The 72,089-nt window shown below is 41.6% G+C and overlaps 1 long non-coding RNA gene across 1 annotated transcript; it reads right to left on the bottom strand.

Annotated features, from left to right (window-relative positions):
• Positions 1 to 42,895: 42,895 nt before the first annotated feature.
• LOC144583466 (uncharacterized) lies at positions 42,896 to 56,820 on the bottom strand. Its single transcript, XR_013537238.1, has 2 exons — positions 49,553 to 56,820; positions 42,896 to 48,337 (listed from the first exon to the last, which is right to left on the bottom strand). It is a non-coding gene; the product is annotated as an uncharacterized LOC144583466 (long non-coding RNA).
• Positions 56,821 to 72,089: the final 15,269 nt, after the last annotated feature.

Below are 72,089 nucleotides of genomic sequence, written 5' to 3'. Positions count from 1 at the left end.
TGGACAGTGTCGTTGAAGCAACCAACATGAATTTGACCCAACTCCGGGAGGCAGTGGAAGACAGGAGGGCCTGGCGTGCTCTGGTCCATGGGGTCACGAAGAGTAGGACACAACTAAATGACTAAACAACAAATACTATAATAACTGCATGCCATAAAGTTAATTCTGTCTTATGGCAATCTTTCTCAGACTTTTCTGAGTAGAGTGTACTAAGTGTACCTATAGATGACACCAAACTGAGAGGAGGAGCTTCATAAAACAGAGCCAGGCTTTAAGGTGCCTTAATGGCCTAAAGAGTCAAAATGAATTCCGACAGGAAAAATGTGAAGAAAACAGATGGAAAATGGGTTATGGTGGCCTGGCAGTAGTACATGTGATTTAGGAGTTGTAATAGCAAGAAAAAACATGAGTTAATAGTGTCATGCAGCAGAAAGAAAAAAAGAGGTAATTATTGGTTGCATTAGTAGAAGTACTGTGTTCAGATCAAGGGAACTGATAGAATCACTCTATTCTGCTTTTATCAGACCCCACCTGGCATAATGTGTCCAGTTTTGGATACTGTAGTTTAAGGAGGATATCAACAAGCTGAAGTGTGTCCAGACAAGGATGAGCCAAGTCCTATAAGGAATGGTTGAGGGAGCTGGTTATGTTTGACCTGCAGAAGAGAAAACTGAGAAGTGATGTGATAGCCATTTTCAAATACATGGAAGGCGGTCACATGGAAGATGAAGCAAGCTTGTCTTTTGTAACTCCAGATAGTAGGACTCAAATTAATGGATTCAAATGACAAAGAAAGGAGATTTTGCCTAAATGTAAGGAAGAAATTCTAGAGATTAAGAGCTGGTTAACAATGGAATGGACTGCCTTGGAGAGTTCACCTTCAGTGGAGAGTTTTGAACAAATGGCAGATGACCACCAGTCAGAAATACGTTAGCTGTGGAGTTCCTGCTTCAGCATCTGCAATGAAATCAAGCTTATCAAATATCTGATTAGCTTCTTTTTAAAGATAATAATACATGGGGGAAAAATCACCTGGCATGAAATAGTGTCAGCCGTTAAAAACACACCCACAAATCAGGCTGTTTGCATTTATTTTATTTATGTAGACTGTAACCCTGTATCTACGGAAACAGCAGCAAGTCTCATTGAAATGAATGGAATCTGTATAGGACTGCACAATCTTATCTAGGACAGCCAATTTTTCTTCTCTCTGTAACATATAAATTCTCAAGGTGGCTTACAACAACAGGTTAACAATATTGGTTGACAAATCACAATGGATACAACTCAGCAGCATCAAAAGTGAAAGATTGTGACTCCCACATGACTTTGCATGGCAGAAGACAAATGTGTTTTTTCACAGGATGCCAACACTGCACCTGTGTCATTTGATATAACATGAAGATGTGCCTTCACAAGGTCTGTGCTAGATATTAATTATGCTGACTTTACAATGCAAAACACTTATTATTACCCAGTGTTGCCAGAATAGCATATTTAGGTCTGCATATGTAATTTTTTTTGGGGGGGGGATTATTCTTTTTATTGTATATGCAAGGCATTCAACTCTTACTTTCCATTGTTTCTACAAAAGTCACTGAAGTAGGTTATGCTATGTAAATCAGACTGAAAAAGTCTTAAGGGACTAGAGCATTGTTAGAAGTATGCATTTACTTGATTTATTTGAGAAAGGTGTTGTTTTAGAAATGTTATGCATAGCTGCTCAACTATGTTAATGATGTTGTGCACATAGTTGAATGCCCACATCAAGCCTCATAAAACAATTTTTCTAAAACAAGTTGCTGGATAGCTGAGTGACTGAGGCATCTGGCTGCAGAGCAAGAGGTTGGGAGTTCAATTCCCCACTATGCCTCCTTAACAGGGGTTGGACTTGAGGATCCAGAGCATCCCTTCCAGACCTGCAATTCTAAGATGATGATGATGATGATATAAATTGCTAGTTGGAAGTCTGGAGTACAGATGGGCATGAATTGGAAAAGTGGTAATTTGTTTTGATTCATGGTTCATTGAGGTCAAATTTACAATTTATGAATCAATTAATCAATTTGTCAACAATTTGATTTTTTTTTACTTTAACAGGCCCTATATAACAGGCCTGAAGCACCTAGACACCAAAATCACAGGGAAGCTTTCCTTGACTCTTCTCTACAAGCCGTGCATGTTTGATGAAGACTGGGTTTCAGACATCTGAGTTATACACCCACAAGGAGGGTCCCCCCAAGGAAAGTCCCCCCCAAAAAACCTAGGGATATCAAAATAACTGAAAAGCTTCTACTGATTCTCCTCTACAATCTCCCCAAATTTGGTGAAGATTGGGTTTCAGACACCCAAGTTATACAACCACTAAATGGCTCCCCTCCCATGAAAGTGCCCTTTAACAGCTGGCTTGGGGAAACCCAATCTTCACCAAACTTGGAAGGACTGTAGAAGAGAGTCAGTAGAAGCTTCTCTGTGATTTTGGTGACTCTAAGTTCTTCGTGGGAGCTCTTGGTGGGTGTATAATTCAGAAATCTGAAACCCAATCTTGACCGAATTTGAAGGGTTTGTAGAGGAGCAGCAGAGGAAGCTTCCCTGAAATTTTGGTGTCTCTAGATGCCTGGGGGCCATTTTACAGCCAAACGAATCAACAAATCAAAAATTGCTTTAAAAAATCATTGATTCTTATTTCTCAGGGGCACTGATTCATATGAATACAAATTGAGAAATCAATTTTTGAACAAATTTGTAGATTCATTTTTTAATTCGTGCTCATCTGTAGTCTGGAGACATCATTCTATAACTGCTTATTTCAGAATAAGCTTCAGTGACCCCAGATGAGTCTTGTTTTTATGCAGACATGTACAGGACTGTGTTGCAGTGTTATTCAATAAACAATAAAGCCAAAGAGTCTAACAAATATAGTACAGTTACAACAAATTATTAGTGCAATTGATTTTAGATCAGTTGTCCGAGTGCTTCCTTCCAGTTCGGTCTGCCCATCCTATAAGATTGTTGCAGGCAGGGTGGCTAAGAGTTTTGACCCTTGGAGAGGTCCGGAAAACAACCACTAGAAATTGGGCCTTCTCAGCAGTAAAGGTAAAGGTTCCCCTTGACAATTTTTGTCCAGTTGTGTTCGACTCTAGGGGGCGGTGCTCATCCCCGTTTCCAAGCCATAGAGCTAGTGTTTTGTCCGAAGACAATCTTCCGTGGTCACATGGCCAGTGCGACTTAGACACGGAACACTGTTACCTTCCCACCGAAGTGGTCCCTATTGATCTACTTGCATTTGCATGCTTTCGAACCGCTAGGTTGGCGGGAGCTGGGACAAGCGACGGGAGCTCACTCCGTCGCGTGGATTCGATCTTACAACTGCTTGGTCTTCTGACCCTGCAGCACAGGCTTCTGCGGTTTAGCCCACAGCACCACCACATCCCTTTCTCAGCAGTAGCACCACAATTATGGAACTCTCTTCCACCCGAAGTCCACCTGGCCCCTTCACTAGGCACATTCAAAAAGCTGCTAAAAACCTAGCTATTTAGACAGGCCTTCCCTGAATGAACTACACTCTGATACAATAGTGTCCAATAACTTCTATCATACTGCCATGCTCCATGTTTTTATTTTCATCTATGCTTTTAATTGTATCTATTGTATTATAATTTTATCCTCACTTCACCTTATGATTTTTGATTTTCATCCCTATGTATTAATGTTTCTATTTGCTATTGTATTACTCTGTTGTTTTTTGTTATTTGTTGTATGTAAATCGCCCAGAGTGTCCTTGGCTGCTAGATAGGTGGCAAACAAACAAACAAACAAACAAACAAATAAATGTCTTCTAAAATTCAGCCAATTTGGCCAAATGGCTGGAATTGGCTGAAGGAGATACAATAGAACAGATAATTAACAGACTGAGGAGAGAGAGAGAGGTCAGTCTGAGATTATGAGGTGGCCTCCCTTTTGCTCGAATCACAAATCACCTATGGTGAGCACATTTTGGGGGTGTGTGATTCAGATTTTAAAAACAGCATTAGGTGGAGAACATTAAGTCTACATTCACTGTACCCTGTGGTCCTTATCTGCATTTCAGCCTTCCTCCCTGTTTGGTTTCATTTGCCCTTGGGGGGAAACCACAGATGAGAAATCAAATCATAAGCTTCCTGCCCTCACATTGAGTTTGACCCGCCAAGTGGATACAGTTGGTTTAATACATTCACTGTCAATCAGAAACTACAAAACAGTTTCTTAGCTTTGAAGTCCTGCCAAAGAGGCGTGAAATGATAATAGAAGAAGACACAGCATCATTTTGGAATGTTGTTTCCTTTGCATCCTCTTAGCAAGGAAATGGGAAGCCTAAGAAGAATTTAGTCTGAATCCTCGGCTATCATTTTGGTTTAGTACCATATGATACCCCTTCTCCTATCCCAGCCACAGATCCTGATAATGATCTACTTCCAGGTGGTGATCTGCAATTTGCTGCGATGACAGATCCAATAGCGCTAAGGAAATAGTCTAGATAGCTAGTAATGTACAATTACAGATATTGTTGGAAAATTGGCTTAGCCTCAATTTTTCCAGGGACACAGAATACAGCTTATTACGCAGGTCTAGAAGGATGAATGTAAGTGGTGGTTGGCTGAGAAGCATTCATAATACTTTGAGATTGATTTTTAAAGTAATAGATCCCTGCCTCAATTAAGCTTCAATTCAACTGTAGGATTACATTTTGTTTCTTTCAGAAACCATTGCAGAAAGTTTCATTCAATTACTTTCCAACTTCAATACCTGTCTCTCTTCTTCTGTTTTAAGATGCTGATCACTTCCATTTCCCAAACCTCAGGCCAATTTTTGAACTGATCTGCTATCCCTGGAGTGAATGCTCCAGTGCGTTAGCTGTGAATCAGATTTAGTTATGCTCCATAGCTTTCATTGGTCTTTGGAATTTTAAATACAAAATTTATAGTCTTTTATTCAGTTATGTGTTCCTTATAAAATAGCTGGTTGATCCAGCTAGAGCTGGGCATTCAGACACATTAAAAAAGGTGTTTGGATAGATTTGACACTTTCTTGGTATCTATATAGCAGCAGAAGGCAAAATACATACCCCTAGGTGTTGCTGAACTGCAATCCCATCAGAGATGGGGACAAATAAAAAAATTGGCAATTTGTTTTGCTCCGTTATTCATCAGGTTAATGGATCAACAAATACAGATACAAATATTCTTCAATGAATCAATGGATCGATCTGTCAATTCATCTGCATTTAAACAGCTATAACACTGGACTCCAACCACCTAGAGACACCAACTTTGCAGGGAAACTTCCTAAGACTCCTTCCTTCAAGTTGTGAAAGATTGGTGAACATTGGATTATGGGCCCCAAAGTTATATAGTACAAAGAGGACCCCTCCAGGAAAGCTCCCCCCCAGGTACTTAGAGAATCCAGAATCACAACGGAGCTTCCTATGTCTTTCCCCAACACACCTACCAACCTTGGAGTAGATTGGATATCAGACATCTGAGTTATTCACCCACAAATTGGGTCCCCCCAGGAGAGTTTACCACAAGGCACAGAAGCCCATTCTGCCTACCAGCTGCTAATCAACTAATCAGAAGCCAATAGGCAGCCACCCACCCACATAGCCAGCCACCCCAACAGCCCACCCCACACCCCCTTCATTTCTCTACCTTAGCCCCCACCCTACTCCCTTCGACACCCCCTTACCTTAATAACTGCTGCCAAGGTTTCCATCAGGCCTTCGCAGCCACAGTGTATAAAAAGGGAGACTGGCTGCCCTTTGCAAAGATGGCAGCTGTAGCTTTATTTAGGGTAGGGAAGCTGCAGCCACCATCTTTGCAAAGGGCAGCCAGTCTCCATTTTTACATGCATTGCTGCAAAGCCTGAAGACCTTGGCAGCAGCGATTAAGGTAAGAGGGTGGCGGTGGCGGCATGAGGCCTAAGGTAGGGAAAGAAAGAGGGTGGGGTAAGCTGTGGTATTGGGTGGCTGTGTGGGGTGGTGGCTGCCTTTCTTCCACTGATCAGCTGATTGGCAGCTGCTGGGCAGAAATTTTTTGTTTTGTTTTTAATACAAAGGACAAATAAAAATGGGCAAATATTCATCCCTTCATATTTGTGGGGGTCTCTGGAACCCACAAATACGGATTGATGAATATTTAATGAATCAGCTATATTTGTTGGAAAAAACGATCCGTTTCATTAGTCGTCCCATCTCTAGTGCTAGCTAATATAGTCAAGTGGCAATGAATACTGGCAATTATAGCCTCTGCAAGGCCTCACTCTGACCCACTCTTGACATATAGCATTCTTTAGCTTTCCCTTCCTATAAGGTTCATTCCCCCAGTATACTGTGTTGGTGCTTGTGTCTGGCAGTGCACAGGACCAACCCTGTGCAAAATTAGAGTCTAAAGTGGGCAGGCCTATCCTACATTTTTGTATATATGCACAACATACCCCCATCCATTCACAAACCCATAAAGCACAACTGAGTCATTCTTTATACATCCCTACTTTTGTTTCTCTCTCACACACCTATAACTGTACACAGAGGGAGAGAGAATGAGAGAGGGAGAGAGAGATCTTGCTGCAGCTTGTGTTGTAGGGAAATCTGCTATTCAACAAATAGTACTTTCCCCTACAATCCAAATTGCAGGCACTGGATGGGGGAAGGGGTTTAATGCTTTGCCTTCCATTACAGCCAATAAATGCATTTTGGTTTTGGTTTTCCTAGACAGATTTTTTTTTCATGACAGGGCATAGCTTAACGAATTACATATTACTGGAAAACAACACCCTGACATTACTCCTGTACATGATTAATGGACCCTTTGTGTCCACTTAACTGGCAAAAGGCAAAGTCATTTGCTTTAAAGAATAATTTCGAAACAGCCTTGACCCATGAAATTATACATTTAACTAACATTCTGTCCTAACTACGTGCCACAATAGTTTGTTTGCTGTTTAATTTCCATTAAATTGAGTGTAATCCTTTGCTGTTTTTGAAACATACACACATACACATTTCATTAGAGCCAAGGAACTAAGAAGGTCTTTATTCTCTATTTACTTTTTTAATTAGGTTGGTTGTTGATGATTGCCACTACACCTCCAGAATGTAGTTAAGTAAGACATTATATCGACATCATTAGAAATGTGGATGAGGCAGACTTCGCACTCATGTGGATAGGACTGGATTTAGACTTTAGGGGCTCCAGGGCACTTCAAGTTCAGGGGTGAGGGGGTCATACACAGGAATTAAAATACATGGCAAATCACCAAATTTACGCACCAAAGCCCATTTATTGCATGTCATTGGAATTTATACATACATAGAAAGGTTAAATTAATTATATAGCTGAAGTAAATACATGTATACATTTAAATACATGCCAGCAAAACTCCATGTAGATTTTTAGGTAAGAAAAATTACACAGAACATGTAGTCTTTAGTTTCCATGGATAACAATGGCTAACACAACAATTTACACAACCAAGTTAAACTTTGAACCTGTCAATGCAAAAGTTTTACATTTATCTAAGTACAGTAGGTTTTACCAACGTACAGCTACTGTATATGCATCACACTAAAATGTCTACAAAATTCTTTCTTTCTACTTTTAGCATCTGAAAAATCTCTAAAGAACTCCTCAAACTGTATATATTTTAGAACACTACTCTCTACTTCCAGCAGACACAGAACACTTAGTCTTTCATGGGTCATCGTGGCAATTTGCTGAATGATCTCTCTCATGAACAATAGTGACCATCCTGTTCAAATATATTCTAACAGTTACATTAACTCTTGGAAAGTTATCACTAAGTCCTTCACCAAGTACATCCACCTGGTGAGATGGAGTGAAACACTGGCTTCATGTCTTGCTTCAGGTGTTCACTCCAAGTCATGGTCAATATCTCTGAGGGCAGTTTGAATGCAGTTATATCCGTCTAGAAGGACTTTAGTAGCATATGCTCTTGTTGACCAATGAGTGTCTGCCATGGAATTGACAGTAAATGCTTTTTATTCCCTTTCAGAGATTTCATTAGATTTGCCCATCTGTGAGTTGATGCACAAAAAAGTATAACCTTTATATGAAGCCAGAATATCTAGCACACCAAGAGGCAGCAGACTATCCAAAAAGATTCAATGAATGAGCGGCACAGCAAATGAAAATTGCTGTTGGGTTCTTACCCTTAAGTTTGGCTTGCAATCCGGTGTAGTGACTGGACATATTGCTTGCATTGTCGTAGGACTGCCTTCTGCAGTCTTCAAAGTTAGTAGCTTCTTTTTCTAGGAATTCTAGCAGACATGTAGTCAGAACTTCAGCTTTGTGAGAGTCTGTCTGCATGAAAGTTAAAAACTTTTCTTTCAGCTTCCCAGAAACAACATATTCCTCATGACATCCCAAAGAAAAGTCACTTTTCTTTAATTTCAAAATGTAACTTCATGCCTACATTTAGCCAGTTAACTTGCTAAAAATAAGTACTGTATTGTTGTAAGTAATTTCCTGTAATTCCTTACAGGCAACTGCTGGTTTTTGTAAGTCTATGCTTCCATGCTCTGAATGTTTTCACCTTGGACAAAGTGTAGGTTTCCTGGAGCAGATACTGGAAAAGTTACAATTTTGGATCAAATTCCTAAAATTTATCCAGCTAGTATGGCCACTGGAGAGCTACCATTCACCATACTGGTCCTGTTGTTGCCAGCATCACTGTAACTGTCCCCCTCCCCCCCACCCTTTCTATTGCTGCTCTTTCCTTCCACTCTCGCTCTGGGCAACAACTCTGTGTGATGATAATTCATATGTTGAATTAGCAACCTGCCCATCTTCTTCATTTATCAATACATTCAGGCAGGTTTTTTTCTGGCTTATTCTCAGGTAAAGCATTTCATTAATATACTTGTTGCTATGGCTGGGAAATAAAGAGCATCTTGGGTCAAGTGAAGCAGTCTGGATGGGTATCCTAGCAGAACACTCTGGACAGTTTTGCATGGCTGGATTCCTGTTATAAATGGAAACAAAAATTCTGGGAACAACAAATCTTTTTTCCCCCTGCCTGAGATGCTGCCCAGGCTACAGTTTGTACATGACTAGGCTGTTGGCACAAGTGGGAGGAAGAGAGATAGTGCTCTTAAACATAATGTGAAGTCTTTTACAAAAGCACACAGCCACACATATGTAATGTTTTGACTGCTGACCAGGACTGATGGGCATTGATGTTCAACAACACCTGAAAGGCCACAAGTAGCCACCTCCATTTTACAGGTTTCACTCTCCCCAGCTGCATTTTGTTTTAAAAAAAAGTTGGGAAAAACATATGCCTGGATATCACATGCATTTTGAAATAGTTCCTGTGCTGCTGTATTAGTGAGTGAAACATTTCATGGTTTGGTTGAGGGGGAAATGGCATCATAACGAATGCAGCAAGTGGCTGAAATCATTGTGTTTCTTGGAGGAAGGCTGAGTCTTTCTGTCTCGGGAAGAGGTGAACTGTGGATAGCACAGGCGTTGCCCAGCAGTGACAGGTAAGCACAGAGTCCAAGCATGCCAAGTTATAATGCCTAATGTCTCATGGCTTTAATGTTTCATGCATTAGCAATCCTGTGTGGGAGGCAGAGATATAATAAGATACATGTGAACACCAGGTTCATTCTGCTAAATAAATGTTTCCCCAGTCAAGGGTTACAAGTCTTTGATCTCAGTTTGGATGCAAACAATGAATTTCCTTATGGGCTCTGCCAGGGTTAGCTGTCCCTTGGGCTTGTTTATGGTTACAAAATGCCATTAAAATAATTTCCTCATTAAAGCTATATGAGGTGAGATGGAAGAGGAAGGCTATATTTAAAATATTGTTCAAACTTTTTTCCCATTCTATCCTGAAGGCCAAACTAGATACAAAACATGTGACCGGCTCTTGGACCTTTGATTTCTGAACAGTGGGAATCTGCCAGAATAATATCAGTGCAATTTCTCATACTCAAACCAGCATTCTCCTCCCATTCAAGTTCTGTAACAGGTGGCAACTTTAGTATCACCACTACAGATGGGCATGAACTGCCAGTTCAGCAGCAGTTCTGCCTCCTCTGGCAGCAGTTCTGCACTTTCCAGCCCTGCCTCCCCTGGTAGGTGCCCAATCAGAGGCAGTGCCCAGAGGAGGTGGCGCAGGAAAGCTAGGGTGCAGCCTCTGAGTGGACACCCACCTGAGGAAGGAGGGCTAAGAACCACTGAACACCTGTTTGTCCAAAGGATGAACAAGCACAAACCACAGAACTGGTCGTTCATGCCCATCTCTAATCACCGCCACCATCACCCATTCTCCTCCTCCTATTCCCACATGAAATTGTTTGCATATTTTGCACAGCTTCCCTAATGGACACCTTTGTGAAGACATTCTTCCTAAACAATAGAGTTTAGTACATTTTTCACTTAATGGCTTTTCCCTCAATCTTTTAATTTTAATGCTTTTTAAAACTAATGCATATTTGTGTATTTTTTCTCAGGAACGTGCAGCTATAGCCACATGCTTTAACTTGCATGGAAAAGGAATGAAAGGAGGGGAAACAGCTGTTCAAATTTTCCTTCCAGTGACAAGAGAGAGAAAGAGGCATGCATGCTTTCAGAAGGAGCTTTCCTGATCAGGAATTAGATATAATTGTGAAAATCTCATTTAAGGGGAATATCTTCCCTAACCCATCAGTACTGTGTGTAAGGAGATAGGACTGAGTTCTAGTTCAGGTTGCTACCATAGGTCTCAAGACAAAGAAACAAATAAGCTCTCAGGATGAAGGTTGCTAGAGGAGAAGCAGGTTTGATTTTACTGTGTGAGTTGTCTGGACACTCATCTCCACTCATTCACAGCTGGTGGTGCCAAGGAAGGAAGGAAGGAAGGAAGGAAGGAAGGAAGGAAGGAAGGAAGGAAGGAAGGAAGGAAGGAAGGAAGGAAGGAAGGAAGGAAGGAGAGGGCACTGGGCAGAGACTCGGTAGGGGTGTGTGGTAGAGTCCCTGGTGGCTTCTGGAGCAATCCAAAGAATGACTTGTGACTTGAAAAAAATGTCCAAGTGCCTTGTGTGCTCTAGTAAGTCCATCTGGGATGTGAGTCCTAGTGGGAATAGCAACAACTGCTGCCACTGCTTATTGGATTTTGCTGCCTGCTGTTTTTCTCCCACAGCTCTGTGTTGCCATATTACCCAATTATTTGGGTTTTGTTTGGATTCACCATATATCCAATTAACTTTCTACTGGCCCAGAGGGAATTCTGTTCCATCCCCCCAACGCTTGTCTATGAAATCAGTGTTTTGCCCCATGACATCACTAGGATGCACCGCTTTAATTCTCAGGTTTTGGCCCAGAACCTCAGAGAATTGGGCTTGCTGGCCTGGCATGCCTAATTCCATCACAGATTTGGTCTCTGCTCCTCATATCTCCTGTTTGCTGTAGGAGAAAAAAAAACTGCCACTGCTGATAAATGTAGATTTCTTCAAGGGCAGTTAGTAAGTATGTGAAAGTAAGGCTATCATTCAAAACCAAATAACTAGAGTTACCTAATATATAAATCTGCATATTGTGCAAACTGAGTGCATAATTGTTGCTCTGTTCCCCTACCAATGTTTTCAGCCTTGGTATCATTTATAGAGTAACAATTGACTTTAGGGAGCCAATATAATGTAATGGTTACAAGTGCTGAACTTGGAAAACCAAAGCTCAAATCCCTGCCTAGTCACAAATCTTATTTAGCATCCACTCAGTATCTCTCAACCAAGGCTACTTTGCAGGGCTGTTTTGGGAATAAAATGTCAAGAAAGGAACCATATGAAACAGCCATGTACACTGCTGATACATACAAATAATGACCTTTTGCCACACACAGGGACTACTGTTGATATTCTCATATAGGATGGTTGTTGTTCTTCACTCTCACTTTGTGCTACTGCAAGCTTCCCCTCCCTGATCCATAGGAATCTGACAGGGATCCTCTCAAGTGACTCCCTGTCATCTGATTTGCAGCAGGGGAAGAATACTGGGAAAGTAAGAGTGATCTGCAGGAACATTGGCCAAAAAAAAAAAGAAAGAAAGAAAAAGAAAAAGAAAAAAGAATGTATGGTTTTCTTCAGAGATTGATTGCAGAATTTTAATCACTAGAAAATGTCCTAGCCTAACACTTTTTTTTCTGCCCTATTTGACTTTTGCTCCTTATGCAGTATTTCAAAGCAAGTGCCAATCCCGTGTGGCACCTCTCATATTTTTCTTCTGCTTCTCCCTACACACACTAGCTGCTGTTCTGTTTCACTGCTGAGGCTGTCATCACAGTAGGAATAAGATTCATAGCACAGCCTGAGTAACTTACCTTTCAAACTACAGTATCCAGTATTTCCTAGCCAATCACTGCTCACATTGGCTGGATAACTTTGGGAGTTGTAGTCCAAATGTTTGCCCATTTCTGTTTCCTAAGAAGTACAGATACATCAATCTTTTTTGCCTTTTTATTGAAGGGTAATAACCATTCAACTTATAAGAACATACTGTATGTCTAAGTAAGCAGTTCAAAGAGCCACACTATATTGCCAAATCAAATGCATGAAGAACCAATGCTTTGGAAAAGACTTTACAATTTTCTTACCACTGATTCAGTGGCCAGGAATCTATTTTAAATATCAGTGAGATAGAAGACTCAGTGAATCAGTTGCTGACAGTTTTTGGCACTGAAGCAGTCAATGGGTCTGCTTTAGATGACATTTGCAGTACAACACTTCCCAGTGGTTTCATTTTGTTTTGACTGGGAGAAATCAGATTGAGGCCTTTTCAGGTATTCTTCTACACCCTTGTTTTTTATCACAGCAATGAAGCAAAATATGCTCTAGCCTTCAAATTTCTGAGTTTTTCTCTCCCAATTAACATTTTAAGAACTGTAATCAAGTGTGTGCTAGCTGTCTCACTGAAAACCAGTGGGAAAATTTACACTGATTGAGATTTTTAGTGCTAGAGACCAGTTGCCTCGTTGCTTCTTTGAAGGCACCTTTGCCTCAGGGCATAATTATGCTTCTCCCCCCCCCCCCCCCATATGATGATTTTATGTCATTTTTGTTCATTAAAGAGAGACACATTTCAGCAAAAGGGTATTTACCACCCAGAAGCTTTCACCTCCTCTTTCAGCCTGGAATGATCCTGTGATCACCTGGCTTATTATCACCAACACCACTCCTGAAGTGGGAGGTTGCCAAGCAAGTGGAGAATGAGCAATTTTCTAGCAGGTGGGAAATGTGGGTGGCTGAGCCTACCAGGGAGCAGTTCAGACACAAATGAGAGAGGCAATGGGAATGAGAGTAGGAGGTATGCTGTTAGGAAAGTTCAAAGCAGTGATGTTACCCTGCTAACTGGCAATGGGAAACAGATAAAAGAAAAGATGTATGAGAGAGTGTTTCTGAAATGTCTGTATTTAAGAAAGGAACAGAGCTTGGAAAAGTTATTTTTCAGGACTACAGATCCCAAATTCCCCTGTCCAGCCAGGGATTCTAGTTGTAGACCCAAATTTAGCTTTTCCAGGGTCTACAGTAGACACATTGTGGCCTGCCCTTGTTTTCTGAATGCATCCTCCTTCGGTCTTTTCCATGGTTTTATGGAAAGATGACACAAGGCTCCCACATTGCTTTGGTGGCAGTCTTTCTAATGTCCAAAGGAGTTCTCAAGTTGGCCAATTTAACTTTTACTACGGACGTTGTGCAAACATTTTGAAAGAGATGCTAGAGATAGTTTTCTTTTCTCCCATAGAAGTCTGTCAACCAAGGCAGGAGCTGAGCTGATATTTTTCCAAAGCATTTCTTTTTCAACTCCATCTCCTCAAAAAGAAAGAAAGAAAGAAAGAAAGAAAGAAAGAAAGAAAGAAAGAAAGAAAGAAAGAAAGAAAGAAAGAAAGAAAGAAAGAAAGAAAGAGCCATGGCGATAAATACTGTCAACCGTTTTTCTTTTGGTGACTGCCATTTCCTGTCACAATGCCCTGGGATAGATAACACTATGTCTGGGACATTCCCATATTTTTGTGGAAAGCCAAAATGGTGGATGGGATGCCAGCACTGCTGTTCATGTTGGTATTAATGCTATTTGAGAGGAAGCAAATAAAATAAAAGATGTGCCTTGGGCAGGATGGATGGGTGGGAAGAAAGATGACAGGCTCCTGCTAATACTATGACGAACTCTAATCCATGAGGAATCATTGGAGATGGTTCCTGTGGCGATCACCCTGCTTTGGCTCAGGTAGTAGGCTATTTGCATATACCAATGAGAGCTGTTGGGAGGCGGAGCCAGAGACACCAGAAGGGAGGAGTGAGTCAGAGGAGAACAGTTAGAGAAAGATGGTGAGAGAGTCTGACGTGAGAAGTCAGTTAGAGTCAGAGATGAGAGTCTGAAGCAGAGGTTTGTCTATGAGAATTAGAGAAAGTGGCAAAGTTAAGAGTGAAACCAGTTATTATTAAACTACTGAATACTTTTAGTCTTTGAAGAACCTGTTTATGTGATCTGTAACCAATAAACCTGTTTTGTTCAATATTACTCTCAGCTAGAACCTCAGTCTTTCTAATTAAAGGTTGTTGACAGAGGTCAACTGGTGGCATTGTAAAGGAGGGAATGTGTTGTGGGCCTCAGGCTAGTGAAATAACCTGGGGACATGCAATGGTGCATCACAGTTCCCTCAATTTATTTCCTCACCCAGAGAGAGGGGAATTTCTAGAGGCCATTTGCACTAAACTAGACCCAATGTATCAGTCCTAAAAAGACCAGCAAAATAGTTGAATTCTGTTCTGTAGCAATAGTTTTGCTCCACAGTTCTGGTCATTAATTTGAAAGGCAGGTGTAATGGGCAACTGCCTGTTTTTCCTCAGCTCAGTGTCCCTGTTGAATTGAAGGATTCCAGTTTAAGTGAAGCTTAATCAGATCTTTCATGGTAGAAGTTCTTAGATATTGCTTTCAGATGTTGATGTGCAAAGGAAGTACATCACATTGTAATTCAGATCAGCTTCCCTTCCTGTATCCTCCATTAATTGACTTTTAATTATTCTGTCAATTTTCATGTTGAAGCAGAAAGCCCATTCTTTCAGAGTCGTTCTTGGTTGTTGTACTCATTTCAACATATGCCTGATATGCCAGAATACAAGATGCATTTCTTTTCTCTTCTTTCCCCCTCCCCTCTAAGGAAGCAGTTAGAAGGGTGAGATTTCTCTCCTTCCTTTATAGTGTTTATGGTAAAATATGTGGGAGTTTTGCTCTCAGTGCAGCTTGCAGAAGTGCTTTGTGAAGAAAATGATAGCTCCAAGTCAGGGCAGTAAACTTTGGAAATGCCATCGGCTCAGCAGGGGTTGCAAGCCTGCGCCGCAATAGACGCCAAATGTTTACCCCCATGGGCACTTTTATGAAAACACACACTGAAACTCCGCAGATACAAATATGAAATGAAACACCCATGGAAAGGAAATCTAGACCCTGAATCGAACAGTATGAGATGCATGAGACAAATTTAATGCTTTTTAAATCTTTCTCTCTCTTTGTGTGTGTGTGTGTGTGTGTGTGTGTGTGTGTGTGTGTGTGTGTGTGTGTGTGTGTGTGTGTGTGTGTGTGTGTGTGTGTGTGTGTGTGTGTGTGTGTGTGTGTGTAATTAGGTATCTGGCAATGGATGTTGGGTGTTCAATTCTCCACTGAGCATCCACGAAGAGCCAGCTCGTCTGGCCCTGGGCAAGCTCTACAGTCCCAGGATGCCTTCAGAAGAAGGGAATGATAAACCACTTCTGAGTACTCTCTATATAGAAAACCTACATAGAAGATTTTGTTCATTTTTTAAAAAAATAAAGCACATAATTATCTAAAGCAGGATATATTACTGGTGATGGGACAGCTTGGCACGGACGACTGCTCTGAGAAACTCCCTCCACCTCTGCAGAGTCTCAGCATGTTCTTAAAGAGACATGGAAGACATGTAGCTCTTTCTTGTATTAGCCATTGGACAACCATAGAGTAGAATCCCTTAAGCTTTTTGAACAGACTGCAGAGCCAGAGCAGGTTATGCAGGTTTTCCAGTAAAACAAGTCACTGATGGCAAAAGAAACTCGGGCACCATTAAATCTTGCCTTGCTCCTGCTCTTCTATGGGGCATGAACATAGTGAGAGGGGGTCTAGGTGATCGCACAGCTAGGAAACTGGCTGGATTTGGACTAATCCAAATGTTTCCAAATAAACAGTAGGCACCAGCCTTAGACCAGTCAGGACACATTGGTCCTCAGTAGGGACAATCCCCCCTTCATGGATTGCTGCCTTGTCATGGCGAAGGGGCTTGAGTAACTCAGAAAAGCTATGGGCTATGCCGTGCAGGGACACTCAAGACGGACAGGACATCGTGGAGAGTTCCGACTAAACGCAATCCACCTGGAGTAGGAAATGGCAATGCCACTCCAGTATCTTTGCCAAGAATGCCCCATGATCAGAAACAAAAGGCTAAAAGATATGACGCTGGAAGATGGGACCCTCAGGTTGGAAGGCGTCCAACATGCTACTGAGGAAGAGTGGGGGACAAGTACAAGTAGCTCCAGAGCTAATGAAGTGGTTGGGCCAAAGCCAAAAGGACGTTCAGATGTGGACGCGCCTGGAAGTGAAAGGAAAATCCAATGCTGCAAAGAAAAATACTGCATAGGAACCTGGAATGTAAGATCTATGAACCTTGGGAAGCTGGAGGTGGTCAAACAGGAGATGGCAAGAATAAACATCCACATCCTGGGCATCAGTGAACTAAAATGGACAGGAATGGGCGAATTCAGCTCAGATGATTATCATATCTACTATTGTGGGCAAGAAACCTGTAGAAGGAATGGATTGGCCCTCATAGTCAACAAAAGAGTGGGAAAAGCTGTAATGGGATACAATCTCAAAAATGATAGAATGATGTCAATACGAATCCAAGGCAGACCTTTCAACATCACAATAATCCAACTTTATGCATCAACCACCACTGCTGAGGAGACTGAAATTGAACAGTTTTATGAAGATTTACAACACCTTCTAGAACTGACACCAAAGAAAGATGTTCTTCTCATTCTAGGGGACTGGAATGCTAAAGTAGGGAGCCAAGAGATAAAAGGAACAACAGGGAAGTTTGGCCTTGGAGTTCAGAACGAAGCAGGACAAAGGCTAATAGAGTTTTGTCAAGAGAATAAGCTGGTCATCACAAACACTCTTTTCCAACAACACAAGAGGCGACTCTATACATGGAAATCACCAGATGGGCAATATCGAAATCAGATTGATTATATTCTCTGCAGCCAAAGATGGAGAAGCTCTATACAGTCAGCAAAAACAAGACCTGGAGCTGACTGCGGCTCTGATCATCAGCTTCTCATAGCAAAATTCAAGCTTAGACTGAAGAGAGTAGGAAAAATCACTGGGCCACTCAGGTATAATCTAAACCAAATCCCCTATGAGTACACAGTGGAAGTAAAGAACAGATTTAAGGAACTAGATTTGGTGAACAGAGTGCCTGAAGAACTTTGGATAGAGGCTCGTAACATTGTCCAGGAGGCAGCAACAAAAACCATCCCAAAGAAAAGGAAATGCAAGAAAGCAAAATGGCTGTCCAACGAGGCCTTAGAAATAGCAGAGAGGAGAAGGGAAGCAAAATCCAAGGGAGATAGGGAAAGTTACAGAAAGTTGAATGCAGACTTGCAAGGAGAGACAAGAGGGCCTTCTTAAATGAACAATGCAAAGAAATAGAGGAAAATAACAGAAAAGGAAAAACCAGAGATCTGTTCAGGAAAATTGGAGATATTAGAGGAACATTTCGCGCAAAGATGGACATGATAAAGGATAAAAATGGGAGGGACCTAAGAGAAGCAGAAAATATCAAGAAGAGGTGGCAAGAATTCACAGAGGAATTATATCAGAAAGATGTGGATATCCCGGACAACCCAGACAATGTAGTTGCTGACCTTGAGCCAGACATCCTGGAGAGTGAAGTCAAGTGGGCCTTAGAAAGCCTGGCTAACAACAAGGCCAGTGGAGGTGATGGCATTCCAGTTGAACTATTTAAAATCTTGAAAGATGATGCTGTTAAGGTGCTACATTCAATATGCCAGCAAGTTTGGAAAACCCAACAGTGGCCAGAGGATTGGAAAAGATCAGTCTACATCCCAATCCCAAGGAAAGGCAGTGCCAAAGAATGCTCCAACTACCGTACAATTGCACTCATTTCACACGCTAGCAAGGTTATGCTCAAAATCCTCCAAGGTAGGCTTCAGCAGTATGTGGACCGAGAACTCCCAGAAGTACAAGCTGGATTCCGAAGAGGCAGAGGCACTCGAGACCAAATTGCTAACTTGCGCTGGATTATGGAGAAAGCCAGAGAGTTCCAGAAAAATATCTATTTCTGCTTCATTGACTATGCAAAAACCTTTGACTGTGTGGACCACAACAAACTATGGCAACTTCTTAAAGAAATGGGAGCGCCTGACCACCTTATCTATTTACTGAGAAACCTATATGTGGGACAGGAAGCAACAGTTAGGACTGGATATGGAACAACTGATTGGTTCAAAATTGGGAAAGGAGTATGACAAGGCTGTATATTGTCCCCCAGCTTATTCAACTTATATGCAGAATACATCATGTGGAAGGCTGGACTGGAGGAATCCCAAAACGGAATTAAGATTGCCGGAAGAAATATCAACAACCTCCGATATGCAGATGACACCACTCTGATGGCAGAAATTGAGGAGGAATTAAAGAACCTTGTAATGAGGGTGAAAGAGGAGAGTGCAAAAAACGGTCTTAAACTCAACATCAAAAAAACTAAGATCATGGCCACTGGTCCCATCACCTCCTGGGAAATAGAAGGGGAAGATATGGAGGCAGTGACAGATTTTATTTTCCTGGGCTCCATGATCACTGCAGATGGAGACAGCAGCCATGAAATTAAAAGACGCCTGCTTCTTGGGAGGAAAGCGATGACAAATCTTGACAGCATCTTAAAAAGCAGAGACATCACCTTGCCAACAAAAGTCCGAATAGTCAAAGCTATGGTTTTTCCTGTCGTGATGTATGGAAGTGAGAGCTGGACCATAAAGAAAGCAGACCGCCAAAGAATTGATGCCTTTGAATTGTGGTGCTGGAGGAGACTCTTGAGAATCCCCTGGACTGCAAGGAGAACAAACCTATCCATTTTGAAGGAAATCAACCCTGAGTGCTCACTGGAAGGACAGATCCTGAAGCTGAGGCTCCAGTACTTTGGCCATCTAATGAGAAGAAAAGACTCCCTGGAAAAGACCCTGATGTTGGCAAAGTGTGAAGGCAGGAGGAGAAGGGGACGACCGAGGATGAGATGGCTGGACAGTGTCTGCGAAGCAACCAACATGAATTTGACACAACTCCGGGAGGCAGTGGAGGATAGAAGGGCCTGGCGTGCTCTGGTCCATGGGGGTCACGAAGAGCCGGACACGACTAAATGACAACGACAAGAAACAGATTGAGTCATTCTAACAAGAACATCTTGTAGCTTGCTCAAGCCTGAACAAGGTGGCTTTACTTGCAGGAGGTACAGTGGGGAACCGAACTCCAAACCTCTGGCTCTGCAGCCAGAGCTCTAACTTACTGAGCTCTCCAGTCAACTTTGTTGATATGTGAGGTCCTACAAAACTCTTGTTTGTTGCCGAAGACTGTCCCTGCTACCCTTTCACTACCCCTTTGGAAACATGTAGACTATGCCATTCAGCTATATCAGTAGGATTCAGAAATCTATCTATCTACATATATTCAGAAATTTGCATAATATTTTAATTGCATTTTAATTATTTTGTCCTTTTATTGTATTTTAAAGGTTGTAAGCCACCCAGAGACCTTTGGGTAGTGTGGGCAGCATATAAGTTTAGATAGATAGATAGATAGATAGATAGATAGATAGATAGATAGATAGATAGATAGATAGATAGATAGATAGATAGATAGATAGATAGATAGATAGACAGACAGACAGACAGACAGACAGACAGACAGACAGACTGACTGACTGACTGACTGACTGACTGACTGACTGACTGACTATATGGAAATTTAACAGGATGGCTGGTGAAAGAGAAGTAATTTCTATCTACTTGTTACTATATTTCTGAACATGCCATAGTTAGCTCGTACAGTATAAAGTGAGCCTCCTGGTCTTTCGCTAGGTTTATCCATATGGATTGTCTCCTCACTGGTCAAAGGTGGCCCAATTGTCTAAAATAAATTAAAACATCAGATTCTTTCTCATTATTTTTAAAAATCAACTAAAAACACTGATGTTTTGGCAGGCCTTCCCTTCAGCCAACTCCTGATTTTCCCTCTCTTTCCTCTTCCTAGTGTCTGTCCCATCTTGTCGAAAGTTTTTCCCCCTTATATAAAATTGTTTTTAATTACATTGTTATATTTTTGTTGTAAGCCGCCTAGAGTGGTCTTAATCGACTAGATAGCTGGGATATAAATAAAATAAATAATAATAAATAATAATAAATAATAATAATCATTAGGTATGGGTTGTTCACTTTCCTCCTTGTTTTAGAAAGTGCAACAACAATAATAAGATTTGATCTAAATTGATGAGGTCCGAGCCACAAAAATGGCAACATTCTGGACCCAGTGTGGATCAGGACTCCACTGGAGGAAGAGATAAAAGTCCTCTCCCCAGAAAGGATTTTCATCCAAGGATTTCAACTAAGTGCATGTTTTAAAAATGAATATAGGTGCTGTGTCTTTAAACCTCAGCGATGGCTGAAAAATGTTGACACTTCCTACAGGATCAGGATCAGACTCTTTCTCCCCTAGATGTAGCAAGACATTTATGAAGCCCAGTGTCTCTTGTAAGGCCTCTGAAATGAAATTGCATATTGTTATTTGTTCTTCATGGCAAACAATCCAAGGCTCTTTCATAGCTCACCTCCCCAGCAAGAAGACAGCCAGCAATAGCAAGATGCCACCTTTTAGCTCCAGTTACACAAGCAATTGCTTTCTGTAACCTTACAAGCCCCCCCATATACTCTCTATTAAGACTTCTGTCATTGCATTGCATTCAGTGCCAAAGAGAAAAAACTATTTAGCAGGCAATAAACGTGTTTCACATTTGAGAACATTGGTGGCTGAAGTTCTAATAAATTCCTCACCAGCTTCACCATTAGGCCCCAAACATGCTAATCAATGGGCTAGAGAAGTAGGTGGCTAGAGAAGAGAGAAGTTACTTTTCATTTTCTCATGGCAACCGTTTTATTTCTTGTAGTGCAACACAAAGAATATTTTCATTTTTCTTTTATGTCTACCTTCAGCCTTCCTTTCTGGTTGGCACCCTGAAGTACGCCAATGTTATGCAAAAACAAAAAAACGACACACAGCACATTTTCCAACAGAGAATACTTCATTGGCCCATCTGGTTTCACTTTATAACATTATAATGTTCCCAAACAGAAAAGAACAACCAGTGGAATAGCAATTTGAATAATCACAGATGCTGTATTTTCCCTCATTTGTCATATTTAGAATGCAGTGAAATTCATGAGAATTGAGAAGGATTGGGGCTTTGTTGCTTTTTTCTTTGTTTTCTATATAGCCATTCCTTGTCTGCTGTTAAAAATTCACACACAAAACACTGTTAAAATCCAATGACAAGTATCTAAAGCAAGAAAAAAAAGCAAAAAAAAATAAAAGGACAAGTTGCAAATATCTAAAATTGCAAATCTGAAATCACAAATTACATGCAGCTAAAATTATAAATATCTAAAAAAGCAGATTACATGTCTCCTCAAAATACAAATAAAAGTGATGCAAATAAGCAGCAAAGACCAATCAAACACTAATTGAGATGTTCCTGGATTATGTTTCACATGTTAGTCCCACCAATCAGAGCTGGAAGACCTGCAGAGCTGGAAGAGGTCTTATGGGTTATCAAGTCCAGCCATTGTCAGGGAGGCACAGTGTAATCAAATTCCCAATCTCTGGCTCTGCAGCCAGAGACCTAAACCCAGAAGTTCAATCAGATGTTAACCATTATTTTGTTTTTTGTTTGTCTCATTGATTAAGGTGGGACTAACAAAATTTGGATTCATCCTCATGTCTGGTTCGTACTGTCATTGTGGCAATGACAAACCTAGTCAGCATCTTCAAAAGCAGAGACATCACCTTGCTGACAAAGGTCTGCATAGTCAAAGCTATGGTTTTTCCTGTAGCAATGTATGGAAGTGAGAGCTGGACCATAAAGAAGGCTGACTGCTGAAGAATTGATGCTTTTGAATTGTGGTGCTGGAGGAGACTCTTGAGAGTCCTAGACTGCAAGGAGAACAAACCTATGCATTCTAAAAGAAATCAACCCTGAGTGCTCACTGGAAGGACAGATCCTGAAGGTGAGGCTCCAAGATTTGGCCATCTCATAAGAAGAGAAGACTCCCTGGAAAAGACCCTGATGTTGGGAAAGCGTGAAAGCAAGAGGAGAAAGGGACGACAGAGGACGAGATGGTTGGACAGTGTCACCGAAGCTACCAATATGAATTTGACCCAACTCTGGGAGGCAATGGAAGACAGGGGGGCCTGGCATGCTTTGGTCCATGGGGTCATGAAGAGTCGAACACGACTAAACGACTAAACAACAGCACCACAATTCAAAAGCATCAATTCTTTAGCAGTCAGCCTTCTTTATGGTGCAGCTCTCACTTCCATACATTGCTACTGGAAAAACCATAGCTTTGATGATACGGACCTTTGTTGGCAAGCTGATGTCTCTGCTTTTGAAGATGCTATCTTTGTTATTGCTTTCCCCTCAAGAAGCAGGCATTGTTTAATTTCATGGCTGCTGCTATGATCTGCAGTGATCATGGAGCCCAAGAAAGTAAAATCTGTCACTACCTCCATATCTTCCCCTTCGATTTGCCAGGAGGTGATGGGACCAGTGGCCATGATCTTAGTTTTTTTGATGTTGAGCTTCAGACCATTTTTTGCACTCTCCTCTTTCATCCTCATTAAGAGGTTCTTTAATTCCTCCTCACTTTCTGCCATCACAGTGGTATCATTTCTTCCAGCAATCGTAATTCTGGTTTGGGATTCCTCCAGTCCAACCTTTTGCATGATGTATTCTGCATATAAGTTAAATAAGCAAGGGGACAATATACAACCTTGTCGTACTTTCGCAATTTTGAACCAATCCGTTGTTCCATATCCAGTTCTAACTGTTGCTTCCTGTCCCATATATAGATTTCTCAGGAGATAAGGTTGTCAGGCACTCCCATTTCTTTAAGGACTTGCCATAGTTTGCTGTGGTTCACACAGTCAAAGGCTTTTGCATAGTCAATGAAGCAGAAGTAGACGTTTTTCTGGAACTCTCTGACTTTCTCCACAATCCAGCACATGTTAGCAATTTGGTCTCTAGTTCCTCTGCCCCTTCGAAATCCAGCTTGTACTACTAGGAGTTCTCGGTCCACATACTACTGAAGCCTACTTTGTAGGATTTTGAACATAACTTTGCTAATGTGTGAAATGAGTGCAATTGTACGGTAGTTGGAGCATTCTTTGGCACTGCCCTTCTTTGAGATTGATCTTTTCCAATCCTCTGGCCATTGCTGAGTTTTCCAAACTTGCTGGCGTATTGAGTATAAAACCTTAACAGCGTCATCTTTCACTAATCACAGGTTATAAAGAAAGCACAAACGTAGTGTTGAAAAGCAGCACGGGCCTGACTTGTTCTGCTTGGCTGCCTTTGTCCATTTTTCATTTCAGAAAGCTACCTTTTGGAACCATATTTGAGAAGAATTGTTAAAGGAAATGATGTTGCTATAACCTGGCTTTAACACAGTGAAAGTACTGGGGGGACATGAAAAGGTGTTCTCAGACACAATGAGGATGCCTTCCATTTTCATTGCTGTTCCTTAACTGTGTGCTACATACTGTAAACTAAAATAAATAAATACACTATGTATTGTGTTCTCAACCTTTTTATATTCCACATCAGTAGGTACTGCCTGTTATCTCAAAATATATATTCCTGGGTTTGGGCTGAAATGAGAGTAGTTGTTGGATGCACACAAAAAGAGGCTGTCCTTTGTGGTCTTAAACAACATTCAAAATGTGGATAGGTTGCCAAAAGCACTTACACAAAGGAATCGGAAAATACCATCTTCTCTTTCATCTGGTGGAAAACTTTTTTGCATGCCCTGAATTGAATAACAGGTTTTGCTACAACTTGCTTGTAGTGCTTGATGAAGGTGGAATTAGTGGGAAAGATTCAGTTTACTGTCACCCCAGGAAAACAAACAAATAAAAATAACCCATCCCCATTTTCTTCCCAGGATTTAAAAGTACTCACAATAAGGTTCTTAGATACATATATAATAATGAAATAATTGGAAAAATTTTAAAAATGTGAATTTCAAAGAGCAGCAGCAAAAGTAACGCACCCATGAGTAAACAGGTGATAGTCTGTAGGAGCCTGTTCATACTGGCATATCATAATGCTAGATGGTTCCCTGACAGCACTGTTTGGCATGGAAAAAAGACCTTATCAGCTTGCATTTCTACTTAAAATGATCCATCCTTCCTCTTCAAGACCTGACCCATATCTTTCTGGCACAGAGTTGGGCAGACAATCTTTTGGGGATGATTCATTGAGATACGAAACGGCTCTTTGTTCTGTCTTTGCAGACAAGTACCAAGATTTAAAATGGATTGCACTTAAGATAAAGACTAGAGATGGGGACAAATAAAAAAATGGCGGTTCTTTTTGATCCATTATTTGTAAAGGGTAACGTATCAATGAATAGAAATATACAAATATTCTTCGACGAATAGATGAATTGACCTGTCAATTCATCTGCACTTTAAATGGCTATAACACTGGCCCCCAATGATCTAGAGACACCAAATTTGCAGGGATGCTTTCTCGGATGCTTTTCTACAACTCTCGAAAGTTTGGTGAACATTGGGTCATGGACCCCTGAGTAATATAATCACAAAGAGGACATCCCCGGGAAAGCTCCCCCCAGGTATTTAGAGAAACCAGAAACACAGCAGAGATTCCTATGTCTTTCCCCAACACACCTGCCAACTTTGGTGAAGATTGGATATTGGAACTCTGAGTTATTCACCCACAAATTGGGTTCCCCCCAGGAGAGTTTACCACACAGCACAGATGCCCATGGCATTGAGGGAGTTATATTTGGCCCCAGGAGAATGAGAGGTCCCTTTGGCAGAGGCATGCATGAGACATTGAGTTTGTCTTCAGCTCAGCACAACATTACATTTGCCAGTGAAGTAGAGTTTGCCCTCAGGAGGACTGGAGGCAAGGAGGTATTTGGCAGCACAGCAGGTTTTTTTTGTCTCTGTCGGGCACTGAGGAAGTTGGCAGCAGAATAACAGGCTCTTTTGGCTCCATCGGGCACTGAGGGAAAAGTCAGCAGGAAAGCAGGCTTTTTTGGCTGCATCAGGCACTGAGGTAGTTGGCAGCAGCAAAGTGGCATGTCTTGCCCCATCGGCGCACTGAGGCAAAAGGCAGACCCTGGTCTTCTTCAGCAACATCAGATTTGCCTGCAGAGGAAAGGTTTTTGCTCCCAGGAGGTAATTGAGGTTGCTTGCAACTTTCAACAGCACCAGCAGCACCATCAGATGAACAGGGGTGGTGCTACTAACAGCAGTTAATCCATGGGGCCACGGGGCTGTCGGAAACAGATCATCAGCTCTGCAATCTGAAGCCAGGCGATGGGCAGCAAAGATGTTCATTTAGAACTAGAAAGCTGGGGATTGCTTGCAACTTGGCTGCTGAGACTGCCCAGATATGATAAAGCTAGCCCTCAGAAGTTTGGGGGGGGCTTAGACAGGCCGGCCCCCTTGGCACGGGTTTAAGACCAGATGAGCTCTCCAGTCTGAAGTTGGGCAATGGGGTGATGGGATGACGTCTGGACAGGATTTGGGTGGAGCTGAGACAGGTCCTTTGGCACGGGGGACATATGGACAGGTTTTGGGTGGGGCAGAGCCTGGCTTAGGAGACTCACCTGTCCACCAACATTTAACTAGACCTGCTGACAACCTTCAAAGAAACAAAGATGCTCGTTTAGAACTAGAAAGCTGGGGATTGCAACTTGGCTGCTGAGACTGGCCAGATATCATAAAGATAGCCCTTGGAGGTTTTCGGGGGCTTTGACAGGCCAGCCCTCCTGGCATGGGGATGCTAGAACAGGCTTTGGGTGGGGCAGGGACAGGCCTGGTTGGGGTTTAACAAAAGGTGGCTGTGGAGGTGTGTTGTTTGTTTTCGAAATCAAAAGGAGACAAGCAACACTTATTAGCAGCAACAATAACACCATCAGATGAATTGCTCCACCTCATTGGGAAGGTACTACTAATGGCATCGGTTTTCCATGTCTAGTCATGCTCACCACATGAGGAAGCTGGCAGCAGCAACATAGAATGTGTTGCCAACAATGTGTTGGCAAAGTGTTGCCAACTGTGTGTCGACAACAAAGATAGTCCTCAGAAGTTTGGGGGGGCTTGGACTGGCTGGCTGTCTTGGTGCGGGTTGAAAAACTAGATCAGGTCTGCAGTCTGAAGCCATGAGATGGGGCAATGGGGTGATGCCTGGACAGGCATGGATGGGGCCGTGTGACCATGGAAACTGTCTTTGGACAAACACTAGCTCAATGGCTTGGAAATGGGGATGAGCACCGTGCCCTAAAGCCGGACATGACTGGACTAAATATCAAGGGGAACCTTTATCTTTACTGTCTTTATCGCCAGTGCTCTCCAGAGTAGGTATCATTTCATTTCATTCTAATTCTAATCCAAACAATCAAAAAATATCTAAATATAGCAGAGGCCTGGGGACAGTTAGGAATCATCTGTGTTCTCTTGAAGCTTCTGTCATCATTTCTGTGAATACCTTAAATGCTGAGGCAAGAGTGAACGGTGTACAAAATTCATTCTGCCTGGCCCTGAAAAGGATATGTAATGTTTCACTCTGTTTTATGATTACTAGCTAGGCAAAAGCCATATTGATTTAACACTCAAGCTCATTCTACTTCCTAGCTGCATTCTGACAAAGTTTAAACCAGAGCTGTCATGCTATGTTTATTTACGAGGTACTAGAGCAGACCATTCTTTGTTTCTGGAGGGAATTTGTTCTCAGAGTTAAAAAATAAAGTATGGCCAACAATGATTTAAGATCCAGTTTGCAGTTTATCTATTTCCTTAAAGTTTTTGATAAAGTTACCAGGTTGTGTATTCCAAAAGCCCAGAAAACATGAACCTGGCAGATACTGACTTGTTCCAGAGAGGGATGAAACTCTTTGTCATACAGAAGGACAATTTTATGAAAAAGCAGCTGTTGCCCTGTGGGGTTGCCATGTAATTTGTGTAGCACGGCTCCTGCATCATTGCAAAATATTTGATGGATATTCTGCAATGTGCAGGAGCAGCCTGTATACAGATATAACGATAGGGACAAGTGTATCTCCTATCCTCCCCCTCCCCATATGATATGCAGTTTCCAAAGTCACACAGCTGTGTGAAGAGAGAAAGGCTGGCAAGCCCACTGTTATGTGAAGTTGTTGGTGTGTGTTACAAAACTGATGATGCTCTGGAAAAGATGTGACTACCTTTCCCTGCCTTTGTTCTTCTGACAGTTAACATTACATAGTTATTGGCCCAGATGTTTTTTTTTACCATAGGGTGTGTATGTGTGTATGCATGACTGAGAGACAAGGGGGAGGGAGGGAGGGGGAGGGAGGGGAAGAAATGCCCCTTCATTATGGCATTATTTTTTTGCCAGGGATGCTCAGAACTTTCTGGTTGAGTAGGCGTACACTCAAATATGAGCTGATCAAGTAGTAGTTGTTGGGGTCAATGCTCCACTATCCCTTCAAGCAGTGGCCTTCACCATCCCAGCAGTATTCTGCTCTGGGACAGAACACACACAAAAAAGGAAAGAAATATGACCCCTTTGCAATTGGTCTTTAACAATAAGCACACCCCAAGTGCAATGTGGCTTATAATGGGCAGAATCCTGTTGAGAAAACACACAGCATGGCAGGCACCCCACCGGTGTAGCACCTATGCAGTTCTTGGTTGCAGTTGCATGAGCCAGAAGTTGCCTTATTAAAAAACAAGGTGGCTTCTGCTTGTGCAAGAGGGTAGCAAAGATGCTTTTGTGAAAAAGCTGGAAAAAAGTATCCATGCCCATCACAGACCATTGTGTATACAGTGAAAACAAGCAAGCAAATTATTTAATTTAATAAAATTAAATAAAACAAATACAATAAAAATATAGGAAGAATGCAAGGAACACAACTCGCAAACATATCAGTAACAGAAAATGCAGCATCCACTGAGCGAATAGGCTCATCGTTAGCAAGCAAAGTTGTTGCCAAAGGAATGCCTGAATAAAAAGGTTTTGCCTGCCACAAGGAAGATAGTGTCTGCACCATTCTCCCTCTTCCTTGTAAAATGGTTTACCGGGAGGGGAACCAATGATGCAAGTATGCTACATGACCTGCTATGGCTGTTGTCTGGCTGGAGACCTTCTTCCTGAAATGTTCCTCATAGTGGCTCGTGCAAGGAAAGTGTCAAGTTGCATCAGATGCATGAATTTTGGGCTGCCATCATAGAGTTCCTCAGGCACAGCTCTGTACTGACTGGTGCTTGTCAGCCATGGTGAACAAGGGCTCTGTGTGTGAAACAATGCAATATCCATGAGACTGCTTGCATTTTCTTTGTCGTGTGCAGTTTTTATACCTTCCCATGACAAAATGTACCATTTAAGCAACTTAGCATCCGGTGCCCTTAACTGGCTGGCAGTTCCAGGCACCACTCTCTTCTTTTATTAAGTTCCATACTACAATGGCAAGTCCCATTGAGGCCCATATTTGAAGCAGCAGGCAATCTGAAGCACGCTTGAAGGAGCAGAGCATTGGCAACCTCATATGAGAATATTGCCTGAAATGTTGGCAACGTCTGGTTGACTACCCAACAGAAAAAGATTGATTCAGCATCCAGTTCAGAGAAGGATTAAATACTGAACCGTTTGAGCCATCTGTTTAACATAAGTTTCATTTTTTAAATGTGTGAATTACTGAACACATTCTGTCTACTTTTCTTATGAACGCCTTAGATGAGTTTGATAAACATAAGGTAGACATTTCCTCGGCCTTTTTTTCCCAACCAAAATACTAATACTGTATGTGTGACAAAGCTCATAACTCAACCAGTATGTCCTTGAAAAATATGCTCAAAGGTGCTTTTGTTAATGAAGAAAAGGCATGTATTTGTACAGCAAGAAAAGGCATTAACAAGTGTGTATGTTGAGAAATGCATCATTAAAATACAAATGACATCACATAGGAAGAAAGAAAAGCAGTTGGACAATCTGGTGAGTAACAAAGGTGTAGGGGTGGGGTGGGGAATGAGAGAAGTGTCACAGAATCAAGGCTAAGATATTTTTACATCTCAACATCACACATTGGGTGAGCAACAACATGCTATACTGTCAGTGTGAAAAAAAAATTATGGTGGGAGCCTTAAACACTTTACAGTCATCTGACCATAAGAAACCATTTTGTAATGAGTCTCTTCTGTCCAGAAGCTGAGACTATGTGCCTGCTTCCAAAAGCAGTCAACATTTGTTTCACTTTTATGAAGAATGAATTTCTCCCATGAAAGCAGAGGGAATGGATTTCAGCTGTTTTAGGAAAAATTCCAGGGAGTGGGCAGACCTTGGGAAACGAACATGTTTGGGCTACAGTTGTCAGTATCTTCCTCAGCATGTCAAATGGAAAAGCTCAAACCACAGTCCTGACTAACCAGGGTGGCTGACGGCCAGCTGAGCTGACATGAAGCTAGCTGAAGGTATTCTGAATGCAACACTCTTTCAATAGAGAGAAGTTGAAAATTATTTAGGACTGACATCACCTTAGCTTTGTTAGCTTTGTGCAGGATAGTGGCTGGATCCATGGGCTGAAGGAAATTTGGATCTGGCCTAACTTTGCTCTTCCTTTACTCTGCCTCTTTGCTGCCCCTCTTTTGGCTCTTCTGTCAGAAGACCTTGGCTGGTAGAACACTCTTGTTGATGAATCCCTTTGCCAACATCTCCTGGAGATCAGCCAGTAGATGGGGATTCAGCCAACATAAGGGCATTTCTAAAATGAGAAGAGGATTCTAGCTGGCAAAATGTCCTTCTGCTGGTTCTTCTCTATAGCCAAAACATATTTCATTTAGGACTGTTAAGTAGAAAAATAATAGGGGATTGTTTGCACAGAGTCACCCAGTGGAGCACTATACTGTATAAGCTGCCAAAAAGGGACTCATCGTGTGGACAGGAGAAGCAATGAAACACTCCTTGCAACAGGATAGAAGCCCATCATGCTTAAAGGAGGCAATAGCAAGACCATTATTGAAAAAGCCCTCCTTAGATACCATATTGAATAATTAACTGGCCAGTCTTTAATATTCCATTCTTGACCAAGGTGAGAGAGTAAGTTGTGACTTCTCAGCTCCATGGGTTGCTGGATGAAACAGATTATCTAGATCCATTTCAGTCTGGCTTCAGGCCTGGTTATAGGGCAGAGACTGCATTGGTCACCATGGTGAATGACCAACACTGGGACCTAGACATGAGAAGTATGGCTGTGTTGGTTCTGCTGGAACTCCCTGTGGCTTTCAGAACCATTAACCACAGTATCCTTCTTGGCCATCTCTTGAGAAGAGAAGACTCCCTGGAAAAGACCCTGATGTTGTCAAAGTGTGAAGGCAGGAGGAGAAGGGGATGACAGAGGACCACATGGTTGGACATTGTCACTGAAGCTACCAACATGCATTCGACCAAACTCCAGGAGGCAGTGGAAGACAGGAGGGCCTGGCATGCGCTGGTCCATGGGGTCACAAAGATTCGGACACGACTTAATGACTAAACAACAACAATTACCAATATGATACCCAAGTCTTCCATCTAAATTGGAGGAAACTGTTTTAGCTCTAGATCAGTTTCTGGTGTGAGTAATGGACTGGATGAGGTTTAATAAACTGAAAATCCAGACAGGATAGAGATGTACCTGATCAGCTGAAATCACAGAATAGGGATGCAGACTGTGCTAGATGAGGTTTCACTTCCCCTGAAAAAGCTGAAAACACACGTTCACAGCTTGGAGTTCATCCTGGATTCATCTCTGATTCTGGATGCCCAGGTTTTAGTGATGGCCAGAAATGTATTTGCACAATTAACACTAGTGTCCAGCTGTGTCTATTCATTGTTTTCATATCATCACACTGACACATGCCTTAGCTGGTCTACTGTAATGCACGCTATGCTGGGTTGCCTTTGGAAAGTGTTCAGAAACTTGAGTGGGTCCAAAATGCAGTAGCCAGATGATTAACTGGGGCTGGTCACAGGGATCATATAGATCCCCTGTTACAGAAGCTACATTGGCTGCTGATCTGTTTCCTGGCACAACTCAAAATTGGGTTCTACCCTATGAAGCCCTAAACTGATTGGGTCCAAGTTGTCTCAGGGGCCATGTCTCTCTTTATGAGCTTGCTCAGGTGTTAAGGAGAGGTCTTTATCTAGGTCTCACCACCTTCACAGGTGCATTTGGTGGGGACATGGGAGAGGGCCTTCTCTGTTGCTGCTCCCAGACTTTGGAACTCCCTCTCACAGGAGGCCAGACAGGGCCCTATATTTGTTGTTCTGCTGCAAGCAGGCAGATACCTTTCTCTTCAGGCAAACTTTTCCTTGGTGACTACCTGCGTGGGTTTTTTTTAATGGACTGTTGTGCTTTATTGTTTTAAATGTGTTTTTTGGTGTTGCTTTTCTTTACTATTTTTAAGTGTGGTATTTGTTTAATCCTTTTAAATATTTTTATACTTAGTGTTTTTAGCTGTAAATGTTGTCTTTTAATGATGTAAGCTGCCTTGGGTGCTTTTTAAGGAGAAAGATGGACTGAGAATACTTTAAATAAATCAAATAGATAAATAGCTTGAAGTCATGGAAGTATGTGCTTGTAATGGATTGCAATGACTAGCAGTCCAAGTTTTTAAAATTCAACTTTTTAAATTTTAATTCTCCATTCCTCTGGAGGTCAGACACTGCCCCTGCCATATTAGATCAAGTTGTGCATTTTTTAAAATGTGAAGTTCGTAGCTTCAGCCAAATTGTTTCTGGCATTCAGAAGTAGAACTATTATGAAGAGATTTAATTTAACAAGAGAACATTTGGGAATATTTTTTTCTCTCCAAAAAGGGGAATATCAGCTTATTGTTGCAATATTTGAGGCATTAAACCAATGATAACAGTCCAATGAAACCTACAAGTCATCCATACATTGATGACATCCAGTATTATAGGCACAAACCTTGTCTATGATGCAAGGATTAGAGAAACATCAGATACATTCTGTAAGTCCGGCTAGTATTTGTGACCAAAATGTGACACACTTGCAAACAGTAAAACAAAACAAAAAACAGTAAAAAATAATTTTTGAGAAACTACCCATTATCTAGGATTACAACTTTCTCGGTTAGTATTGTGCCTTATTGACATTTAGACATGACTCCGAATATTGTAACTCATCCAGCTATCTTGCAAGTCTCAGCTGTCTCCTGATACAAGTTTTAAATCCATGGCTTCTTCCCTTAGGAGCACAGAAAGTGGCCCAAGGAGAAAGACCACTGATCCAGCTAGCTCAGTCTTGTTATCACTGATTAGGAGAGTTAATTCCTGGCAATGCCATAGAACAGTGGTTCCCAACCTTGGGTCCCCAGATATTCTTGGGATAAAACTCCCAGAAGCCTTCACCATTAACTTTGCTGGCCAGGATTTCTGGGAGTTGTAGTCCAAGAACACCTGGGGACTCAAGGTTGGGAACTATTGCCACAGAACATGAATTCTAACACTGAATTGTTGCCCTTCTCTATTGCTCTTCTGGAGTGTCTTGTGTTGAGTGGGTATATAAATGAATTAAAGAGTTATTTTCATTAAAGGATTTGGAGTTTTTAAGGGGATACGGATAACCAGTGTCTTCAGCACAGATAATGAAAGTGCTACCTTCTAACGCATGAGCAAGTAATGGTGTGAATAGGGGTGTATGTCTTCCTTGAAAAATGGGAGGTGAAACCCCGTCCTTAAGTGGTTGAATGCCAGGTATCCTGTGATGCAGATCGTTTGGTCCACAATCATTCCCCGGTTAGCCTGGCGAGGCGTCAAGAGTATTGGCAATGTTAACAAGGCCCAGCGGGGTGTTAACAGAGAAGTATGCAGAGGCATCTGCAACAGCCTTGGATCAGTGATAGGTCACCACAGGATCCAAGTAGAGAAACCTGAATTGTTCAGAAGCAGCGGTGTCCACCTTTCAGATGCCAGTTTGGATGTCTTTTTGGAAGACATCAAAGGGGACCTGCTTGTTGAGCTCGAAAGGCTCAGTGGCGGGCATGAGACATAGCATGGCTAACCCTATGCTGTGGGGAAAAACAGGTATTTTCGGTGTGTCCCACTGTAATTTCAGGTAAGCCAACAGTGCGTATCCGACCTCCCAGCACTGCAGATTGTGCGATTATGGTGCCTGTGGGGGGAAGATGCGCGGGGCCACTTCCGGACCAACAGTCATCAACTAAAGAAGGCTTGAGGTCTGGGGGTGTTTACTGTCCGGGTTCCTCCTGTCTTTAGACCACAAGGGGCCGGGACTCACTCATTTGTTGATCAAGGGGTATTTGGATACCCCTGCTATTTACCTATTTCTGCACTACAGCAGGCCCCTTCTTTTTGCCAAAGGATGGCAAATTCAAATTTGGATTTACATCAATAAAATATTACAGTCTTGCGTCATTATTCCAGGGTTGAGAGAGACAATGCAATAATGTCGCACAACAAAGATCAGAGTGCAAACTTCTGCAATGTGATGGAATGTTCATGTATTAGAGATACTTTAGATGCAGATTTTTGCATTGGCAGCAGGCAAACTAGGTTACCTTCCAACTCCTACAGTTCTCAGACTCTGTAATATTACAAAAAAGGTAGCTCATTACAAGTGACTAAGGTATATGTAACCTATTACTGCTATAAGCTGTTTTTTGCTTCTACAAAAATACCCCAGTTATCAGGCAGGTGAGATGATTTCCACAAAAATATTAGTATGCTTTCTAGCACCCACCTCATTCACCAGAATCTGTGCCTCTTTCAAATAAGACCCTTTATTCTGATCTTGTAACTGTGTCTCTAAAAGATATGTTTATTGTGTCTCTCTGAAAGGAGTCACAAACAGCAGAGATACTTAAGGATTCTTGTTGGTAAAAACCTATTGAAGTATAGAATAGTTTTTCCTGGACATGATTCTCAAAATTGGAAGCCCTGTATTTCTGATACATAGCCTTGAATAATAACAGCTGATGTTATCTATTTCACATCTTGTGGGAAGCCATGTATGAAACAGTACACATAGCAGGGACAAGATAGACATCAATGTGGCACTTTTCAAATAGCAATCGGCTCATACCCAGGTGGCGGAAAAATATTCTCCAAATCCTTGTTTATTTTCCACTTCACTAGCTGTTTTTGGAATAGCAAAGCTATTTTACATGAATGAAGTTTGTTTTATTTTCAGACCTATGCAACGTTTCTGCCTACATTCATATTCATGCATACCTAGCCTGATTATGTATATTTCTGCTACAGCTGTTTATATGAGCTGGATGACTCAGGGGATTACCATCTGCAAAAGAACATGGTGCTTAATGCCAATATTTGATATATACTTTTTTATTGCTACATACGAAATAATGCTGGGCCACCTTGTAAAGGTCAGTAACGGATCATTTGTCTTGGCTTTGAGAAGCAATGCTGTGGGAAAAGGATTATTTCTGGTTCCAAACACAACACAGCCCTCAAAAGACAAACCTGACATTTCTAAAGGCAGGTTATGTTTTCAGACAGCTACTAATTACAATTAATTCTCTCTGAAAACCAACTGAAATGGTCCAGATGATAGCAGCAATATCTGGGAGAGCATTTTAGGTCTATAGCTCAGAGGTTTAGGTATCTGGCTGCATAGCCAGAGGCTGAGAGTTTGATTTCATGCTGTGCTTCCTGCAAGCCTCGTGGCGCAGTGGTTAAAACGCTGTACTGCAGCTAAAACTGTGCTCACGACCTGGGGTTCAAATCCCAGGTAGCCGGCTCAAGGTTGACTCAGCCTTCTATCCTTCCGAGGTCAGTAAAATGAGTACCCAGCTTGCTGGGGGGGCAATGTGTAGCCTGTATAATTAAAAAAAATTGTAAACCGCCCGAAGAGTGCTTGTAGCGCTATGGGGCGGTATATAAGTCCAATAAATAAATAAATAAATAAATAAATAAATAAATAAATAAATAAATAAATAAATAAATAAGTAGATCCAGCCTATGTGGCCTTAGGCAAGCTGCACAGTCCCATGTTCCCCCAGGAAAAATATATACCGTATGTTAAATCAGGGTTTTTTTCTACCTGGAAAACCCTGAATAGGGTCACAAAAAAATCAGAATTAACTTGATGGCAAATGATTATTATTATGAGGTATTTGGAACAGGGTTGATTTAGAAATGTTATCAAGGAAAGAACTCTAGCTCCACCCCCTGCCTATTGTTGGCTCCATGGGTTGTGGCACTGTCTGAGGAATAAATCTGCTGCTATATGCAGAGTCTGTCTGTGTCACTGGGGTTCCTCAAAACATTAGCATGATCATGAGGAATGGATCCACACATACCTGGATGTCTCCTCTTCAAACTTACTTCTTCATGTGGAGATAGGGACAGGCAGGAAATAGGCTAGAACTCTCTCCTTGCTCAGCCTTTCAAATCAACCTTTTTCCTGTACCCTTGAATAGGGCTTTTCAGAAAGCTAGTTCAAAATACGAAAGCACTTAGGAGACAAATGCACAAATGTATTGGGCATGATCCATCCTAAGTTTATTCCATTTGTTGTATTGATTTCAGTTAAGAGATTCAGACTGTGCTAAGCAACGTCTACAAACTGTTGAGACACTTGACGCAACTGTCTGATCCACCCATTTATTGAAAGACAACCATACATACACAATCATTCACAGGATATATGTTTGGATCTGGTTTCACAACAGAGTCTGAGATCTCCAGTATTGACCATCTCCACACCTAGAATCATTTGTCAGAGGTACAGTGGACACTCGATGTACGCACGGCTTGACATGCGTACTTTTCAACGTACGGACTTCTCCGGCAGCAAGATTTCCAATCAACTTGCGGCCAGAGAATTGACCAATGGACCGGGAGGGGGAGGCGGGAAAAGCACCAAATTCAAATTTGGCACTTTCCCCGCCTCACACTTCCAGTCCGTATGCTGCCAATTGTGCCTCCGGATGCCTTCCAGGGCTTCTCTGCCGCCGTGGGAGGCCTCTCGGAGGTCCCCACCACCACCAATAGAGCCTCTGAAGCTCGATCAGCAGCAGTGGGGGACCTCCGAGAGGCCTCCCATGGCAGCAGGGAAGGCCTATGGAGGTCCCCCTCGCCGCCAGTCGTGCTTCGGAGGCTCAATCGGCAGCGAGGGGGACCTCCGGAGGCCTTCCCTGCCGCCATGGGAGGCCTCTCAGAGGTCCCCTGCCCCCGTCAATGCAGGCTTCCCCAGGGTGGACCGGGGCTTCCCCTGGTAGGCCCAGTCTACTGCCTGGGAAAGCCTGGTGGACCAGGCCTACCAGAGGAGGGCTTCCCCTGGTAGACCCGGTCTACCCTGGGCTGGTTACAGATTAAATGGTTTTCAGTGCATATTGGGGAATGCATATTCGACCTATGGACACCGTTCAAATATAAATTAATTTCCTAGGTCGAGGGTCCACTGTACTAAGGAAATATTTTTTAATGGTGGATGCTTTTTGTCTTTTTCTCTTGTTGCATTTTTGCATTGTTTTAAAATTGTTTTACTCTGATGCTTTTTTCAGCATATTTAATAACGTGACCAGAATCCTACTGTGAAATACTGTGTGCTTAAGAGAAATTGTGCAGGCAGCTTTTGCATTTTTTTTCCTGTCCATGCATCTGGGCATACCACAATGTACACAACTGATTGTGTAATTTGGATATATCGGAATGCATGACAGTGAACCAGAATGAATGAGCCCACCAGTTATATAATTTTGAACTGATGCAGTGGGAACGCAATAAGATTCTGGCTGATTCTCCTGCCCCTAAATCCCAAGGGTCCCTTGGGAACCCCTTTGTCAAGGGAAAGCCGTTGGGGACTGCAAGACAGGGGAAGTGTTTAATTTCCCCAGGATGATTTTAATTGTGGCAGCTACCTTCAGAAATTAAAGACTCATATTCTACGCCCCCCCCCCCCCCAAATGGCTTCCTCAGGACAAAAGGGAGCCTTAGGAGAGGAATTGGAAATTTTTGATTTCTGAAGAATTTCCATGGCTGATGACATCATCAGGCTTATGCATAGGTTCTGCTACTAGATTTCAACCACTGAGTTTTGGCTGTCATCTGATTTTAATTCATCTTTTGATGCATCTCCAGTTCTGCACCAAGAAAGGCAGAATAGGCAGGCAGGCAGGCAGGCATGCATACACACACACACATACACACACACATACACACACACACACATACACACACGCGTGCGTGCGTGCGTACGTACGTACGTACGTACATACATACATACATACCAAACAAGAAGAAAGCCAAGAAGCCATTCATTAGCACAAAGCCAATAAATTTCATCTTGAATCATGCTTCATAAAATTGTACACAACAAAACACAGACCCTGCAGAGAAATGGCCATGCTCAGATCTAGGAACAAAAGTGGGGGAATTGATTTGAGAGTGATGTGTTTGACAGTTAAATAAGAAAACAGAGAGAGACAGAGAGAGAGAACCTGGCAGAGCAGCTAAAATATGTGTCCTGGCTAGCAGTCTTAAATGTACCATTTCAGAACAGATGAAAAGTTTGGAAAAGCAGGACATTTGTAACCTAAAGAAGGAAATCTGAAGGCAAAGCATGCTGGTTCAGCTCTGACACTCTCTTGGGAAATTGGTGAAACACATAATTGAATCCAGCCCTCCTGGGAAGGAATCCTAATAAAGTGGAGAACAGCTTGTCAGCAACTGCTTGGACCAACTTTACAATGCTTCAGTCTTGGCAAAATGCAGATAAACGGGTTCACTTACAGTCCCAATTTCCTCACATTCTCCCCTTTTTGTGAGTTCCCTTAAATCTGAAAGAAAATGTTCTCACACATCTTTCGTCTTCCTATGCAGCCGGAAATATTCTACGAAAGCTAATGTTTTTGTCATTAACACATACCCATGAGTTATCACAGGAAGAAGAGAGTTCACTTCTGCCTCAGAGCTGAACTAGACATGACAGTAATTGTGTGAATGTAATTAACATGTTCTCTTTGAGTGAAAATGTCAATAGCAGCTGCAGGGATTCTGGGCAACATTAGGTCTAGAGGAGTTATCCATGTGTAGGCATGTTGGCCAGAGTCCTATTGGTTATTTACACCAGGGGTTCCCAACCTTTTCCACCCCATGGAACAGCAGAGGAAGGCGGGGCACCCCCCTCCGCGTGTGCATGCACAAATGGTGGTGCAGTGCTCGTGCATGTGTGTGCATGCACAAACAGCAGCACGGCGCTAGCACAGGCATGCTAGAGCACACACACATGTGAGTTGCCTATGTGGGGGTAAGTGCATGCGGGGGATGGGACGAGAGGTGTGTCTCTGCTGCCCGATCTGGTTCAGGCCACAGACCAGCACCGGGTGACAGACCGGGGGTTGGGGACCTCTGATTTACACTACGTAAATATATAAATTGCAGTGGTGAATTACCACTGGGTAATGAGTTGCTGCTCATATTCCTTGTTATACTCCAACACTGTGAGGAATACAAGAGATGACTATCAGCCATTTGATGCTGTGATTTATGCCACGGCACTGATGCCAGTGTAAATAACTAATATGATTCTGGCCAGTGTTGCATTAGTGACTAAATAATGTGGGAAATATGTGAAAGATGCCGGGCCAATATATGCAATGCAGATAACTCAGCATTAGAATAAACAATTCCTTATATGCTGAAAGATATGTGATAGATAAATAGGAGGATTCACTTTGCATTGGTTATAACAAATTGTTTTGTGATTGGTCTTCTGTTCATAAGTAGAGGCATCAGTCACAAAGGTCTGACTGAATCACATCTTGGGAATACTGACAGATTTCAGTTTTTAATAGACTCTGTAATGTACAGTTTAACCATTAGAGATGCTGCTTGAGTCCCAATAATTCTGTGAAAGCACTGAATTAAAGTCACAAAATGGAAAGGAATACAGGGAAGCAATGTATGTTCTATAATTTTTCTCTTATCTATAACAGAATTATAGTGGCACTGATAATGGTGGTGGTGATGGTGATGAAAATTTCATGTAACCAGTCTATATCCTGTCTTTTGGTCTGAAAAACCTGTATAAGGTGCTTGGAGGAAGGGGAAAAATAAGGAATATCCCCAATTGTTCAAGGTTTGCTTTAACCTGTTAATTTATTCTTTTCTGCATTCTTTTGTTCTGCCTAATCTAAGATACAAGTGGACTTATGCACATTTATTTATTTTTAGAAAGATACATCGGAAGACTGACAGCCCCTAAGAGTTGTCTCTCAAAATAGTTTTAGATGGAAGAACATAAGAAGAGCCCTGCTGGATCAGGCCAAGGGCCCATCCAATCCAGCTTCCTGTGTCTCACAGTGGCCCCACCAGATGCCCCTGGGAGCACACGAGACAACCAGATACCTCTCTCCTGATATCCCTCCCCTGCATCTGGCATTTTGAGGTACCTTCCTTTTAAGCCTGGAGGTTATACATCCCTATCATGGCTTGTAACTTGTGATGGACTTTTCCTCCAGGAATCTGTCCAATCCCCTTTTAAAGGCATCTAGGCCAGATACCATCACCACATCCTGTGGCAAGGAGTTCCAAAGACTAACAACATGCTAGGTAAAGAAATATTTTATTTTATCTCTTCTCACTCTCCCATCACTCAATTTGAGTGGATGTCCCTGGTTCTAGTATTGCTTGAGAGGGAAAAAAGCTTCCCTCTATCCACTTTATGCCTCCACTGCATAATTGTATACGTCTCAATCATGTCCCCCCTCAGATGCCTTTTCTCTAGATAACATTAGGAAGGACAACCTTCAGAACATGGCCAAAGAGCCCAAAAAACCCACAACAACCATTTTGATTTTTTGCCTCAATGTGCATTATTTTACATTTTTTTATATCGAATTGCATTCGCCATTTTGCCACACATTCTCCCAGTTTGGAGAGATTCTTCTGGAGCTCTTCATAATACCTTCTGGTCTTCACCACCCAGAAAAGTTTTGTGTCATCTGCAAACTTGGCCACCTCACTGCTTATCCCTGTCTCCAGATCATTTATGAACAGGTTGAAAAGCATTGATCCCAGGGCAGATCTCTGGGGCACACCACTTTTCCCCTCTCTACATTGAGAAAACTGCCCATTGACACATATTGTCTGTTTCTCGGCTTTCAACCAGTTCTCAACCCATAAGAGGACCTGCCCTCTTATCCCTTGACTGTGGATTTTTCTCAGCAGCCTTTGGGAAGGGACCACATCAAATGCCTTCTGAAAATCCAGATAGACAATATCCACTGGTTTGCCCACATCCACATGCCTATTGATCTTTTCAAAGAATTCTAAAAGGTTTGTGAGGCAAGACTTAGCCTTACAGAAGCCATGCTGATTTTTCCTCAGCAAGCTTTGTTCTTCTATGTGTTTTAAGATTTTATCTTGGATGACACTTTCCACCATCTTCCCTGAAACAGACATTAGGCTAACCAGCCTGTAGTTTCCCAGGTCCTTCCCTTTTTAAAGATTGGCATGACATGTGCTGTCCTCCAGTTCTCTGGCACTGTGGCCATTTTAAGGGACAAGTTGTATACCCCTTTATATTGCTGGCCATATGTTCCTCAAAGTCTTTCTTTACCTTCCCTATCATCTTAAATTTCTTTTGCCAGAGTTTGTGTTCCTTTTTATTTTCCTCATTTGGGAAGGATTTCCATTTATGGAAGGACCCCTCCTTGTCCTTTAAAGTCTTTCTAACTCCACTCATTAACCATGCCAGCACTCTCTTGGAGTTAGCTGAGCCCTTCTTTCTTTGCGGTATACTGGGCCTCTAGTACCATTGTTTTAAACAGGCTCCACGGACTCTAGAGAGACTGGATTCCTTTTACCTTCCCTTTCAACTTCTTTGTAACTAGTTTTGTCATCTGAGGGAAGTCCACCCTTCAGAAATCAAGGTTTTTTTGTGTCATATTTGCTTGACACTCCCCCCCAAAAAAAAACATGCATGGCGAAAGAGACTGCAGCATGGTCACTATTCTCTAGCGGCTCCATGACATTCATATCCCTAGCCAGGTCCTGAGTACCACACAATATGAAATCCAGAGTCACTGGGCTCCGAGGCACAGTCATTTCGCATGTCAAGAAACCTGATCTCTCTTTCTTGACCCGAGCATTCATTGAACCAGTTGATTTGAGGGTAATTGAAGTCCCCCATGATTACAGTCCTGTCCCTCTTGGACACCTCCCTCGTTTGTCTCCTCATTTCAAGGTCTCCCTCAAGTTTTTGATCTGGAGGATGAACACACACACACACACACACACACACACACACACACACACACACACACACACACACACACACACACACACACACACTATCACACCGCTCCTTGGGCCTGAAAATGGGGTGGAAAATCAACCAACCAACCCCCCCCCCAAGACCCATCAGAAATGGGAAAAAACACTCCAAAAAGCAACCAACCCACCATCGGAAATGGGACGGAGGAACCAAAAAATAAACAAACCCCCCAAGACTCATCACAGCACAGAAACATAACCCCCTCAGCCAAAAATCACACTGCAAAAATGCCAAAAGCATAAAGCAGCACCATACCTTAGCAGGCAGCTTCCTTGGATTGCACACACTCTAATTGCTGGAGCAAAAGAGCTACAAAGAAGCAGCCTCTTTCACCACCTACAGTAAGCAATTTGAATTCCCCACGTTTTTCCCTGCCTTTTTCTGTTTGTAAGTGGAAGCTCCAGTCGCAAGTAGAAGCAAAATTTTGCGACCGGAGCTGTTTGTAAGTCGAATTGGTTGTAAGTAGTGACAGTTGTAAGTCAAGGCACCATTGTACAGTTATTGATGCATATCCAGTCAGCTCCTTCACTCTCTTTAAGTTATATCAGCAAGTGGGGTGAGCATTCTGAGTAAGGGTACACAACTGAATTACAGCAAAAATGCACAGCTTGCCAGTACCTCTATTCTGTTCTTAACTACATGTCTCTCCTTTTCCTCTCCCATATAGAGAGCAGGTAAGAGTGAAGCTTGGAATATTGCATCTTAGAAGGAATGCTTTGCACACATACACACACACACACACACAGAGAGAGAGAGAGAGAGAGAGAGAGAGAGAGAGAGAGAGAGAGAGTTAATATATATATATATATTAACTACATATATTAATTAATTAATTTATTAAATATATATTCTGCACTGACCTTACCTTACCAACAAGGAAAATATACATATATATCTGGTTCTTTCTTAGGGCCAATTCTGAAATTGACCCTTGGAAATATGTATAAGATCTTTTTGTCAGTGTAAAATCACAGACACATCTGATTTATGGAAACCCTAGTAAAGTTTTCCTGGTCAGACATTTGAGGAGAAGTTTTACCAGTTCCAGGGCCTAACCACATAGGTTTCCATGGCCAAGTGGGAATTTGAACTCAGGGCTCCTGAGTCTCGGGGACGTGGTGGCGCTGCGGGCTAAACCGTAGAAGCCTGTGCTGTAGGGTTAGAAGACCAGCAGTCGTAAGATCAAATCCACGTGACTGAGTGAGCTCCCGTTGCTTGTCCCAGGTCCCGCCAACCTAGTGGTTCGAAAGCATGCAAATGCAAGTAGATCAATAGGGACCACCTCGGTGGGAAGGTAACAGCATTCTGTGTCTAAGTCGCACTGGCCATGTGACCACGGAAACTGTATTTGGACAAACGCTGGCTCTATGGCTTGGAAACGGGGATGAGCACCACCCCCTAGAGTCGAACATGACTGGACAAAAATTGTCAAGGGGAACCTTTACCTTTACCTTTATCTTTCTCCTGAGTCTCAGTCCATCATTCTATCTATATTACTCTAGCCACATATTATTGGTGAGAGAATTGCATAAAACCTGAAAACAACCTATGAAAGTACCTCTAAAATGTCTCTAAAAGTAACTTTTCAAAGAAACAAGATGTTAGTGGTTACTTGGCACACCTAAATAGTAACTACTTGTTACCTTTTTCAGTACCACAAGATACGTAACTAGTTGCACAAGACTACATTATTTTAAAATAATTAAGTCCAAGCTCTGAAGCGAAGGGCTCCAACAATTATAGGAGAGAGTGAGTTTGGAAAAGTTATTTTCTTGGATTACAGTTTTCAGCATGTAAAAGGATTCAAAAACTTAGTTTTCTAAGCTCTGAGAGATATTCAAGAGCCCTGTCTTTTAGTAAAAAAAATCCAATGCTCTGATTATTATTGATATATTTACAGTCTTTTGGTTAGGCAAATTAAATTGGTCATATGAGTCTACTGTTGTATTCTAATGGTTGAGTTTTACATTTGAATATCGGCTGAGTTTTATATTTGAATATAGTAGATGCAGCAGCATTTTAAAAGTTGGTAAGTGTTTCGGAGGGATCACTACATGGAAAGAACAATGTTGTTTTTTTCAAGATTCCACTTAAAGGACTTTTCTAAAATTCCTATTGTATACAAGTATCCAGCAACAGTGATCGCTTACACCAGTGGTTTTCAACCTTGGGTCCCCAGTTGTTCTTGGACTACAACTTCCAGAAATCCTGGCCAGCACATTTAGTGGTGAAGGGTTCTGGGAGTTGCAGTCCAAGAATGTCTGGGGACCCAAAGTTGGGGACCACTGTCTTAAAGCATTATGTATCATTCAATGTAGTATTTTTGTCATGGGATTGACTTTGTCCCACTTGATTTGATGACTGCTCCAAATATTGGGGTGTGGAAGCACTAGAGCTTGAAATACATGGTTTGTAAGTCCTAAAATCCTTCACTCTATCAGATGGTATAGAGAACTGTAGGCCAAAACATCTGGAAATCCAAAGATGCTCTCTCTATTGCCTGCCCCCCTTCACTGTACAACAAAGATACTAGCAGGATGAGAGTTGGGTTGCTTGATATCCAAACCCCTAATCTGAGGGTAAGGTGACCCTTCCACTCAGATCATAAACCAGTACAGGTAAAATTTCTGGTCACAAAGGTACAGAATTTCCATTACACTCTTTTCTTCTTTATGTTTTTTGTTCAGTAACTGCATGTCATGCATTAAGCCATTTTGCCCGGAGTGGAAACTTTGTTTTGAATCATCTCCAGTGAAATATTTGCCAATGGCAGTCATTTTAATACAATATTAGCATAGCCAACTCTTCCCATGTGGCATGTTTCAGCATATAATATTAATTTGCCAGTTGGTAATGCACTAGTTTTAGCAATCTCCTGTGATCTCCTTAATTACATAGCAGCCTGGAATGATCACTCATCATCTTTATTCCATTATTCACTTCCTGAGCTTTATTTTCATGTTTGGTTATGCACTCATCATATTATAACAGTGGTTTTCATATGCAAAAAAAGAAACTGAAAAAGACCCCAAAAAACCCCTCTGCTTTTTTAACACAATAGCTACATAGTGCATGAGGTTTAAAATCAAAGTCTTAGTTATTCATATGTAATGACTGACTTTAATTTATCACTACTTTAGTGATAATGGTGCTAGTATCAGAAACTGAAAAATCTGTCACTCTTCCCAAAAAAAGCAAAAACAAAAAACAAAAAAACCCAAAATAAAACACACAAGTTAAATAAACTCCTTACCCAAAATGATTATTCTGTAGTGAACAACAGGAGTTAAGGCTTACAAAAGACTTCAATAAGTCAGAATCTGTCTTGAAAAATAGCACTAAAATATTAAATGCAATTAAAGCCACTATTAAAAATATAAGGAGTGCACTTTAAGTAAAACTTTTTATATCATCACCAAACATAAAAACATACACAATCAACAAAAACATATCATGGGTATATAAACATACATTTCCATAAGATACATGCCAACAGTAAAAACACTAAACTAGTATAAGCATATATTGTTACAATGCGTAACACACTGAAAAGATTATAAACGTAAGTTAGACCCAAATCATATTGGTCAAACATAATGAAATGATATTGGTCAAATGATAATGAAACAAACTAGACACTTTTAGACATGTGCTTTGGATTCCATAACTACAGTATCTGGAATTTGAAGAAAATGATAGCATACTTGTTGGTTTCTGAACAAATCTTAAGCAAAGTGAGGAAGCCCAAAGTGGTGCTCAAATTGAATTGTGGCTCTTTGAAGGGGTTAAAAAGCTGAATTAAAAAAATCACTCAGAAAATGAAACTAATACTGTAACAAGAAGCCCAAAGCAGAAAGTGACTGACAGCTCAAGAGCCAGTGAAAAGCCTAAGCTTGCTTGGAAATCCCAACCATGACTATTTTACAAGGGGTGGATGTTAGCATGAATAGCAATACATTTTAATCAATTTTGCTTCAATCGGCAGAAGTACGTAAGTTGGGTGAGTGTGCATTGGAGAATCATAGTTCCTCTTTTTCTTCTTTTCTTTTAGGAAACTGCAGATCTCAGTTGAACCAAGTATCTGTGTATGTGTGAAATATGGGCTATCATATGGAGTTTGAGTAGGGTTGGTAGTAGTAACGTAAGGAACAGAATCTAAATTGCATGGCTCCTGAAGGAATGGAAGGGGGTAAAAAGGGGGGGGGGGAAATGAAGAAAACAGTTTGGGGCTTTGCCTGTGCACTAGAAACTGAGCAATAATTGACTGCACCAAGTCCACACACATAACATCCCAGGCCTGAGCTTTTTCTTTCCCCTCTTTTCATGTTTGCACCACCACCACCACCATGAATTAATATTAGTACGTAGAAAAATTTTGAAATATTTGGATACAAATAGAATCTGATTGGCTACGAATCAGTTTGAATTGATTGCAATTTGTAACACCAATAATTCAAATCAAATATCAAATGGTATATTTCCACCTCAGAAAAAACATGGAAAAAAAATATGGACCTTTCAACCTTATCATCTCAAGCTAAAGAAAGAGTGTTAAAAGTAATGCACAGATGGTACTTTTACCCTGTAAAATTAAATAGAATAAATAAAGGATTATCATACATATGTTGGAGGAAGTGTAGGAATAAAGGAACTCTGGAAGATATGTGGTTAACATATCTTCAAAAACCAGTTGAAAACTTGGTTGTTTAAACAGGCCTTCCCTCCAGTCAATTCAGTGTTTTCTTTTTCTTCCTTGTTTGAGTCTTGCCCTCTTGGAAATGTATTGTTTAAAAATTTAAAATTAATTGTTTTTATATAATCTTGTTGTGTTTTAACCTATGTAAGCCGCCCCGAGTAGACTTTGTCTAGAGGGGCGGGGTAAAAATCGAATAAATAAATAAAATAAATAAAATAACATGCCCAATAGTGGAGATTTTCTGGTCTGAAATAATTAAGTGGTTGGAAAGTATAACAAAAGATAAAATAATTTCAAATGAAACTTTGCTACTTTTTGCGTTATTTACGGGAGGGAACAAAAACATTGTGAATAAAGAACTAATTGCAATTATATTAGGAGGAGCCTGTAATGAAATTGCCCATCAGCGGAAGGACGCTGATAGAATAAGGAGACTGGCTCTGATGGAAAAACTGACCTATCGCATTAAACTCAATGGAAGTGAAATATACAAGATAAATTTCTGGAAGTATGGTATCCCTTGTTGGCCTCTGGCCAACCTAATCATGTGATTAAGAATTTGGTCTTATCGGGAAGCCTGTAGACATGTTTGTTGTTATATAGTCTCAACTCAGAACTGCCGTATAGTGACCCTAATAGGGTTTTCGAGGTAAAGGTATTTAAGGAGTCGTTTTACCAGTTTCACACACACAAGTTTCCATGGCTGAATTGCACCCAGGCCTCCTGAGTCATAGCCTGCCACTCTGTCTACTACAACACACTGGGTACCCCATAAGCCTTCTTTGCTAAAAGCAATTACAACTCCCAGAATTCTTCAACCATCATTGCCATTGGAATTGTATACCTTTCATTTATTGAGCCCCAGTCATTTACACCCCAGTTGGGAGTAGAGAAACAACTGTTCTATTACTTCACAGCCTTTTGTACAGGATACAGCCGGATAGCTCAGCAAAAGTCAGAGGCCGGGAGTTCAATTCCTCACTGTGGCCTCTGGGAGCACAGCCAACCTGTGTAGCCTTGGGCAAGCTGTATAGTCCAAGATTGTCCCTAGAAGAAAGGAATGGTTAAACCTCTTCTGAGTATTTTATATCTAGGAAACACTAGAAATAGTTGCCATAGATCAGAATCGACTTGATGGCACATTGTTGTTGTTGTTATTGGTTTTTTTTTCAGGATATATCGTACAGACTTTGCTGAAGTCATCTTTTAATAATTGTGTGCTAATGTAAGTCATCCTTTTCGGGGTTTTCTAGGTAAAAACTTCTCAGAAGTGGTTTACTATTCCGTTCTTCTGGGGGGAACCATGGGACTGTGCAGCTTACCCAAGGCGACACAGGCTGCCTGTTCTCTCAGGAGGCACAGTGGGAAATTAAGGCCTCAATCTATGGCTCAACAGCCAGATAACTAACTCACTGAGCTACCCAGACACCTAGTCAGCCTTTAATTCCCCTGAAATGTGATGATTGTAAATAATAATGGAAGAAAACAGTATACAGAAACTAGAAAACGTGAAATGAAGTCAGAATGACAAACTCCAATCTGAGTTATATTTAAAACTCCAAAATATAAAGAGTTACTTCAGGCTAGATAACAAAAATCTTAATTAGCAAGGCACGAAGCATCATTTCTCCTTGCTACCCAAAGCAAAAGACATAAAGTGATTCAGGAATCTTTGAGTAAATGTTTCAGAATCTAACCTACATGTTGCATTTTATACATTATGTTTCCCATATTTTTATTTACTATTTTATCTGCTAATAAGTTTCATTCATATTACCTCTAAAAGCCTCCTATTCCACTTTTGTTTCTTTTTCTTATTTGCTTAGTTATTACCTGTCTCTGGATGTACCATCAAGCCCACTTGTATGGATGCAGAACTGTCAGTATAAGATGATCCCAAAATGCAGTGGCTGAAAGAATAAAATAAATGGCGTGAGCGGTACACTGAAGTAAATTGTGATTTTATCATTCCTCCATTACCCATTAAGCTCAACAGTTTCAGTCATCTGAAAAACTGACATGTCATTTCTGCAGCATGTGAGTGTTTTATTGACCACCATAAAAATTCACCATTTAAAACTGATCACTGCTATACTCATTTGATAAAATATTTGTCTAAATCAACATTTGGAGAAATTTGCTTGCCTATTTTAAGCTGCCAATTCTTAATAAGACCATCACGATGTGGTTTATGGGTTCTCCCCATGAATATTTACAGCATTATTATTTGTTTTTTTGTTGGTGGCACATCTTCCCTGACTTTCTAGAATGGAGTAATGAAATTAAAACTCAAGAGTAGTAAAAAAAAATTTTAAAAATGGGGCTATGTAGCATCAGTTGCAGCAATCATGCATCCCTGAATTACATTTGAACATGCCTGCCTGAGGTATATTGGGAGTTGTAATTTTTTTTAAAGACTTCCCATCACCTAAAAGCAAGCAAGAATGGAGACTGTGCCATTTTAGATATTCTGTTTTAAGTTCAAAGAGCAGGAATTGTTCTTTCTCACCACACCATCTCTTGAATAACCGAGGATTTCCGAGTAGGGCTTGGAAATAATTCTTTAAAATTACAGAGCCATGCCAGTCAGAACAGAAAATTCCTGGGCATGACAGGCCAGGTTTGACGCAGGCTAAGGCAGCTTCCTGAGTTCCGAAATGGGATGGAATCCAAAGGCATGGTCGTAGAAAGAGAGGCTCTTTGAAGAGGTGTGCCAGGAATGGGGAGCTGGTGGCTAAAGCTGCCGTTAGCCATTTTGGCACCTGGGGCAAATGGAGCATCTCTCACTGCCTCTGCTATAGGACTGGGAGAATAAAAATGGACGAGAAGGATGCAGCATGCTTGCAAAAGAAAATGTATATGCTTTCTCCGAAAGGAAAATGAATTGGACCAGAAAGGGTTGCCGTTTTGTTTCCCTAACACTACCAACAGATTCATCTCTAGGTTTTCAAAGAAGCAAGCATATTAGACACAAACAAATATAATAATAATAATAATAATAATAATAATAATAATAATAATAATAATAATAATAATAATAATAATAATAATAATAATAATAATAATAATAATAATAATAATAATAATAATAATAATAATAATAATAGACCAAAACATTGTGATACCTTATAGATGAACTTCTGTGTTTGAATCAGGCCAAAATTCCCAAGCCACCACATGTTTAGATCTTGCACTCACAACACAGGGAGCAGAAAAAGAAAGGGAAAGATGCTAAAAAGGCACTTATTAGGCATGGCTTCCTTGTGAAGCCTTTGGATCTGATGATGGAGTTGTGCATTGCCATGTCAGAAGAACAAATGCTGTTTGATGTGAGTCACTTTCCCTTGAGGTGTGTGCAGTCTTCTGCTTCCACTGCTGTCAGATTTATGACATGGATTTGGCAAAAAGACATGGCATAAGCAAATATCTTACTGCTTGGAAGAGTTTCAAACTTGCCATATTTTAAAAAATTACCAGTGAAGATTTCACTAACTTGAAAACTAATGACAGAAGACAGGACTGCAATCCTGCACAGAGGTTATCATTATTCTTTAAAGGGAGTATGTTAACAGCACATGCATTATCCAGCTGAATTTGGGGTGATTAAAATGGCCTTTTATATGTACAAATGGATTCCCATGGCTTGAGGCTGCTTTAGGGCGGTTCTTCTTAGGGTTTCACCTCTTCTTCCTCTGTCTTTTTCTGGGATTGCCCATCTTCCTCTGACTTCCCCTTTAAAGGAAATTTATACTTTTACAGTTTTACCATGATTTCAGTCAGTGTGATTGGGTTCTTTCATAAGTGGAGGCGGGCCCGGGGTTTCGGCGGGAAAAATAGACAGAGAAGAAGCGGCAGGTACAAAAAAATGGTTCTTTATTATGCTTAACATCAGGAATCCCCAAACCAAACGGATCTAACAGTTCAACCTCCGGCAACAACTTATAACGTTTCCTTTTAACTGTTTCAACATTTTTATCTTTGTTTACATTCTCCTCGCTCCATGGATACAGGTCATAACTTGGTTCTGTGCGGTAGCGCTCAGCACTGTGCATGTTGTCCCGCAGCACGGATGCTTCACGTGCTTCCCCTCTAACCGTGGGAGATATGGGCTGAAACCAAAGTGGGTCTCCTTCATCCCCGAAGCCTGTGTAAGAGAGGCTGTTCCCAAATTCCATCCCGCTCCTGCCTCGTACTTATCTCTCTTAACTGTGTCGGTGGGGTTAGGGAGCAGTCCTCCGCCAGTCATAAGATTCGGAAAGTCTTTTAGTAGCTTTGCCAATCTGTCTCTTTCTTCCCCCATTTCATCCGTCTGCATCCCTCTGTCTTCCCATTCTGTCTTCCCCTCCTCCTTCCTCCTCTCCTCTTTTATCTCGTCCCACCTCAAGAGATCTAACTCCTCCCCCTCATTCTTCTGCCTGATTCTGCTAGGAACACTTCCACCACTCTATTACTCTCTCTCTCTGTATCATCAATTTTAATCAACTCTCCCATGACACAGCCCTCGTTCACTTCAGTCTGATCTTTCATGGAGGACGGCACACTTTTTGTCTCTCGCTCACAGTCAGTAAGACTACAGTCTGTACCCAATCTGGCCCCTGCAGGCAAGAGTGGCTTGCAGATTACCTTCCCCCTTCCCATTGCCCCCATTGCCTCCCTACCTTTTTCAGCCACTTCCTTTTCCTCTGCTGCCGCTGCCAACTAAAGAGGCAGCTAGCTCCTGCAGGCCAGTGGCCTCTGTACATGCCCCTGTCTCTCAGCTGAGTCAGGAATATGTGCAGAGGCAGCCCAGCTAATTGTCAACTGCCTAGGCAGCAGAAGAAGCAAAAGCAGAAGAAGAAGTGGAAGCAGCAGCAGCAGCAGCAGAAGGTAGGGATATGTGCAGAGGTTGGTGGCCTGCAGGAGCCATCTGCTTCTCAAGATGGTGCCAGTGGAGGAAGATGAGGAGGCAGAGTCAGGAAAAGGTAGTAAGGCAACAGAGGCAGTGGGAAGCGGGAAGGGGTGGGAGGCAGGTTGTGGGTGGGCAATGAACCAGGAAATTCAGAAATTGCCCCCAAATTTTGTTGTTTCAGGCAAGTTTGGTTTCTCCAGCTTGGCAGAAGTGAACCAATCCAAATCAACGAATTAGTGATTTTTATGAACTTCCTTGTTCATTGTTAGCTTTGTACCCATCTCCAGTCAGGACACAATGGCATAAATTCATTTAGTCTAGATCATCATCATCATAGAACTGCCATGCTGGAAGGGATCCTAGATCTGCTGAATTAACTGCTGAATGCCAAATCTCTGGTGAGTCTACGGTAGGTGGAATCAGCAACTGCATTTAGAAAAATGGCATAGAGTAAAATGTTTATAATTAGAGATGGACTTCTGTTTTGTAACAAATTTTTGAAAACCATGAAAAGGGCTCTCTTTTTTCATTCTTGCAGTCTTTTGTTGATTTCTGCAAAGCAGCCTTTTAAAAATGAATTATTTGTTCCAGCAAAAAAGTGATGCATGAAAATTTTGAGTCTCTTTCATTTTCCCTCTTTTGTTTGACCTTTCAATCAGTGGATGTAAAATGGCCTAATTTCCATCAAATAATGTCACAACAAAAGCTGTTAGCAGCCAATCAGAGCATTTGGTGGACAGCAGGACTTTTTTAATCTCTAAAAGGGCCTGGAAACCAGAGAGGAGTGCTTTTTACTGGTGGATTCTTGTGGGGTTGTTCTGCTGGCCTGTTTCAATTGACCTGCTATGTCACTATATTGAATTCTTTTCTTTTTCCTGCTAAGTGTTGACAGTCTAGCCTGATGGTCCTCCTAGACTTAAAGACGAGAAGACATCAAGTGGTAAGGGGGAAAGAAATTTCCCCATATTCTGACAGTTTGGTTTTGGTGGGGACTTTGATTATATATTTTGCCTTTATTTGCTTGCTTGTTTTTCTTGGTTTTTGAGAGAACTGACTGAGCAGGTGATTTATATTTTCTATTTTTCCCATTGTGTGTGGGTGAGAGGGGGTGCTTTTGACTGATTTTTTTAAAATTGTTATTTGGTTAATTTTCTGTTTCCATGAGGCTTTGAAATCTACCCCTACCAATAATGCCAGCAACATCCATTTTCAATAAAGATATCCTGCTCTCTTCTGTCATCACCAATGGCTTCCACATGATGAAAAGGATTACACTGGAGTCTGAAGAGCTACAGGATGGAGGAAGGAAATTAATTGCAGAAAATTACCCCCTGCTTCTGACATCATCACTCTTCAGTGGGCATTCAGTTATGCAACAGAATTTCAGCCACTCAGTCTGAAATCAAAGTGCAGCTAAACCCAATGCAACACCCACTTTAACCTAGCTAACACTTTTATAAACTGAACAGAAACGCAGCATGCAGTACACGGCAAAGGCTGAATGAAGGACCTTCTCCACGCTGTCAGCGATTGGAGAGTGCAAAAGAGGCCCTTTGTCTTAACTGAAGGACAAAGCTGTCAGTCAGCAAAGCTCAGTACCTCCCTCCTCCACCCCTTTCTTTTTTAAAAAAAAAAAATCTCACATCAATTCAGCACCTGCTATGCATACTATTCTGGCCTTTGGTTACCATTTTCTTACTTCCAGCATGCCTTTTTTATTAACATTCCTCTAATGCTACTTTTTTTTCCTGGTACAATGTTGAACTCTCAATAAACCCAGATTGGGGCTGTTTGCTTCAATCTGGAGCATGTCTGGGTCAACATAAGGAGCATTCAGTACTGAGATAAAGCACAACCCTTGATCATAAGATTATGAATAAAATTTGTCCAGCAATAAAGAGTGGTTCAGAGAACCGCTGGACAATAGTGGTGGAGTACACTTCTTATTTCTACTGAACTTTTGATATTGCATAGTTCCAGGCAATGGCATCAAGAACTTTGGAGGAAATTATATTATGTCGTGTAAACTTATTTGGGGGAAATGTCCCCCATGACTGACACAGACAAGTGGTAGATTTAACAGGTCTCTGTCTGAACAACTAATCTAGCATGGCAGAATTTCAGAGGACTGCCAGTCCTTTTTATATCTTTATTCCTTACTAAAGTGCAACCACCACTGCACCATGACTAAACCCCTAACTCTCATGGATATATAATTTTCTCAGGCAGATGGAACAACAGAAGCAGCTGCTATTTATTGTACACCAAAAAACATCTTAAACATTGTCATCTTGTGGCGGGTGAGAGGCATAACAGACAGGTCTCATGTTTTCTAAGTCTATTTAACACAGACGGCAGAATATATTTTCCCATCTGGGGTGTCAAAAGGATGCCTCCCCATTTGCCCCACTTCTTTTATTTAGAATCATCATTCTGTAAAATGTTACACATCCCCCATGCATTCCAAAGTCAGAGGCATCCAATGTAAGTCGTTCCTGTAATTGGCCAATTATATATATCTATGCCTAGCTGAAGGTTTTATTATGGCCACTTGCACATTGCACGTTCATTTGACAGATGAAGAAACAGAGGCAAAGAGATCAAATGCAGAGTGCATGAGAAATCTATAGCAGCGGTAGTTTTATAATACGTATTCTTAGTTTTCTTCCTTAGCTATCAAATCATCATGCTTTCACATTAGAGTCCAGGCAAAGACAGAAACAGGCTATCTCAGATGGCCCTTAATGGTGCTTTGATGCATTCATTTCACTGATGCTAGTGGCTACCAGAATGGTTCAGATTTAATGACTGTTAAATGATATGCTATACTGAGCACATCCTTTCTGGAAATTATGCTGCCTATAGTGATTATTCCAAGAGGATACTTTGGACAGAAAACAACTTGTGAGTCATTTATGAATCAGAGTTTTTGTCAATGAAAACTTCTGGACTTGGCTCCACTTCTCAGCTCCTCCTTCCAAGCAATCTGAAAGGATTGCAGAAGAGATATTTATTCCGGAAACATCATTTGGGAACATATATCCAGATGTTCTCAGTTATTTATCCTGTAGTATGGAATGTCACATTTTTAATAATTATGTGCTGTTAAGACAATTCTGACTAATGGCAAACTTTGTCAGGGTTTTCGTGGCAGAGAGTACTTAGAAGTGGTTTCCCATTCCCTTCTTCTGGAGGCACCCTAGGCCTGAACAGTTTGTCCAAGACTGCACAAGATGGCTCTTATGAGACACACAGTGGGAATTGAACTCCAAATGCCTAAGTCTCTGAGCAATCCAGCCAGCTTTGCCAGCTTTCTTGTTGTTGTTTAGTTGTTATGTCCAACTCTTCATGAACCCATGGACCAGATCACACCAGGCTCTCCTGTCTTCTACTGCCTCCCGGAGTTGGGTCAAATTCATGTTGGTAGCTTCGATGACACTGTCCAACCATCTCGTCCTCTGTCATCCCCTTCTCCTCTTGCCATAACTCTCTCCAAACATCAGGGTCTTTTCCAGGGAGTTTTCTCTTCTCATGAGATGGCCAAAGCATTGAAGCCTCAGTTTCAGGATCTGTCCTTCCAGTGAGCAATCAGGGTTGATTTCCTCCATAATGAATAGGTTTGATCTCCTTGCAGTTGAGGGGACTCTCGAGAGTCTCCTCCAGCACCACAATTCAAAAGTATCAATTCTTCGGCGGTCAGCCTTCTTTATGGCCCAGCTCTCACTTCCATACATTGCTACTGGAAAAACCATAGCTTTCACTATGTGGACCTTTGTCGGCAAAGTTATGTCTCTGCTTTTGAAGATGCTGTCTAGGTTTGTCATTGCTTTCCTCCCAAAAAGCAAGTGTCTTTTAATTTCGTGGCTGCTGTTACCATCTGCAGTGATCATGAAGCTCAAGAAAGTAAAACCTGTCACTGCCTCCATATTTTCCCCATCTATTTGCCAGGAGGTTGTGGGACCAGTGGCCATGATCTTAATTTTTTTGATGTTGCGTTTCAGACCATTTTTTGCGCTCTGCTCTTTCACCCTCATTAAGAGGTTCTTTAATTCCTTCTCACTTTCTGTCATCAGAGTGGTATCGTCTGCATATCTGAGGTTGCTGATATTTCTTCCTGCAATCTTAATTCCGGTTTGGGATTCCTCCAGTCCAGCCTTTCGAATGATGTATTCTGCATATAAGTTAAATAAGCAGGGAGACAATATACAGCCTTGTCGTACTCCTTCCCAATTCTGAACCAATCCGTTGTTCCATATCCAGTTCTAACTGTTGCTTCCTGTCCCACATATCGATTTCTCAGGAGATAGATAAGGTGGCACTCCTATTTCTTTAAGAACTTGCCGTAGTTTCCTGTTGTCCACACAGTCAAAGGCTTTTGCGTAATCAATGAAGCAGAACTCGATGTTTTTCTGGAACTCTCTAGCTTCCTCCATAATCCAGCATATGTTAACATTTTGGTCTTTGGTTCTTTTGCCCCTTCAAATAGTTCAACCAGTCTGCCATCACCTCCACTGGCCTTGTTTTCATTAGTGCTTTCTAATGCCCACTTGACTTCAATTTCCAGGATGTCTGGCTCAAGGTCAGCAACCACACTATCTGGGTTGTCCGGGACATCCAGATCTTTCTGGCACAATTCCTGTGTGTATTCCTGCCACCCCTTCTTGATGTCTTCTGCTTCTGTTAGGCCCCTACCATTTTTGTCCTTTATCATGTTCAACTTTGCATGAAATGTTCCTTTAATATCTCCAATTTTCCTGAACAGATCTCTGGTTTTTCCCTTTCTATTACTTTCCTCTATTTTTTGCACTGTTTGTTTAAGAAGGCCCTCTTGTCTCTCCTTGCTTTTCTTTGGAAGTCTGCCTTCAATTTTCTGTAACTTTCCCTGTCTCCCTTGCATTTTGTTTCCCTTCTCTCCTCCGCTATATGTAAGCCCTCATTGTACAGCCAATTTGCTTTCTTGCATTTCTTTTTCTTTGGGATGGTTTTTGTTTCTGCTCCCTGTACCATGTTACGAGCCTCCATCCATAATTCTTCAGGCACTCTGTCCACCTAATCTAGTTCCTTAAATCTGTTCTTCACTTCCACTGTGTATTCATAAGGGATTTGGTTTAGATTGTACCTGACCAGCCCAGTGGTTTTTCCTACTTTCTTCAGTTTAAGTTTGAATTTTGCTATAAGAAGTTGATGATCAGAGCCACAATCAGCTCTAAGCCTTGTTTTTCCTGACTGTTTAGAGCTTCTCCATCTTTGGCTGCAGAGATTTCAGTATTGCCCATCGGGTGATGTCCATGTGGAGAGTTGCCTCTTGTGTTGTTGGAAAAGACTGTGATGACCAATTTGTTCTCTTGGCAAAACTCTTTTAGCCTTTGCCCTGCTTCGTTTTGAACTCTAATGCTAAACTTGCCTGTTGTTCCATTCATCTCTTGATTTCCTAATTTAGCCAGCTTTCTAGATGATTGCAAATGTCTCAAAATTCAGTGCATTTTGAAGGTGAAATTCAATGTATAAATCATGACAGGGTTGTTTGTAGGGTACAGTGGGGTCCTGACTTAAGAATGGCCCGAGTTAAGAACATTTTGACTTAAGAACCGCTCTCATAGGAAAATATTGACTTGACTTACATACTTAGATTTGAGTTACGAACTGAAAAAAACCCACGTGGGAGGCAGGGAAAGTGCAAAATGTGAACTTTCAGTTAACTGTTGGCCAGTGAAAAGGGTGCCTGTCTGTTTCCTCACTCCTCCCAGCATTTAGAGAGTGTATTGGAAGACAGTCCTCAGACTGCCTGGTACTGTACTGCCTGGACTGTATTTTCCCTGCCTTCCCTGAACCTTTCTTGACCTAAGAAAAAAAGAAACAAAATATTCCCCTCTAGTGGTCGAAGGCGGAATAGCAGCTTCCCATTAATTTCTATGGACGGAAAAGAGCAGATACGGATCAAATGGTTCTCAATGCATTCCTATGGGAAATGCAGATTTGACCTGAGAACTTTTTGACTTGAGAACCGCCTTCCAATACGGATTAAGTTCTCAAGTCAAGACCCCACTGTATTGAATATTATGTCCAGGTAATATGTGTTTTTGTCTATGGAAGTGATCCTGCACTTTTGCCCCCAAATTGAGGGAACAAATGACCCACTCACACTTTTGCACCTGTGTCAAAACACTCCTCTAGGTAATTTACAGATCTTCTCCTGAGGCCCTGGGCATTTCCAAGCATCTGAGGCACTGCACTTACTTTGGACATGATCCTAGTTGAGGATACAAGTGGTTAGATATCTTAGGCTGACTCCAGCACCTGAGATTGGCAGTATTACTGAATGTATTTCACTACTGTTTGTGTGTTTGTTTAGGATTATTTTTATATTGCTTTTCACTGAAAATCCCAGAGTAGTTTACTAGTATCAGGTACAATAAATACAGAAACTAAAAGGATAAAACAGTAAAAATAGCAATCTAAGAGTAAAAATAGCAGGGAATTAAGAATGTCAACATTTTGGAAACATTTCCAAAGCAGGAAAATGCTTAAGCAGATAGGTCTTCGGTTAGTGGTGGAAACATTCAAGACTGGGAGACACCAAATCTCAACAAGAAAACCATTCCACTGAGTCCTCTTCTGCACAACAACCAAATGAGCCTCATGAACAGATGATACAGTAAACAGACCATTGCCCTCAGAATGCCATGAGTGGGACCATTTATAGAGAAGGTCTCTTATATATGCTGCCCCTGAGGCATGGAACCCAAAAGTCACACCCTGAAACTGTCTTGGTGCTTCAATAGCTACCAGTTCAGGTCTTTGCACAGAGGCTGTATGTACATGATGGTTGGTTCCACAAAGGAACCAAGCTACTGCATTCTGCACTAGCTGGAGCATTCAAACCAAGATTAAGAATAGCATAAAGTCTAAGCATAGGCCAAACGACCTCTGTCCAGGAACACCCATAACTAGCATACCAGGTAAAACTAATCATATCCACTCTTTGCTACTGAGGTCACTTGCCTCTTTATTAACAAAAACAAATCCAAGAGCACCACTACCTGCTTTTATAGGGGTGTGTAACTCTATCTAGGACATGTACATCACCCAAATCCAGGAACCACCTAACAAGGATTTCTGTTTTTCCTGAATTCAACATCAGTTGATTCATCTTCGTTCATGCCCCAGTCATAAACATGAAAGCTCCATCTCAATTGCGGGATAGAATCCATTCTTTCCACCAACAAGGTTATGACAGTTTGCACTCTGGACTATGTAAAGCATCTGCTTTTCAGATGGGCAGAAGGGCAGTTTGTGGAAGAATCTGTGAAAAGAAGCCAGATATCAGTAAGGACCAAGGAATCTTCTGTCCTTTTCTATCAATGTCCCCCAAAGGCTCTCAAATGTATTTATTTATAATCTATATAGGATGCATCCAGTCAGCAAGAGGTATAGAGGCACCGCTCGTGGGTGAATCCAGATCCAGATGGAGGCTCCGTACTGCTTTGGCCAACTGGCAGCTCAGATGGATTTTGCCGGTTCTGATCTAACCATGAAACTTCTGCAAACCTTTACCAAGATTTGTATGGTATAGAAACACAGTGATAATATAAACCTGGTGGGATATAAGCTTGCATAAATACAACTTTAGTTGTGCATAATCTCTATCATTATTATCCCCAAAGAGCTAGGGATAAAAATGGTTGAAAAACTGTAGGTTATGCCAGTTTTGCAAAGTAGTCTTGTACGAGTAGTCTCATATTATTAAACCCATGTTGTTGTGGGGAATTACAATGCTCTTAGTCAGACAACTAACAGTGTAATCCAACATTACTTTACACAAGATGAAGGAAATCAGTCTATAAATTGACTGTAGCTGGACAGACACATTCCAAACATCCAGTCTACTCACTGTGTAGCCCTATCTAGCCTAGTATATATTGCCCTCTCAACCCTGGAATAAAGACACGAGACAAGAATTATGCATTAAAACATGGGCCACACTTTATTAATTGTAATCAGTGTTGACATCCTTTGGCAAAAGGGGGGGGGGCTTGCCATAGTGCAGAATCAGGTTAAACCATAGAGGTCTCAAAGGACCCCTTAATCAACAAATGGGTGAGTCCCTGGCCCCAAGTTCTCACAGTCTTAAAAGACAGCGAGAACCCAGCCAGCCACAATTTGGCTACCCACAGACCTCAAGCCAGCTTCTCCTTGTTGACTGTTGGTCCAGTTGTGGCCCCAGCGCATCTTTCCCCCCAAGCACTGCAATTGTACGATCCGTAGCGCTGGGAGGTCAGATGGGCTGTAGCTTACCTGAGTTTGCAGCACCCTGTTCCAATGTGGGATAGATGAAAAATGCCTGCATCCAAAAGCCAATCAGGATACAGGTAAAAAATTCCTATCCGGCCCCAAAGGCGGCCAGATATACTCAAACTAATAGGGCGTGCAGGTGGGGTGCCAGAAAAGGGAGAGGGGGGAACATCCCTTAAATAACTTGATGCTCCCCCCCTCTTGCCCCAGCCATTCTCGAGAGACTAAGAGTCTCACGGCATCCGAGGAGGGAGGCAAAGGCGAGCCACGCTGCTAGAGCATTCTCTCAGCAGCAGCTCGATCATTGTGTGCGCACAATGGTACATGATGAGTCAAGGATAATATTTATTTATTTATTTGATTTATATCCCACCCATCTGGTCTGGTCGACCACTCAGGGATAAGAAATCTGTGCCCCAGTCGGCAAGTCCTCAATCACTGGCAATGCTTGCTGAAATGAACAGGAATTTGACTCCAACAATATCTGAGAGGTCATATATTCCCCACCTCAACTATATATGGGGAACTTGGTTTCACAGAGTGGCTCTGGGATATGTGTGCATACAGAGCTATCTTGAGTAATCCAAATCAAAGGATTTGGTTGGGGAGTAACATACTTCTGTGTAAAAGCCACTCACTGGCTTCTTCATCGTAGGGAACCACACTTTTTTGGGGTTGCTGCACCATCCATGTTGAAGGCTCAAGGTGACTGCTTTCTACTTAAGTGAAAAGATGAAACTTAATTCTAATTCAGTTTCAAAGCAAGATAACTGATCAGCAATTTTTATTCATTTATTTATTTATATGTTTATTCTTAGGAGGGAGAAAGGAGCCAGCTAATCCATCTCCGTCACCTTAGAATGTTATCTGCTCTTTCTTCCAGCTATCTAACAGATCAGAAGCGGAAATGTTGGGCTGGCAGTCATTCAAGCAACACAAGCAAGTTTTGCTGCAACCAAGGGAAAACACTTAGATGATGCTATGGTGAACAGCAGATGTCTACCATTTATTTTCCATTATTAGTTTTTAATAAAATTTGCATGAGGTCTTATTTATGTTTGAGATATCACATTAGGGACCCGAGAATCACAGAACCAGCATGCTGTTGGCCTTGATGTGTGTTCAAGAAAACTACAAGGAGTGCCAAAAAGTTTACTACAGTTAGTGGTGAAAGCCTTGGAGAAGCATTTAAAAATAAAATAATAAGCTGTCATTTCCTCTGAATCAAAAATTCCCTCCAGTTTCACTCTTATCTTGAGTAGTTCACTGAACATGGTAGAGATGAAAGAATCTGGCAGGTTGGCTTTCTCCCAGTAGAAAAATAAAACACCAAAACCTCCAGGTTTTAATCCTCACACTGTTTATGAAGAAATTTCTCATTGCAAAAATTAATTGAATACAACCCATTACTATCCATACTGGCCAAATGCTATAAGTGTAATTATTCCCGTCAAGGATAGAGCCTGACACAAAGCCATGAAATATAAGGAGCCTCTTTAAAAAGAAGACAAAACTAAACATCAGACCATGACTATAAATATGGTGAAGGAAGTCAAATCCAGGTACTCAAAACTAGATATATATGAAACTAAGCATTAAAAGCCTTTTGCCTGGATGGGCAAAACTGACCAGTTTTGCTTTCTCACATATGTAATTTTTCTCCTTAGAAGTTCTTTCTATTGAATTGATGAAGACACTTCCAGATTATGGTGACCACCTTAAAAACTGAATCTGAGTAAATTCTCTCTCACCCTTAGAATGAGGCACAAAAGAAGATACTGATGGCCAATGCCATCACTTTGGCTCTCACCTCAGATCTCTAGTTGATAATTGAATGGCTTCAGTTGCAGTTGGCTAGTTTTGCTTAATGTGTCACCTAAATTTCAGTTCCAGCATTTCTGATACATAGATTTTCATGGTTCCTCTGAATGCTTCTGCTCTTAGCTAGGAGAGCTGCTGTGTACGTTGACAAAAGACAAAGGAGAGGTCAACAAGTTATTGCCAACCCTTTGCCTATAGAGATGGAGAGAGACAGTTCTACATCTTCTAAGGTAGTGGTACCCCACCTTGTGTTCCCCAGATGTTCTTGATCTACAATTCCTGGCTAGCACAGCTAGTGGTGAAGGCTTATGGGAGTTTTAGTCTAAGAACATCTGGAGACCCAGGTTTGGAAACCACTGCTCTAAGGTAAAGCCTGATACACCACACCTGAAGCTTGTTCTTAATGTTTACAGTCTCTAAAACAATGGTTCCCAACCTTGGATCCTCAAATGTTCATGGACTAAGTCTTCCAGAAGCCTTCACCACTAGCTGTACTGGCCAGGATTTCTGTGAATTGTAGCCTAAGAACATATGGGGACCCAAAGTTGAGTACCACTGTTCTAGTTGAGGGCACCACAAAATAGTGCATCTTCTCACAAAACAAGACAATTAACTGTACAGTTCCCCTGCATCTCATACCAGCTTTATAAGAGATGGCAGCATCTGCATCTCTAACATAAATCAGCATATGGGCCCTGTCATCTGAGCAGGAGGGTGCCTTATACAGAAATGCTGGGCCACGAGCCATCACTGTGCATCTGTTTCCCTATGGAGAGCTAATGTTTATAGCATGCATGTGAACAATTTTGGATTCCTTTTACACACACAAACGGTCCTTGAACATTATAATACCTTAAGCACCTTTTAAATTTATGGGGTTAAAAAACATCTTAGCACAACTGCGTTCAAGATATTTGGAGAGGGCTGGCAAAATCTATAGCTAGAATAAATTATTGAACTCACATTACATTTAAAAGCATGCATATGTTTAGGCCTCAGTTCAAAAGCAGAGCTCAGCACTTCCCTGGTTTTTATTGTCATGCCAATACATTTATATGGGTTGACACTGGTATTTACATGATTAGATTACCTTTTTAAAGAGTGGAAGCACCGTGTTTGCCCTCCAGAGTTGGAGGACAAACACCTCTTCTAAATTCTGCCTGCTTGGTGTGTTAATAATCGCTTGTGAATTTTTCAGGACTGCCTGCCTGATGGTAACTCTGCTTTGTTATGCTGCATATCTGAATGATGTTTAACTTGCATGCTAACACTGATCCAAACTAGCTGATTCCATATATCGATTTGTAAGCTATGCTTGTATTTCAGTTGCTTTAAGAAGAAGTTGGTAATCTGGCAATTCACCCCTTGTATATCCTTCTTCTGCAAGATGACACCCTGTTGTGTCCAAACAAGAATGCTCCAGTCATAGCCTTCTGTCCATTTGCCACCCCACTGCTGTCACCCCACTGAGAACCTCTTGAGGATCTCATTGACAGATATGACATCATCTACATCAATTCTTTTATTTTCCTCCTCCCATGTGTTTCTTAGCTAGCGAGAGCACCCAGCTTCAAACGGGATGTGATAACCCTTAGTATGATAGCACTGAAAGTTTCAAGCAAAAGTACACAGATTTTGGATTAAGCAAACTGTATGTGGGCTAAAACTAAAGAACTCACAATTGATTTTAGGAGGAAGAGAAATGTACATTTACCACTGTACATAAATGGCGAGGAAGTGGAGAGAGTTGGTAGTTTTAAATTTCTGGGCACTTACATCTCAGAGGACCTCTCATGGACTATAAATGCCAACATGCTAGTGAAGAAGGCACAGAAGAGGCTGTATTCCCTGAGAATGCTCAGGAAGTTAAATTTATCTCAGCATTTACTTCTCTCCTACTATCATAGCACCATTGAGAGTGTCCTAACCTATGGCACTCTGGCATGGTTTGGGAGTAGCTCTGTAGCAGACAAAAAAGCTCTACAGAGAACCATTAAAACTGCCCAGAATATCATCGGGCTCCAGCTATCAATCCTAGATGACATCTTCACATCCTGCTGTCTGAGGAAGTCACACAACATCCTGAGAGACTCTTCCCATCCTGCTTACAACTTTTTTGAACTGTTGCCATCTGGCAGAAGATATAGAACAATTAAGACTCAAACCACACGTTTTCTGAATGGTTTTTATCCCAGAGCTATAATGAGCTTAAAGACCACCAGTAGTGAGTAATTGGATAGTGCTACTTAGCCTGTGGTGTAGATGTTTGTATTCTTAGTGGGGGATTTTTAGTGGTTGGGGAGTATTTGGGGATTTTTTATGTGTGTGCATGTGGGTCTGGTCTCTGGGTGTCTGTGTGAATTACATTGTATGGGTATACTATGTATATACTTACAATGACAATAAATTTATTTGATGTGCACAGCTACTGAAACTTCTAGGTATGCTTGTTGCCATTGTACACCCCTAAAACTGCCTCCAGGTGAGGTCCACTCACTTCATACTAGGAAGCTAGGGGAAGGGCAGACATGAACTCTGTTTCTTGGACCACTCTTTCTTGGCTTCAAATTGTACCAATTTCAATAAATGGTCTAGTCAGCTTAGCTTGCCACTTAGTGGCTGAAGATGATATTGCAGGCGATGTGTGTGTGTGTGTGTGTGTGTGTGTGTGTGTGTGTGTGTGTGTGTGTGTGTGTGTGTGTGTGTGTGTGTGTGTGTGTGTGTGTGTGTGTGTGTGTGTGTTCTGTACCATCAAGTCAGAACTGACTTATAGCAACCCTAATAGGGCTTTCAAGGTGAGATATTTAAGGCACGGTTTTACCAGTTCCACTTCCCCAGTAAGTTTATATGGCCAAGTGAAGATTCAAACCCTGCTCTCCAGAGTCCTAGTCCATCGTTCTATCCACTACACCACACTGGGAATTGCAGGTGACATGCAGTAATGGTTTAATTACATAAAATTAATGTGCATGCCAAGTTTCAGGTGTTCAGTACTAAAGGATATAGTGCTGTCAATACTGGAGAATAAGCCTTAATAGTCAATTATCTTAGTCCCAAACCATACAACACTTTCAAAAGTCATAGTCATCACTTTAAATGAAAACAACTCTTTTCCCACTCCTTATGTCACCTTTGAAAGGTAACTTCACTGTGTTCTCATTACAAAAACTAACTTACTTCTGATGCTACTTGTAACATAGTACTTCCAAACTCTCTACTGTCCCATCCCTGATGAGAAAATCATAATTGTAGCTACTACATGCACCTGTACATATGCATATAACTGTACATTTATATGCATATGTGCAGGTGCATGTAGTGCCTGCAGTGGCCTACCTGAGTCTTTGCTGAATGACCAGGAGGGACCAAGGAATGGCCTGGCAGGAGGCCCAAGAAGACCAGTCTACCCATGAGCTTTTAGCGATAAGCACATAAAGTATGTGTACACTGGGGCTAGAGACCAGTGGTTTAAGATGGGTTGCCAGCACCAAGGGCAAGGGAAGTATTGTGAGGCACTGTCACATGCCGGCTTTGTGATGCAGGGTGTGGGCAGGGTGTGGGCAGGATGGGAGAAGTCCCTGGAGTGGAGCCATGAAGTGGCTGTGGTGCCTCAGCGGCTAAGACTTGGACTGCTGGGAGGGGAAAGAGGAATGTGAGGAGCAGCTACAACAGTGCCCTGGGCAAGGCAGCCCATTTGCCTCTAAGAATTTGTGCCCAGGGCAGTTGCCCCAATAGCCTCCCCACATGCTACACCACTGGTAGAGAAAAATCATTGACATGATGGCACCAGCTACTATATCGTCCTAGAATTCCACCTGGCACCATTGCCATCCAACTGAATTAGATAAATTGTTGTGATGGCACTGTGGCCTCAGAACTTGACTGTTTGCCCCAATATGCTGAGGCTGCACCTAGTCTGCTTCCAATGTTGTGGCGTATGTTTTAATAGCTGGATAAAGAAGTCTTTGGCTAAGGATATCTCAGTATGTCTACTCTAAATGTTCCTAGCCTCCTTAATTGCACTTATGCCCCCCTCTCTCTTTTGGACATTTCTGACAAATGCCATTGTCAATTATTGTACTTCTAGAGTACAGTAATTGTATCTGGTGATATTCTACAGAGATATGGCAGGCACTTCCGTTTACATTGGTAAAGGTTTAAAATAGGGGTGATCCCATTCTATGGGACTACTCCTAGTAGAGCAATTCTCCTCCACCAGGACCAAGAACAGATTGTCCCACCTACCAAAACCAAAATTGAAATCAGAAGGGACTTGGAAGTCCAAGTACTATCATTTAAGGGAGAATCAGGTTTCCTGGACAGTCATTCCCTCTTTAAAAATTACTGAGAGAGATCTTCTCTGTAGCACAAATTTGGTTGATTGGACCACATAGCTCACAAGTCACATATTGTTCTTCCCAGTTTACAATTTTTCTGCCTATGATGCCTCAAGTCTACCTTCCATAGAGGGCTGGAATTTAATGTATTATTTAGGGACTACATTTAGGGCAACTGTAGTGGAATGAAAATCTTGGCTATCAGAGGCATGCTGATTATCCTGTGGACAAAGAACTTGTATAAGCAGCTGAGAAAAAAAATGGTACAACAATTTGCACAACAGTTTGTTGAGAACTATATTGGATGCCGCCTTTGTGCTAATTCTGAAAACCCAGGACTGTGCAGTAAGTCTTGTGCTAATACAATGACAGCATTAGATAACATCCTACACTTTCAATGAATACAGAAAACCATAGGCTCTTAAAAAGGATTTCCATGATCACAGTGCTACATTTTTCAAGAGTAGAATCAGTGTATCCCAGGCAACCATTATTGTGTGTCATGCAGATAAAAAAATTCTTTTCCCTGTTTTGTACATGCATGTGACCTTAATATTAATGTTTAATTCTGAGTTAGCAGACCCACTGGTACCACAATTTCATTAACTTTAAATTTATTATCTGTATTTTGTCGGAAAGAATCACTGCGTGTTAAATTAGAGTCTCTTTCATGTAGAAATGCTTCTAATATTGAAGATGAATGACACAATTTAATAATGTGATTCATTTGAACTGGAATTTACAATGGCTGAATAGTGTCTGCTAAAATGATAAATAAGAGCCATAAAGGGAATTATGACAAAAGAAAAAACCTGTAAGAATAACAAATGTACTGGATATTCTCAGGAAATGTACAACATAATTAGCTTTCAGAGGGACTAATGGGATTTGAAGACCCAAATGGGTAAGCTGCTTCATGGACAGTGCCACTGTATGCATACCTACTCAAAAGTAAGTTCCACTGAGTTTCAAGGTAACTTTGAGGGTGACTATATGGACATTCAGCCTGTTGTTTGATTCACTGTAGGGACAAGCTGGTTCACTCTTAAAGATAGCAATCAGGTGATATCTTTGCTGGAGCAAACCAGTCTGTCCCCCAAAGTGTTCCTCCATCTACCTTTCTAGCTCCTGTCAGTGGCTTCCACTTTTTTAGTGTGAGTAGGATCATTCTAACGGTTGTTGTGGGTTTTTCGGGCTTCTTGGCCGTGTTCTGAAGGTGGTTTTTCCTCACGTTTCGCCAGTCTCTGTGGCCGGCATCTTCAGAGGACAGCAAACTGTCACACAGTTTGCTGTCCTCTGAAGATGCCGGCCACAGAGACTGGCGAAACGTTAGGAAAAACCACCTTCAGAACACGGCCAAGAAGCCCGAAAAACCCACAACAACCGTTAGATCCCGGCCGTGAAAGCCTTCGCGAATACATAGGATCATTCTGTTTTGATTTGTTTCCAGCATTGTGATAGCTGGAATGAACCAAAAGCAAAACCTTCCATTCTAACTTACCACATTGTGAAGTGGCTTAGGAAGAGAGCCACTTCAGGATATTGAAAAATTAAATACTTCCTCAGCTCCATAGAAGTGGGAACATTTTTAAGTGCATTAGTGCAGCACAGATACACTGCACCACTCAAACAAACACAAATTGAATATTTTCTCTGGGAAGCAGAAAGATACAAGAAGGGACAATGAGGGGGATTTTTGTTTTTCTCTTGAAAGTTTGGCTCTCAAGAGTGGGCCAGAAGTGAAGTATTACCACTTCACAATACTGTACTGGCAAATTGACATCAGGTTGGTGTAGATCAAATAGACTTGTTTGAGGTCCATATGGCATTTGGAAGTGAGCATTGTACCAAATTGTGAAGGCAAGAGGAGAAGGGGATGACAGAGGACAAGGTGGTTGGACAGTGTCATTGAAGCTACCAACATGAATTTGACCAAACTCCGGGAGGCAGTGGAAGACAGGAGGGCCTGGTGTGCTCTGGTCCATGAGGTCACGAAGAGCTGGACATTACTTAACAACTAAACAACAACAACAAAATGTACCAAATGGCACACTGGACCTTCTAGCAACCCAAATTAGCCCACTCCATCCAAGGCATGTAGCCAAGTCCCATGTGTGAGTTTGCAGCTTTAGATCATGCATGCATCTGATGAACTGGACTGCAATCCATAAAAAGGTGTGTCAAATAAAATAAACCTTGTTGGTTGTTGAGATGCCATGAGACTCTTTGTTTTTAGTGTTGTTACACAACTACTCCCTTAAAAATTGCAACATCAAACCATGGTTGAAATCCTATTACACAGTGCAATCGATCACACTAGAGTAGGTCCATTGAATCAGTGGTGAGTCAACTCCTCTGTAAATTCCATTTATTCTAGCATGCCTAGTCTATTTTCGACTTATTCTAGTAGGCCTATTAGCATCAAAGGAACTTCCTTGAATAAGTTGTGACTAGAGTAAGCTCATTAGAATCAATAGAACTTATAGAACATAACTTACTGTTCTAAATAACTTGATTTCAGCCTATAAAGAAGGTTGTTCAAAACAGCTGATCCCTCAGTGTCTACCAACTATGTCCCAAGAAGGAGGTGGAGCAGCGAGTGGCACTCCCCCAAGTCAAAGTTCATGGTACTCAGCACCATCTGCCAAATATTTTGGCATTTCCTTCAGTCATGTCCCTGCCCTTCTTCCAGTAGACACGTCTGGAGGCCTGGTTTATTTGTCACTGGAAAGCAGTAGAATGCTCTGCATGACAGTGGGGACTCTTTCTATTGGCATTCCTAATTATGTAGAAAGTTATACTGTTGTTGAGGTAAACTTAATATGATATGTTTCATTAAATAAGAGATGCTGTTTGCTGCAAAAGCACTTTTTGGGATGACAGAGTGAATAGCTCTTTTTTTAAGGCACTACACATCCCCTTGCTCGATGACTAAGGGAATGGATTAGGCTCAAGGAGATATGAGGAAAGGCCAGCATGTGCAGCTTTGACTCCCTGCTCATTTCTTACCTTCATACATTAAGAAAGTCTTGTCAAATTCAGAACTGGATCTGGCTTGGATAACATGCTATTCCTTGAAAAAAGCTGATTTGTGTCCTGCACGCACCTTAAGGTGTCCAGCCCTCATCCTTGGCTTTAAAATAACCCAGCTGCCATTGTTAAAACCACTGGATTTGGGAAGATTTGCCAAGAAACATGCACATTTGCTAATTCTCTAAGTAGCAGTGGAATGTGCGCAGAGAGACAAACATGTGCGAGTTATTACAGAGAGTAACACTGGAAAATACAGTTATATTTTTCTGAGACATGGAGGCTTATACTGTCTATTCTGCTTAGCCTTTTTGAACATGAATCTCCTGAGTCTTTTTATAACCTGTGCTAGAATGTTTTTATGGGCCACAATTGGTTGCTCAACTGCAGCATCTCCCGGGAGACAGTGTCAGAACAGTTATTAAAGAGTGGCTAAGTACAAGGTGAAAGCCAAAGTGCAAACTGCTGCAAGTCTCTTCTTCTGGCTAAGTGCTGTGGGCCCGATTCTGTCATGTACACTTACATTCGCTAATAGTACTTGCTGTTGAAAGACTCATTGGACTGCAGTGCTAAGGAAACGTGATGAGCAGATTCCAGAACAAGACTCAGGCGTACATTTAAAAAGTGAAATACATTTATATATATATGTACCAAAATGACAGCCAACCATGCTGCACATAGTTTTATGGGTATATGGTGCTACAAAGATAAACAGCTACCTGTAAGCACCTTAACTGTTAATGTACTTTATAAAAAGGAGATGTGATTTGCTCCAAAAGCACTTTGTAGGATGGGAAGGTGAATAGGTTTTTAGAAAAGAAAAGGCACAAGTGTTAGTTGTCTCTCTACTCCCACCCCAGTCATGACACAGATCAAGGGGCCCATAGCTGTTTTTCTTTTTCCAAGTAAGAGAACTCAACTAGGGCTACATGATTTTAAAAATTAAGATATAGTTTGCTTTGATATTGTGTGTATTGTTATCACCAAGATCCTGTTTCTCAACATTTCTCAATTTTTATGTCGTTCTATTATCTATCCTCAGTAATCTTTCCCTAAAAGAATCAGCAGCAGCAGCAGCATCTTAGTACTGCAGAGCTGGAAGGAACCCTATGGATCATCGAGTCCAGCCCTGTCAAGGAGGCGTAGTGCAAAATCAAACTCTCAACCTCTAACTCCACAGCCAGATGCCTAAAACAAAGCTAAAATTCTGTTGAGTTGATCCATTGAATCAACAGTGATTTGGTGACCCAACTATTCCATAAGTTCAATTGATCTAAATGATCCTACTCTAGTTGCAATTTACTACACAGCCAGAGTTGTGAGTCACATCAAATCCCCCAGCTCTAATGAGACACTACACAAAGCAACAGGATTTCAGCACTGTAATGTAGCCCTGTAATGACATTGCTTTTGAAGGGCAACTTACCAGGCTCGGCCCTTTCCTAGCCTTCAGGTTTAGGGGAGAGCCACCTCCAAAGTATCATTTTGCATCAGGAAAAGAATAATCCACAAGACCTTTTTAAATGCTGTAGCAACAAATGTGCTTGTGGGAAACCCAGTGATGGTCACGAGGTGAAGGTGCTTTTCCCAGTGCATACACTTCCAGAAATACATCTAGGCAAGTTACCAAAAGATGTGTTCCCAGTGGTTATAAAAACCCAGCAAAGGTCTAACATGAGCAGAAAGGCTGATTTGAACTGGCAGACACTTGATTCTTCTTAACTTCTTCCAACAGACTACAAGAGCAATAGGCACTGGTATTCTTTTGTGGTGTACCAACAAGGAGAGAAGATGGAATGTAAAAAAAGTAGCTGGAGGAGAAGGAGCTATTGTAATTTACCCAATCAAAGCCTGATCCTAACTGTGTAATGCAGAAGTGTAAACTGATTAATATGTACTTTTTTAAAAAGGCTAGGAAAATTCTAACATGCAAGAGCTATCCTAGAAGTGACTCAGCACTCTCTTTCTCTACCCTGCCTAAATGCAAAACAGCTGTTCTAGGAGGAGCGAGGGAAAGCAAGGACTCAGGTGGCCTTACTCTGTGGCCACCCCCAGGTCTCAATGGCTGGACCAGGCATGTCTGTGCTGAGGCTCCATTGGTTGTTCACCTGTCCATCTCCTTTTCCCATGGTTTGTCCTCCTTGTGCTATTGATTTAACCCCAGTACTGCCAGAGCAAACTTGCGTGATCTGGTAGGGTGGCTTATACTGCTGGGGGGGGGAAGGGGTAATTGAGGGCGACTCATTGCGTCTGCCAAAAATGTTGCGAATAACCCTGATTTGGCCTTTTTTAGCAGGTTCTTTCTGAAGGGGCTCACATCTCCAGTTCCTAGCCAGCAAGCTCAAAATGAGGGGGGGGGGGAATTAGAAACCATTGAGAACAGAGTTGCCCTCAAATAACACTTCCCATCCATACTCCCCTGAAGCAATGCCTAAGACAGGCAATCCAGAGCAAATGCTTCACACCAGCCTTCCAAGTGTCTCTCCCACTGCTGCTGCTGGAGAGATGGTCTCGGTGGTTGCCAAATCCTGGGTAAATGGTTGTGGGATGCATATCCTGGTGTTGATTCTGGGTAGACACGGGATATTTGTATTTGCATCCCCAGGGATATGAATACAAATATCCCATGTCTAATTCCAGGCAAAATGAGATGTCCAGGATGAATCCTTTCCTTCCCTGAGGAAGTCTGATCTTGTTCTGCCACACTCGCAGCTTCAATATGTTGATTCAAATAGCCATGTATTTAAAAATACATAAGTTTCCCAATGTCAGTTTCTCTGGCTTTCATTTTTCTTTTGTAGCCCAAACACTACAGCAGTTCAGGACAGCCTCCTGTGACCTTTTATAAACCTCCAATCTGCTTTACTGCTGCAGATGTCTCTTTTACAAGTCCTCCGGATCTGCCAGCCTGTCCAAATCTAGTACATCATTCCATAGTCGGTAGTTTACATGGTGACAGTAACAGCCAATAAAGTAGCACTGTGAAATGCTTCAGTGTGAAGGGGCTAATTTGGTGTTGGCTAATAAAGTCCTAGTGATTCATCATGGCATGATATTTATGTACGGTGCCTTATTGAGTAGGTGTGTGAGATTGTGACATAATAAAGCACTGTGCACTATTTGCTTGTATTTTCTTGGGCTCTGAAAAAGAAAGAAAGAAAAGAAATAGCACTTTTGTAGAAAAGAAATGGTGGTGATAGTGGGTAATGATGATGGCAATGATGATGACGACAACAGCAACAGTAATCCCAGTCACCATCTTGCTTCCCAGTTTGGGAAGGAAAATAAATAAAT

Source organism: Pogona vitticeps, chromosome 6 (genome assembly GCF_051106095.1).
Source record: "Pogona vitticeps strain Pit_001003342236 chromosome 6, PviZW2.1, whole genome shotgun sequence".
NCBI classification, from domain to species: Eukaryota; Metazoa; Chordata; class Lepidosauria; order Squamata; family Agamidae; genus Pogona; species Pogona vitticeps.
Note: the sequence above shows the minus strand (reverse complement) of the source record. Positions and strands in the feature narration are given on the sequence as shown.